The following is a 70,418-nucleotide window of genomic DNA, read 5'->3' as shown; positions in this document are numbered from 1 at the left end:
GTCTCCTCCAGGTCTCGTTGGTCAGTCTGGTTGCCAACACTTTGGGTTATTCAGACTTTGCAGCCATCAAATCTCTCCGGACGCTTCGAGCCCTGCGGCCCCTCAGAGCCCTCTCCAGATTTGAAGGCATGAGGGTAAGAGTCAGTATTAATACCACAAACACACCAGAGACCCTTTACTGTAGCACAAGCACTACTACCACACTGTAAAAAACACTCTGTTACAACAAGAGTACTAATACCACACAGTAACAATACACTGTTACAGTAAAAGTACTATTACCACATAGTAGTGAGACTCAGCTATACTTTATAGACATTTTACAGACATTTTACAGTTTTATAAACTCTTGATATGTTATCCTGCATGTTAATCCTGTAAACTACAGTTATCAAATAAATATGGAGATAAAAGCACAATAGTTGTCGTGGTGTAGAAGTATAGTTGAAGTAAAGTACAAGTCCCTCAATTTAAATACTGTATTTCTGTAACATTCCACTACTGGTAACACTAACTATAAAACATATATTTTTATTAAAAAATATTGAAATCAACTGATCTTTTATCATAAACGTAATGTAAATATATTCATTTATTTCAAGTCAACTTACGTTAGTTCACTCAACTCAACAAATTAAGTTTTAAAGAGACATGATCAGAGAATCAGAGAATCAGTTGAAAATGGCTTTCTTTACATGAAAGATGAACAAAACAGTTATTTTAAGTCAATCGACATAAAATAACTGTTTCAGCTTTAATTTCACATATGTTTTGAGTGCATAAATCTTGAGTTGTAAAGTAATGTTGAAGTACCTCTAATTTGTCCAGTACTTGAGTAAATGTACTTGTTCTTTTCCTAAATGTTGAACCGTAAAGAAGCAGACTAAAGTCGCGTGTGACGGCGTCTCGTTTCCTCCGCTGCAGGTGGTGGTGAACGCTCTGATCGGGGCGATTCCCTCCATCATGAACGTGCTGCTCGTCTGCCTCATCTTCTGGCTCATCTTCAGCATCATGGGCGTCAACCTGTTCGCCGGCAAGTTCGGCCGCTGCGTCAACCGCACGGGTCACATCTACGAGTCGTCCATCATCAACAACAAGTCCGAGTGCGAGGCGCTCAACAACAACTCGCTCTACTACTGGACTAAGGTCAAGGTGAACTTCGACAACGTTGGGGCCGGATACCTGGCGCTGCTGCAAGTGGTGAGAGGCTCTGGGTTGTCATTAAAACACTAAAAATACAGTAGTACAATGCAGAAATAGATTAACATCCTTGAATGTGGTTTAATTAAAGGCAGCAGCAAACAGAAAAGTCTTCAATCTTGATTTAAAGGAGCTGAGGGTCTCAGCAGACCTTTGTTCCAGATATGTGGAGCAGAACACCTGAACGCTGCGTCTCCATGTTTAGTTCTGACTCTGGGAACAGGAAGTAGACCGGTCCCAGACCACCTCAGGGGTCGGGATGGTTCATGAGGTAGCAACAGATCACAGATGTATTTTGGCTCTAAACCATTCAGTGCTTTATAAACCAACAGCAGGGTTTTAAAGTCAACTCTTTGTTGGACAGGAAGCCAGTGCAAAGACCTCAGACCTGGACTGATGTGATCCACTTTCTTGGTCTTAGTGAGGACTCCAGCTGCAGCGTTCTGAATGACTTGTTACAGAGAGGTCTGAATCCAGAACTAAGCCTATATCTCTGGCTCGGTTTGTGGTTTTTAACATCAGTGATTGAAGCTGAGCGCTGACTTTCAATCGTTCGTCCTTGGTATCAAAAACAATGACTTCTGTTTTATTTTGTTTCATTGAAGAAAGTTCTGGCTCATGATTTGTTCATTGCAGCCCTCGTATGGGATTATAGTCCTCTGGTGATGTAGTTATGTAGATTTGTGTGTCGTCTGCATAGTTATGATAACACACTTTGTTGTTTTCCATAATCTGAGCCGGTGGAAGCATGTAGCCGTGGAACAGAAGAGGCCCCGGTGTTGAACCTTGGGGAACACCACATGTCCTTGTAGTCAGCTCTGATGTGTGATGAGCTGCAGACACAAAGTGTTCTCGGTCCTTCAAGTAGGATTCAAACCAGTTGAGTGCTGTGCCAGAGAGTCCCACCCAGATGTTTAGTCTTCCTAGTAGTAAGTCATGGTCCACCGTGTGGAACGCAGCACTGAGATCCAGTAACACTCAGACTGAAGTTCTGCCATTGTCTGTTTTTAAGTGGATGTCGTTGAAAACCTTAACAAGAGCAGTTTCAGTGCTGTGGTGCTGTCGAAAGACATCAGAACAGTTATTTACGGCCAAGAAGTTGTTCAGTCGTTGAAAAAACGCCTTTTCAATTATTTGTTCGGCCCCTTTCTGTCGTCGTGTGTCTCTTTGTTGTCATTTTGTGTCTCCTTGTAGTCGTTTTTGTCACTTTTATGGAAAATGTGTAGGTGAAGATCAGGGGGGGCCCTAATACTTTGGGCCCCTGGGCCTTTACCCAGCAGGCCTGTTCATTTACCATCTACGTCTACATCATTAAATCTTCCTCTGTCTCATCGTCCATTTCTTGCTTTGTCTCTCTTTCATCTCTCCCTCCTCGTCTCTCCATCATCTGTCATTAAACACAACATGGACAAAGCCAATTATACGTCTCCTCCGCTGCCTCCTCCTCTTTCCATCTCCTCATCACTTTGCTTTCTTTCCTTACAATCCTTCCTCTCTCTCTCTCTCTCTCTCTCTCTCTCTCTCTCTCTCATTTCTTTCGCACTCTTTGTCGCCCACCACTGGAGTCCTGAGAGCCTCCAATCAATCAGCGTCTGAGAGGCTTTTATTTTTAGAGCGACTCCAGCCAAGTGGGAGGGAAATGGAGAGATGGAGGGAGAGAGGGGGAGGGAGGGAGAGAGAGGGAGAGAGAGGGAGGGAGGAAATGTACAAGTGGAGTAAGAACATTAAGGTTCAAACTGCAAACGGAAAGAAAGAAACCGCAGAGATGGAGGGAAGGAGAGATAATGAGGAGAGATTCAAGGGAAAGAGGACAGATGTGGGATGGATGGAGGAAAAGTCAGATTTTACTTTATTTCATCAGAAGAAGAAACAAGAAAGTTTCAGACACAAACAAATCATAAAATATCAAAAATATTCGTCAATATCAATGAAAAATCATTTAAATCCTCGACAGCCAGATGTTCCTCATTTAAAATGCCTCTAAATTAAACCCAGAGGTGGTTTTATAACCGATTCCAAGGATTGAGTCCTGAAGGAGAGAAAAGGAGACAAGAAGAGGACAAGGCCAGAGGAAAGGACACAAAGAAAAGGAGAGAAGGGGACGATGGAGGACTAACGGAGGAGATGAGGAGATGAGGAGACGAGGGTATGAAGAAGTTGTCGGCCACCGAGGAAACTTGAGAGAGCGCGGTCGCCTCGGCAACGAGTCGCTCAGCACCTCTCCTCTCTCCTTGTTTTGGCTGGTCGGCATGGCAACGGTTGGCGGGGGCAACCCCTTCCATTAGCATCTGGAAATAGCTCCACGCTGCAAAAAGGAGGAAAAAAAATAAAAGATGGTGATGCAGAGAGAAAGAATTTAGTGAAATCTGTGGACGTCTGAAATTATCAGTGCATTAGTGTTATTCACTACATTTCTTACAGTGATCGTCGTTTTGTGTCTCTTTGTAGTTCTATTGTGTTTCTTTTTGGTTGTTTTGTGTCTCTTTGAAGTAGTTTTGTGTCTCTTTGTAGTTGTTTTTTGTCTCTTTGTAGTTGTTTTTTGTCTCTTTGTAGTTGTTTTGTGTCTCTTTGTAGTTGTTTTTTGTCTCTTTGAAGTCATATTTGTCTCTTTAGTTGAATTCTGCTTGCTGCTGGTAGCTTGTAGCTCCTTGGGACCAGTTTAGTCTTACAGATGTCATAAAATCATAATTTGTTAGTTGATTATATTTAGTATTATTAATCTGAAGTAGAAGTATTAATTAGCATCAAATGGGAATAACCAAGTGATGTACAAGTACCTTTAGAGTTGTACTTTTGCTCCTCGTTTACCCACCAATCACCACTCACCACGTCTGTTAAAAACCTGTGTCTGATCTCGTCATCTTTTACAGCGGCCTCCATCTCGCTCACATCCAACAGCTCGTAATAATAACAGGTGATAGATCACCTGCGGCGACGAGCTGATTCCAGGTCTGAGTGACGGACGGCAGGCGCCCACTCAGACCAAAGTGTGCTGTTCCTTCACATCTGCATCTTTACTTCCACCTGCTCTTTATCCCCCCCCCCCCCCACCACCCCTCCATCCTTTTACCCCCCACTGAGGAAGAAAGTCCATAAAAGGACTTGTTGATCTTTTATTGAGAAAAGCGAGCCGGCGGTGTTTCCATGGCGTTCTGACTCAACAAATGTTGCTTCTGTTCAGTTATTCCCGGTTCAGGACGCGGTCTCGGTGTGTTGGAGGTGCAGAGAAATGACAGTAGTGACCCTTAAATCCGCAGTTTCTACTTGTGACCCTTTAATCAAAGGTTTCCTGTCGCTGCTGTCCAATGAAAACCATCTTAAAGTTACTGTGAGAAGCTTTGAACTGGTTCTGAACCAGGAACACAAATTCAAAGTTCCTCGTAGTGACTGTAATGTAGGGTTCATTGGCAAGCATTTTGAGAAATTGGCAACTATGATCTTTTTAACTTTTTATCCCACTGCTGCCAGATTTCGAGTCCCATTAATGTCAGTGGTGTAATAAAATTCTAAGTGATTTAAAACACTTTGGATTAGCCAAAGAAGAGTCATCTCAAAGCTAAAAACAGCTGCTTTTCTTAAATGATTTCTACGGACCAGTGATGATTCGCTGACGATGTTATTGTTTCGTAGTTTTTAGGGCTCTGAAGAGATGAACCTCGTGTTTCATCCTGCAGTAGATTATATAGATTGTTTGATAGTTCCACATTGTATTCATCGTAGTCATCACTAATCACAGCTGGTCACCATTTCATTATCTGTTCGCTTGTTTTTTGTTTCAAAGGCAACCTTCAAAGGCTGGATGGACATCATGTACGCAGCGGTGGATTCACGAGCTGTAAGTTAAAGAGAACAGTTTGGCTTTTAACTTCAGATCAGATTTAAAATCAAAAGGTGAAAAGAGATGAACTCAGACAAAGAGATGTTTCCGGTTCCAATGAAAAGGTCAAATAAACCGATTAGATTATTTAAGAACAACTTTGACAATTAGAGAAAAGTGGATTAAGTTTTAAATTAGACGAAGGATTAACTCAGATTAAATCACGTAAAGCTGAAGTAAATGAAAGATTTACCGTGAGAAGGATTTGAATCAGACAGGAAGTAATACATTAAAAGACCCTAAAATGACGACGTGATTCCTTTTAAAAAAGTAAAAAAGTGTGTGTGTGTGTGTGTGTGTGTGTGTGTGTGTGTGTGTGTGTGTGTGTGTGTGTGTGTGTGTGTGTGTGTGTGTGTGTGTGTGTGTGTGTGTGTGTGTGTGTGTGTGTGTGTGTGTGTGTGTGTTCCTGTCAGGTTGAGGAGCAGCCGATCAAGGAGATCAATCTCTACATGTACCTCTACTTTGTCATCTTCATCATCTTCGGCTCCTTCTTCACCCTCAACCTCTTCATCGGCGTCATCATCGATAACTTCAACCAGCAGAAGCGAAAGATGAGTATAAAACGAATAGATGCAAAACAAAATTACACAGTAACGTGTTGCTGTCTGTTTATTTATTTGTTTGTTTGTACGCTGAATAAAAATATAAACATCTTTGTAGTCTTTTTGTGTCTCTTTGTAGTCTTTTAGTGTCTCTTTGTGAGTCTCTTTGTAGTCTTTTTGTGTCTCTTTGTAGTCTTTTAGTGTCTCTTTGTAGTCTTTGTGAGTCTCTTTGTAGTCTTTGTGTGTCTCTTTGTAGTCTTTGTGAGTCTCTTTGTAGTCTTTGTGTGTCTCTTTGTAGTCTTTGTGAGTCTCTTTGTAGTCTTTGTGTGTCTCTTTGTAGTCTTTGTGTGTCTCTTTGTAGTCTTTGTGAGTCTCTTTGTAGTCTTTTTGTGTCTCTTTGTAGTCTTTGTGAGTCTCTTTGTAGTCTTTGTGTGTCTCTTTGTAGTCTTTGTGAGTCTCTTTGTAGTCTTTTTGTGTCTCTTTGTAGTTATTTCTTGTGTCTCTTTGTGGTCTTTCTGAGTCTCTTTGTGGTCTTTCTGAGTCTCTTTGTAGTCTTTTTGTGTCTCTTTGTAGTCTTTTTGTGTCTCTTTGTGGTCTTTTTGTGTCTTTGTAGTCTTTTTGTGTCTCTTTGTAGTCTTTTTGTGTCTCTTTGTAGTCTTTTTGTGTCTCTTTGTGGTCTTTTTGTGTCTCTTTGTGGTCTTTTTGTGTCTCTTTGTAGTCTTTTTGTGTCTCTTTGTGGTCTTTTTGTGTCTCTTTGTAGTCTTTTTGTGTCTCTTTGTGGTCTTTTTGTGTCTCTTTGTGGTCTTTTTGTGTCTCTTTGTAGTCTTTTTGTGTCTCTTTGTAGTTATTTCTTGTGTGTAGCTGTTTTTCCTGTCGTCGTTTTCTTTTTCTCTGGTCAGTTTCGGTCTCTTCCTTGTTGGTACGTTTCTCTTGAAGTGACATTGTGTCGGTGACCCTTTCAGTGATCCATCCATAGCATCATGTTGTGTAGAATAACAGAGTTGTTGCTGTTGTTTGTTTACTTAGGAGGACAGGACATCTTCATGACTGAGGAGCAGAAGAAGTACTACAATGCAATGAAGAAACTGGGCTCTAAGAAACCCCAGAAGCCCATCCCCCGACCTATGGTACCAACACACAGATACACACTGATGCATCTAGTCATGGCCAAACAAGCTGTGATTTAATTTCAATGAACAGATAGAAAATGATGCCGAAATAACTGTATAACAATGGTGATTTGGAAAAAGTCTGAACTCATGTTTTGTTAGTTCTCTTCGTAAGACGACAAGCAAACCACTTTTAAAATGCTTGTTTTCTGAATGTAGTTTGGTTTGATCAGCGCTAGGCTATGCTAACATTGTAGCTGCTCCATCAACAACCAAAATAATGTCATCTTGGCAAAACATATGGCAGCAACGTGATCGTTTCTACTGCAGACAGTCTTTGGTTTATGCAGGTAGTACAAAAGAAAGTACATGAATATAATGAATGAATCTCCCTCCAGAACTCTGTGCAGGGCTTCTTCTTCGACCTGGTGGGGAAGCAGGCCTTCGACATCATCATCATGGTGCTGATCCTCTTCAACATGATCACCATGATGGTGGAGACGGACGAGCAGTCGCCTCGGATGGAGTACATCCTGAACAACATCAACCTGGCCTTCATCATCGTCTTCACCTTCGAGTGCCTCGTCAAGATCGTGGCGCTGCGATGCTACTTCTTCACCGTCGGCTGGAACATCTTCGACTTCGTGGTCGTCATCCTCTCCATCGTCGGTGAGCAGATACATTTAGTCGACTCTTTTTTTAAGACACGTTAAACTATTTTATTTAAGAGAACTAAACTTTAAAATATGTTAAGCTTGTGTTAACCACAGACCTTATTTCAGACATAAAGCTAACGATAAAGCTAACGTTATTCAAACAAGATTTAAAGTCGATAACACAGTTGAGAAACAAGACTAGCTCGCTATCAAGTCGCGTCAATGTCCCCAAATCAATATGAATATTTTCACAAAATAGGAGACGATAGCTTATAGTATATAGTGTGTGTGTGTGTGTGTGTGTGTGTGTGTGTGTGACTGATGTAATGTCCACCTTACAATTATCTGCCAAGAAAATGACCATCCGGGTGGCCTTGATGTTTACCCTGCACCAAGGTCCCGTATGGTCGTATACAGCCCCGCACACTACAAACACACATGACATAACAGCCTGCCGAGGCAGCACGGACCGACCTAAGCAGGTAATTTAGCTATCAGTGTCGTGACAAGATTGTGTGTGTGTGTGTGTGTGTGTGTGTGTAATTAAGTGTGTGTGGATGTGCATGCCAGAGACGAGGCTGCCTGGGGGAGGTGAAGGTAACAGCAGCAATCAGAGCTGCCAGAGGACGGTCCCTGCAGACAAATCAAACATGATTGACCTGTTACATCAGCTGTGTGTGTGAGGGATATGTCAGGATGTGTGTGTGTGTGTGTGTGTGGGGGGGGGGGGGGGAGTCGAGTTGATGTACGACGTGATGGTGATTCCCTCTCGACTCCCCCCTGCTCATCCCTTCCGTCGCCCATAACTCAACGCAAGGAGATGGATGAAAGATAGGGGAGCGTGTTGGTCTGGTCTAAAGGTGATGACAGGCCGGCTCACTCTTTGAGTTTATCATTCCCCGGATAACAAGGAAAAGACGCTTGAATTACAGTGTTTGACTCGCTGTTAAGAGGGGAAAAAAGACGACTCAGCCCTTCAGAACCAATTACTCAAGTTGTAATCACAGCAGAGCTGCCACGAGACGACGGGAATATCCAAACGGAGAGCTTTTATATGATGTATGATGGGTCCTCAAATAAAAGGAGAATCTTGGGCAACTAATAGTCTTCAGCTCATTGATTTTAGCCGATTTAACTGCAAATAGTATCTCCTGTACCAGCGACTCAGAATACATTTATCCTGCAGCAAAACCTCTTAAGATCGTATTAATCTTAAAGCGTGTAAGTGCTTCTTTACTGTGACGTCAGAAACACATACTAAACATAGAAGCAAACACAATGACGTAGGCCAAATGAATGAGCCACAGCTTTGGCCAGAAGGGACTTTTGTACGGCGTTCCCATGACGCCCCCGCGGCTGCTGGGTCACGGGGTGTAAGGGACACCTGTTGTTTCAAGGAACACGCCCGAGGCCGGGACATCCGCTGCCCTGCAGACATGACCGTGACACACGAGCGTTAAGAGTCGTGTCCTATAACTGGCGTGGCTCGTGTGCCCGGGACAAAGCACGACGCATTGTTGTTGACACGCTCGTGGAGAGCCGCTGACATCTTGTGTATACAAGACCTGGATGAACTTCACTCTGTCAATCATGATTTTCAGTGGCACACGATGTTCTATCCCACCCCGCCGTATTCCCTGCAAAAGTGGAGATGTTTTCAATGCAATGGATAATTGCAATGGTTCTATCGCAATTGCAAAAAGCAAGGGGGAACGTGGGCATCCTTGGCGTGTGCCTCTCGTTAAAGAGAAATATGGGGAACGTAGTGAGTTGGTACTGACGCGCTTGCGGAGATGAATATCAGAGTCTAATCCAGGAGCCGAAAACATCACCAAAACCGAATTTCTGCAAGACCGTGAATAGGTACTCCCACTCGAGCCGGTCAAAAGCCTTTTCGGCATCTAATGAAACAACTGCTTCCGGGACCAGTGTAGAGTGGGAAGTGTGAATTATATTGAGTAACCTGCGGATGTTGTAAAATGAATGACGAGCTTTTATAAAAACCAGTCTGGTCTTCACAATAATGATTTTCATGGGGCAGGAGAATCCACAAACCGATCTAAGCGAGGGAATAGTGGGTCGCAGAATACCGGGGGGGGGGGCAAGACATGGTCCAGAGTGTGAACACAGGAAACACAAGCAAATGCTAGATTTAAATGTGCCGTGCGCTTTATTAAAAGGAGTGAACAACAGGCCATGAGGGCGAACTCCATCACCAAAAGGCTTCAGCAGAGTAAAGGCTCTGATTTCTGGAGAGAAGTTGAGGTTGCCGGTAACACGAAGATGCCTTTTCATCCAGCATTACAGGGATATATAACAGAGTGAAGAGCGATGAATTTAATATTGGTGATGTTCCTAATGATGCTGGTGTGTGTGTGTTAGACCTGATGAAGTGCTGTATGCCATTGAGAACGTGAACAAAGCATGTGGCCCTGACCAGAGAACAGCAGAACATCTGAAGCATGCTGAACACAGAGGTCCAGTGTTACGCTGACTGTGTTCTTAGTGCCAGCAATCAAAGATAAACCCGGTAAAATATCCAGCATTGATAATGACCGACCTATTGCTCTGGCTAGTGTACTTTCTAAAGTATTAGAACGAATTCTCTTAGATAGGCTTGAAGAACACATAACAACCTGACAATCAATTTGGTTTTAACAGTAAACACAGACGTACGTATATGTGCACTGGAGGAAGCTGTTAGTAATACAATATTTATGTGTTTCCTGGATGCATCTAAAGCTTTTGACCGAGTTAATCATTCTAAATTGTTTGTCGAACTACAAGAGCGAGGGCCTCCTTCCATACTTGATTAGGATTCTGCACTTTTGGTATTCACATCAAACCATGCGAGCTAGACGGGGTACGAGTGTATCTGCACCCTTCCTACTGACCAATGGCGTCCGACAAGGTGGAATACTGTCACCTGCTCTGTTTAATCTGTATATGGATGACCTTTCTGAAAAGTTAAAAGAGTGTAAGACAGGAAGTACGGAGGGGGAACGTCTTATCAACCATCTGATGTACGCTGAGGACTTAGTGGTCCTGGCTCCTCATAGCGCTGGTTCACAGCATCGCTCGGTCTGCAGCATGACATCAAACTCAACTCTACAAAGAGTGTTATCGTGATTATTAGAACCACGGAGGATCAGAAGCTAGCTGCTCTAATGCTACACCGGTTACAGAAAATGCATCAAACGAAAAGTCACAGCAATGTGCTTTTCTTGCTCTGAAGAGTGTGTGAATCAATCATTAAGTTGTTAAATTTAACTTATTGTCTCTGGCTCTCTACGCTTCATAACATGATTTTAGTTTCTGCAGAACCCCGCCTCAGTAGTCCGTTACTTGGTGTAAAACGATTTAGTTTATACAGAAGTCAGCCTGCTACAACGGTCACAATGACAGCGGTTTACATCAACATGGCCGCCGCTCTGACTTGATTGACATATTTCTTTTCTGTTTCTCAGGTATCGTGCTTGCCGACATCATCGAGAAGTACTTTGTCTCGCCGACGCTGTTCCGGGTGATTCGATTGGCCCGTATCGGACGGATTCTGCGTCTCATCAGAGGCGCTAAGGGCATCCGGACGTTACTGTTCGCCCTCATGATGTCCCTTCCCGCCCTCTTCAACATCGGGCTCCTCCTTTTCCTGGTCATGTTCATCTACGCCATCTTCGGCATGGCCAACTTCGCCTACGTGAAGCGGCAGGCGGGAATTGACGACATGTTCAACTTCGAGACGTTCGGGAACAGCATGATCTGCTTGTTCCAGATCACCACCTCCGCCGGCTGGGACAGCCTGCTCAGCCCGATCCTCAACAACTCCCCCGAGGAGTGCAACCCCAACATCCCCCACACCGGCACCACCGTCCGGGGGAACTGCGGGAACCCGTCGGTGGGCATCACCTTCTTCGTCACCTACATCATCATCTCCTTCCTCATCGTGGTGAACATGTACATCGCCATCATCCTAGAGAACTTCAGCGTGGCCACGGAGGAGAGCACCGAGCCGCTGAGCGAGGACGACTTTGAGATGTTCTACGAGGTTTGGGAGAAGTTCGACTCCGAGGCCACGCAGTTCATCGAGTACGCCAAACTGTCTGACTTTGCGGACTCGCTGTCGGAGCCGCTGCGCATCAGCAAGCCTAATAAGATCAAGCTGATCACCATGGACCTCCCCATGGTCAGCGGGGACAAGATCCACTGCCTGGACATCCTCTTTGCGTTCACCAAGCGCGTTCTGGGCGAGTCGGGCGAGATGGACGCCCTCAAGCAGCAGATGGAGGAGAAGTTCATGATGGCCAACCCGTCCAAGATCTCCTACGAGCCGATCACGACGACCCTGAGGCGAAAACAGGAAGATGTGTCCGCCACGGTGATCCAGAGGTGCTACCGCCGACACCTGGTGCGGCGGCAGCTGAAGGCCGCCTCCTACTTGTACCGCCAGATCACCACGCCTCGGCACGCCGGGGAGGAAGGCGAGGAAGGCGGCGAGGGCGCATTTGAGGAAGCGCCGGAGAAAGAAGGGCTGATCGCCGCCATGATGAGGGAGAACTACGGCTCGAGCTTGATGGGGATGGAGCGCTCCGAGACGATTTCCTCCACCTCGTCCCCGCCGTCCTACGACAGCGTGACGCGAGCCACGTCGGAGATCTTCCGCCCGCTCGCCGTCAAGACGGGAACGGTAGCCGTGGACACCGGCGGCGGCGAACCGAGCGAACGATCGACGGTCGACGACGACGACCTTCGCGGACAGCAGGAAACTGTACCATAGCGGGAACCAAAAAACTAAAAAATATAATAATTCAACAAATGAGGATTGTCCTCATTTTGGGTTAGGCCCGTTTGTTCTTTTGTTTTACTGAATGTACCACGGCTGAAGGAGGCGGCTACGAGGAGTCGAGTGAAGGAGCAGAGTGGAATATTTACTACCTTTAATGTTAATTCTGTGGAGATTCCTGAACTCACTTTTCTGGGGAGTTTCTTAAAGGGAAGCAGAGTAAACTACAAAAGACAGAGACGTCAGCTCTGCCTTTTGTTGGAGTAAAAGACCTTCTTGGGTCTCTGGTGTCGACCGGAGCCGAGGGGGGTGCTCGGACCACTGACTGACCTTTGACTTCAGCTCCATTGGTGTCAGAACAACTATATCAGACGTATCCATCATTTATTATTGGCCTGGGGGGGTTCGTGCCTTCCCACAGTTGATCAATATTCTCAGAGTGAGCGACGGCGTTCCTGTTTCTCGTTTAAAACTTTTTTTCCGACCGACTGAGACTCGAGAGAGGAGGGATAATAATGACGATTTAAAAAAGGTGTTTTCGTAGTAAAAGTATAACTTTGTTGATGTCTTTTAATAGCGGTACGATTATTACTATTTTTTATATTTTTTAGAGTAAGTTGAAGAAAAAAACCCAATAAGCAGTCTCTCTCTTTTGGGTGGCATTAGCTATGAGAAACTACACGTTGTGATAGAAAGAGAGTAGAGGTGCAGTCAGGACAACTAAACAATACCTGAGAAGCAACTTCATCTGCTTTGCTTTTTGTTGGCAGTTTTTGCACTTTTAAGTTTACATGTGCTGTCACTTTACGGGCAAAGACACATTGAGAAAAAGGGATCAATTTATTATTATTCCCTCTGAAAACCTTTGAGATAACAAAAGAAAGGAGCTAAACACAAGTGCACAATGAGATTTTCTACTCGGTCCCGGACTCTTCCAACATGTCTTTTGCCCCCGGAGCTGAACATCCTCATGTCCGTCCGCTTTTTTTGGGGTGATTTGTCTAAAAGTCCACCTCTCAAACTCCAACTTCACGAGCACACTGGGCTCATATTCCTGCTTCATCACTTCTCTGCATGAGGAGAAAATTGGAGGTTAACGGTTTCGCAGCATCCAATAATGTCATAATTTCCGTAAAATGTAGTAACGCCTGTAAAGTTAATACAGTTTGCACTTAAAGTCTGAAGCAGAAATAAATTGTCCGGCACACCACAGAAAAATGTCTTCATTTTAATGATTAAGAAAAATCACCAATGATATAAAATTAGATTGCAAAATTGCAAACTTTATTACATGTTTAAGAATATTTTAACATTATTGGGCATCTGATTTTTTTAAGAGTTCCAATATGTTGTCAATAGTTAAGTTAAATGAACTCTTTGAAGAAAACACTCAAGTTTATCAAGTGAATTTATTACAATTTAATACAATTTAATTAAGCTTTGCTAAAGAAACAAATGTATTTATGAAACAACGTTCATATCATATGTCACCTCAGGTTTATTTACTTTTTTTCAAAGCAGAATAAATAAAGAACCAAACAAGCTCAGCGAAGACGCAAATAATACAAACTTCACGTAACGAACCGTCAGTCTTTACATTTTACCAACTGAACAAAGAAATATATTTATGCAATTACTCTTTAGGCTTTTTTTACTTCCTTTATTTTGAGTTGTTCCTCCTTCGGGGGATTTAATGAACTCTTCAACAACGACTTTTTTTGGACAAATCACCCGCCGGCGTCGTGTATCCGTCCGGTTGAGTTCGGCTCGGCGATCTTAAACCGAAGAGTCTAAACGTTCTTTAGATCTTTGAGGTGTCGACCGGCGACAATCAACTCAGCACATCAGCATCGCCATGTTTAGTTTTATGGAAAAGCTCTCGTGATCGTCACCATTTGTTCTGTAAAAATCCTCCTTTAAAAAAATTTGACGTCATTCAAAAAGGAGAAACTTTTTGAGAAGAATTTCAGCCTGAAACTTGTTTGGACCGAATACGTTTTCAGTGAAACATCTGTAAAGTTTCTGTCATTGGATAACTGAACGAACGACACACGTTTAAAAACAGCTGAGCAGGTTTTTCCAGAACAAACTTTGTGACAATGCTGAAATCTTTTTCTGCTTCTGCTGAATGATCTGAAGAGTTTCACTTCAAATGTGGGGAAATAAATGAGTAACTTCTGATTCCTGTATTCAGACGTCATGTTATAGTTTAGTTAAGTGCATTTTTCTGGTGCAGGTAAAACATAAAGTCCGTATTTTAAAAGATGATTTGAGGTTTTTACATGAGTTTGAAAGTATTCCACAATAAATGAAAAGATTTAGCAGAAAACATCTTATTCTCAACCCAGTTTGAAAGGAGACTCTTCAAAAAAACAAACCACTGTGCTATTCATTTATTCATTTATTAGCTTTTTTTCTGGTTGATTGCTTTCTCTTATTTATTTTGCACGCTTTAGCTGCGTCCAGGAGGTCAAGCTGCGTCCGGGCGAGGCGGCTCTTTGTCCATTTTGCACAGAATTTAAAAACAACAACAGACCCGCGTCTTAGCAATAACGGTTCGGCCGATACCTTTTTTTCTAAAGTGAGTTATTGAGAAAAACACTTAACTTTACAGAAGGTGTTTGGGTTGTTTTTGTTTGTTTCTCACTGTATGAAAGTGTAACGTTTGAACATGCACAACAACACTTTCTTGGCGAGCTCTGGTTCTCCTGACGTTAGTTTACGGACACGCGCGGTGGCATGAAGCCCGTTGAGTTTTTTAACTGAGACGAAGTGTCCAAAGCGAGAGAGTGTGTGTGTACAGCGTTTGTTTCAGTCTGCTTTGAATCTCAATACTTCAAACAACCTCTCTCTCTCTCTCTCTCTCTCTCTCTCTCTCTCTCTCTCTCTCTCTCTCTCTCTCTCTCTCTCTCTCTCTCTCTCTTTCTCTCTCACTCTCTCTCTCCGTTGTTGTCGTCACCCGAGACGTTCTTTACTAAACGCTTTACTAGACTAATGTAGAAAAGTATAAAAGATTAAAAAAAGAACAAAAAAAAGACAGTTTTACTGGCACCGTCTGGACTCTATTTCTACTAGATTCTATTGAGAATAGATAACCATATAAACTAGGTACATACTTAAGACACTGCTGAACTCTGCTGCGAGGCGTATTTCAGGTTGCAGTTGTGCTGAAGGGCTGTTTTCAGTAGCAATAGACCCAGAGTGTGCCTGCTACACATGAACCCCCAACACTCCAAAGCCATGCTTTCCCATTGGTCGACTGATTAATGATCGATGGACTGGTTGATTCTTACGCTTCTTTTTTTTTTGTTTTTGATAAAGAGCGAGGTTGGCGGCCCCCCTCCGTCGCCGCTGTGACTCTTCCTTCATGAGTTGTTGAACAAACAGCACAGCATCGGGCTGATTTAGATCTCGGTTTTAAAACTTTTTAAACGGTCAAAAAACAGGTTCAGGTTCACTAAAGTCTGCAGGAAGAAACGGTGCATTTTCTTTAGTGCCCCCCATGCTTTTTGGGGGGATTTTGGGGGGATTTGGGGGGGGGGGGGATAACGCAGTAACGTGGAAATATTGGCAGCAAGACTGACACAAATATCACAATAACTTGAGCAGCTGCAGAGGACGTGAATGCACAAAATCGCCCTCACAGCCTAAAAGGCCTTATATTAACACACCGGGGATGTGACGAATTATAGAAACAAAAATGCAAAATACGTTTAAAACTATTCACACCAGCAGCAAAGTGAATTGTAAACACTTGCACAACTTTGTCAGTAAAAGGTTCCAATAGATTTGTGCAGACAGAGTAAACCGTTTTATAGCCTGAACTACTGTACGATATTTTATTGAGTTTCCTTTGAGTGAAATGCTCTGAAGGGGAATTTAAGTTCAGTTTATACGTCCGGGGCTTTTATTGTGAAAGGTAAGAACGGAAGGAGTGGATCTGGTCTGCGCTGCCTTTTGTTGAAGGAAGTACTAAAGTCTCTGGCGCCTCCTTGCTAGTTGTACACTATAGTGTACGTTTTGAATATGTCCGTTCCACACAACGTGATTGGTTGATGCCTTTATTTGCAGAGTGAAAGCTCAGAAAAATCAACCTCATTACGAGATAAAACAAAAAAAAACGGTTAAAACATATTAACATGAAAATGAATCACGAAAGAAACTCGCGGCGATTAGCTTAGTTTTGAGTGCCGGTGTTTCTTAAAGAGACAGTGCGGAGGATTTAGTGGCATCTAGTGGCGAGGTGGCAGATTGCAACAAACTAAATACTCTTTCACAAGCGTGTAGAGAACTACGGCGTCTTTAAGGTAAAGTAAAAACATGAAAGTCTGTCTCTAGAGTCAGTGTTCAGTTTGTCCGTTCTGGGCTTCTGTAGAAAAACATGGCGGTGCAACATGGCGGACTCCGCCTCCTGCTCCCTATGTGGATATGAAGGGCTCATTCTAAACTAGTGAAAACACAACGATTCTTATTTCCAGGTGATTATACACGAATGAAAACATAGTTAAGAATATTATACTACATTTCTGCCAATAAATACCCATAAATGCTACACCCTGTCGTGCAACAACGCCTGATTTGTTGTGAACTTACGCAGAACTTTAGTGAATCTGAACCTCCTCGACATCTGGTTTCCACTGAGCACAAGTCGAACACTCGCTGTCAGCATCAGGACAGTAAACTGGTACAAAGCTCAGAGTTTGTTCACACGAAGACCAACGTCGGCTCTCCGTACCTGACCTCACCGCACCTGAGCAGGGGGAAAGGAAAAAGCAAAAATAACTTCTTATTTTTGGAGGAAAACTACCGTCTATGCTCCGAGCTGTTGGTCAGTCCATGTGGTGCTACCAAGGGGTTTGGAAGAGTCCATATTAAGATTGGAGAGGGGGGGGGGGGGTTGTTGAAACCAAAACTCAGACTGAGTCTCTGCTCCTTCCTGCCTTCTTTTACCCCGTTTCAAAAACCAAAAGCTGTTTGTCACCTTCAAAATAACACGACAAACATCTACGGAACCAACGCGGAGGAACAAATGCACAGAAGACAAGTTTCATTGTTCGTTATTATTACTATTGTTACTATTATCTGTGTGATAAATGCAATACAACAGTTATGTAAACAGGCAGTGAGTGATGCTGTATCTTATTTACAGTACGAGATAATAATGATGTTTTTACTTCTTTTTTGTCGTCATGGATTTGTGTTTTTTTTTTCTTTCCAGGCATCCTCTCACTGCTTAAACTACCGCCGCCTCGTTTACACCGCAACTGGTTTCACATCGGTTGTCTAACTGGTTTCATATCAGCCCCCCCCCCTCCCTGTTAGAAACCTCATATCTCAAGAAAGTTGCCTTTTTCAGGACCGGAGGCGGAAAAATATGTTGAATGTTTTCCGCCTCCTCGCGAATCGTCTTTTATTCCAGCCGAACGTTTCTCTCATCGTTGATTTCACGACAAAAATCACGTTTTGGAAATAACGAAGTTGGATCACGAAGTTGGATTTAAGAGGTTTTCTTGATCTAAAAGAGTTTTATTGTGTTTTCTGCTGGAAAAGAGAAGCTGAGTAGATCCACGTCCCAGTTGGAGTTTGAAACATTGTAACTCCAAAGATTTTAACTTAAGAAGGAAAATTTGAAGTCCAAATTTGACTTCTCTTCATCACTTAATACTTTAATGTTTTCCATTTAAAGTCTATTTAAAAAAAACGAGTTACAAGGTTTCCTCTGCACAAACCGGTGAAACCTCGGTGTAAAGGAGGCGAAGCCGTGCCTCAGTGACCCCACCTTGGTGTTTTAGAGACAATAACAATAATTATGATATGAATATATATATAAATATATACTTTTTAGTACTTTCAGTTGAAATACTTTTTAGTATTTTGCAAATACATGTCTCTGTATATAAAACAAAAGCCTCCTGTAATAAACGAGAACAAAATTTAATACTGAACCTGTTGTGATGGTTTTATTTTGAAGGTTTTGGTGTGAGTCGTACTTCCCTTTTTCACACGTAGAGACGCCGTATACATCTTTGACTGATTTGACTGATTTGACTGATTTGATCGTTGACTTTGTACGTAATCTCGTACCGCAAAACACCTGCATTCTCTCTAGTGTCCACCAGGGGGCGACTCCTCTGGTTGTATAGAAGTCTATGAGAAAATGACTCTACTTCTCTCTTGATTTATTACCTCAGTAAACATTGTAAACATGAGTTTATGGTCTCAATCTCTAGTTTCAAGTCTTCTTCAACACAGCATGATGTTCATTTAGTACATGATGGTCCATTTCATAAAATATGAAGGAAAAATGCTTGAGTTTGGGAAAATGCACCAGTTTAAGAATGTTTAAAATACGATAATCGTGTGACCGGACAAACACACACACACACACACACACACAGCTGACCTTGCACAGGGTCTTTCCTGTTGGATTGTGGGTGTTTTCTCTCCCAGTGGGGCTGTACTGAGCACGCTCAGAAGACCTGAAGGCTAAACAGGAAAAGATAGAACGATTTGTGTGTGTGTGTGTGTGTGTGTGTGTGTGTGTCCCTTTGGTCTGGTCAACCTTTAAAACAAACTGACAGTTGTCAGCTGAGGTCAGCAGAGTGTGTGTGTGTGTGTGTTCAGTGGGAGAGTGCAGTGAATCACATTACTGATTACATAAATGTGACATTGATCTGAAGTTAGTGATCAATGTAAACAACATAAACAAACATTAGAGCTGAAACAATGAGCAAAATAATATATATTTATTATTGATTATAAGTATTGTTGCATTAATGTGTTCATCAGCTCATTTGAATGACTTTATATGCTGCCGGTAGTTTAGTCTATAATATTACATCATCAGTAATAATAATAATAATATTTAAGTATCTGAATCTGTAATTAAGACAACTCAAGTACAAGTACCTCGAATGTGTACTTAATTACTAAGCAGAGTACATGTACTTCGTTACATTACACCGCTGACTGATCATCAATGAATCATTGCCGTCATCTTCAGCAGAAACGTCTCTTAATGTTTCTTAAATATGAATTCTGAAACAATAAACTGAATGTTTAGTTGTTGAACTGTTGGAGAAACAACGTTAAAGATGCTTTTCTTCTTCATCTCTTTCTTCTTCTTCGTCTTCCTCGTCCTCTTCTTCTTCATCCTGGTGTGTGATCGTTCTGACTGTCGCTCTCTGTGCTGGTTAGGATCAAAGAGTGACACACACACACACACACACACTATAAGTATATGCAGGACAGTTGCTGATGCAGCATAAAGTCTGTGATGTCATTAGTTTCTTTGTCTGCTTAGTCATGAAACACACACATATACACACACACACACACACACAAACACACACACTCACTATGACAGGTTTGTGTTTGTTCTGACAGTTTTGGATGAAAAATGAATAATTAAACTCTAAATGTCTTCTGTCCTCTCCGTCTTTTGTTAGAAGTCTGTTTGTGAGTCCCGTGGGAGACATTTGTGTGTGTGTGTGTGTTCTCTGTCGCCATGACAGCAAGGTGTTGATGAGGTCCCGTGACGGTAGACGAGGAAAGACGAGTGTGTTCCCCTTCCTCACCCTCCAGAGAGATCACACACACACACACACCTGCACTCTGATTTCACTGGTGACTTGAGGCCTGATTGTTTCCGCAGCTGTGACGCAAAATGATTATAAAAAGACGACCACAAAGAGACGCAAAACAACCACAAACAGACGCATGATGATCTCATAGAGATGCAAAACAACCACATAGAGATATAAAACAACCACAAAGATACAAAACAACCACATAGAGATACAAAACAACCACAAAGATACAAAACAACCACATAGAGATACAAAACAACCACAAAGATACAAAACAACCACATAGAGATACAAAACAACCACAAAGATACAAAACAACCACATAGAGATACAAAACAACCACAAAGATACAAAACAACTACATAGAGATACAAAACAACCACATAGAGATACAAAACAACAACAAAGATACAAAACAACCACATAGAGATACAAAACAACCACATAGAGATACAAAACAACTACATAGAGATACAGAACAACCACAAAGATACAAAACAACCACATAGAGATAGAAAACAACAACAAAGATACAAAACAACCACATAGAGATACAAAACAACCACAAACACAAAACAACCACATATAGATAGAAAACAACAACAAAGATACAAAACAACCACATAGAGATACAAAACAACCACATAGAGATACAAAACAACTACATAGAGATACAAAACAACCACAAAGATACAAAACAACCACATAGAGATACAAAACAACCACAAAGATACAAAACAACCACATAGAGATACAAAACAACCACAAAGATACAAAACAACCACATAGAGATACAAAACAACCACAAAGATACAAAACAACCACATAGAGATACAAAACAACCACAAAGATACAAAACAACCACATAGAGATACAAAACAACCACAAAGATACAAAACAACCACATAGAGATACAAAACAACCACATAGAGATACAAAACAACCACAAAGAGATACAAAACAACCACAAACACAAAACAACCACAAACAGACACATGATGACCCAAGAAAGATACTAAATTACTCGTTATTAAAGACGCAAAATGATTCTAAAGAGACGACCACAAAGTGACACAAGATGACTAGAAAGAGACACAAAACAACCACAAAGATACACAAAAACTCAAAATGACCACAAAACTTCAAAAATAACCACAAAGAAATGCAGAATGACCACAAAAGGAGGAATAATGTTCTAAAATCACTGACTTTGTTGATCCCATTTCAGGTCTCATTGTTATAATTTTAGTAATAATAAACAGGTCAACAATAACCGATAGCACTTTATTTAGACACAACAAATACAATAACAAACAGGAAACGTTAGCACCTCCAGAGGAAGCGTTGATAAGTTAACCCAAAGCTGACTGCACTAAAGAGACTAAATGAACTTTTAATGTGAAAGAAGACGTTTGAGTTATATTATTTCAAAATATTTGTGTGATCCATATAGTTTAAATGATTGTTTTTCTACACATTATTTCTCCCTTTTATTATTATTATTCATCAAAAAGACACTTTAACTTAAGTTAAAGCTGATGTGTACACAGACGGACAGACGGCCTACTTTAAAAAAACTTAAAGGACAGAAAAGAAAGAGAGAAAGAAAGAGAGAAAGAAAGAGAGACAGAGAGACAGAGAGGAAGGAGGAACGAAAGAGAGAAAGAGTTGAATGTCAAGCTCACACTAATTGTTTCTATTTTAGAGAGCGGAGCTGCTTTCACACTGATTTAAGGGGAGTCGGTGTAAAAGTGACCTAAAAACAAAGCAGAGAGCCAGCTGACGGTCACTGATAACACACACACACACACACACACACACACACACACACACACACACACACAGAGATAACATTCACACACACTTTCTGACGCAAACTAACCAACATGGTGATTGTCTTTTTGAATTAATCGTCATCATCGCAATCATCATTATTTCTTGATGATCAGCAAAACATCCAAATTAAAAAATAAAAGCATCGATAAGGAAGAAAAAAAGTCAAAAGAGAAGAAGAAGAAGAAGAAGAAGAAGAGAAGAAGAAGAAGAAGACTACAGTGGAGGGCAATTGGAAGGGGGCAAAACAAATAAACATGACGGCCATTTTCTCCATTTTAATGGCACCCAAAGGTGCTTTGTCATATTTTATGTACTATTCAAGACGACACTTCTGCAGTGAAGCAGTGTTAAAAAGAGAGCATCACAAATAATAAAGGAAAGGAGACGAGAGGAAACAAACAGAGGTTCCTCACCAGAAGGAGAAACTGCAGGTCTTCATGTGGAGTTTTACTGCCTCCTGCAGGAGGACGCGGGTACTGCAGAAGACAATCCAAAAACCAAGAACCAGACCAAACAAAGAGATAAAACAAAAGTAATCTATTACTGTAATGGATTACTTCTGTATTCTTGCAAACTGAAAACTCCCTTTCAGTTGATTTTCATACTAAACATACTAACTGCTGTCCTACATTAGTTTTGTGGTACTTTTAATATTTGACTTGACTCGACTGTACTCAGACTAATATCTCTTTTATGGAATATAATTATTTTTTATTGTAAAATATTTTTATATTAAATACAAAAAACTTGTGTTTAAATTTGAAGAATTTTTGTGTGAATTGCATTTCATTTCATTTCATTTCATAAAATAAAATATTATTGTATTTTATTTTATTTTATTTTACAGAGAGGTACTTTAAACCACAGTTGCACTTATACTGTGCAACATTACAGTGAAGGAGCTGTAAACAGGTGAACAACATGACTGAGGAGGAGCTGTTGTACTACAGCGCCCTCTAGAGGTGGAAACGGGCTCTGCACCTCATGCAACCAGGAAAACTTTCTCTTTAATTAAAGTTTACATCTCTTGTGTCAAATATGTATTTTTTATCAACTAATACATTCTTGCAAATTGCACTGCAGTTAAATGAAGGCCTGCTTTTTAAATAAAATCATGATTTTAAACAGGAAACACAAGAGGAAAGATAAGATCTCAGAATAAAAGTGTCTGGTGTTCAAAGGGAAGCCCTGAAATATTTCCCTTCACCACAATAATAAACTCCATCATGACGCTATGAACTGTTTATTCAGACCCGTCACATACGTACTGTGATCAGCTTTATTTTAAGACTTTTTAAAGATGTATCTCTATGTATTTGTGCATAAATCTGCCTGCAGGTCTCATATTAACTCTCCATATGTCTCCTTCCTCCTTCTTTCAATATATGGAAAATAGATTTAGTTTCTAAATGTACTCTATATTAAAATGCATGTAAACACTGTTACAAATACAGACATGCATGTGGTTACTTATACATCTACAAGTGGAAAACAATACATTTAAACTTAAATACAACATACTAATACAGCACGTAGTGTTTATATACTGCAGGGGGAGCTGCTCACTTTGTATATCAGTCCATTTATCTAATGAAACCTGATGATTATGATGATTAATCATAAATATAGGACGGTGATGATGAGATGAGGCATAATGAAGAATGATAAAAATAGACCTTGGATGAGTTTTAGTCACAATGTGTTTTTGACCACTTCGATTTAATGTATTTTTCTTCCTATATTATTAATATTATATTTAGAAACCTTTGCTTTAATGGACTAACTCTACCAATAAAGTTAATTAACATTATAATCATCATAAAACAGATGTTTAAAACTCCTCTCTCCTCTTGCTGCCACGTTTTTTTAGACTGTACAGCTGTACCGCAGCCTGATTGGTTAAAAAAAACCAAGAGCCCGCCCCTTTTTGTCCCGCCCCTCTGGCTCTGATTGGTCGAACATACAAGTCAGTCACGGTAACTATGGACTTTGGCTTTTTTTTTTTTGCTGGTATCCAAGCGAGGACGTGATTCACGGAGCGATGGCCCAGAAGAAGACTCCCAAAAGTCACCACAAGAAAGGTGAGTTTCCTGCAGTTTTAAGTAGTTTTCTACGCGGCAGAACGGAACTCAACGCGTTCCAGGGAGCATTGAGATGTGTCCTTTGATTCGGCTCACGGACCCAGACTGTGAGCATCTCCCTCAGCTGGACCCGGCTGTGGTTTCCAGCCTTCTTCAGGCGAAAGTGCGCGTCTAGAAGCGGCCACAAGCAGCAGTGAAACACCCTATTTAAATAAATTAAAGACCGGTTGTGTAATAAACCGATGCCGAATTGAGTAGTGGGTTTAAACCGTTCATGCGCATGTGTTAAATCGCGTTTTTCTGAGGTTGTTTGCGTCCTAATAAACAAAAGTATATTCAAGTGACAGTCATTTGCATAGAGTCTGGTTGTTTGACGTCCTCGCGCTGCAGGAAACCCGAGCTAGTTTAGCCACTTTTAGCTCGCAGTCAATAATAAAAGAACATTTATGACTTAATCTTTGTAAAGTAAAAGCATGCTCTGTGTGACTGCTAGCTTGTTGTCCAGCAGCAGCATGGCAGTGGCCCTGTTACTGATGCTAAGCTAACCTAGCTACCAGAGATGATGGTCTGCTAACAATAAAGCTAACAAGCTATTCACTTGTATTTATTCAGCAGAGAGCTGTTAGCTCACTTACTGGTTGATGTTCTGGTGTCATGTTTATAGCCATGCAAAACTAATACTCATCTGTTTGTTTCCTTTCCTTGTTTTCTCTCCTTGTCTCCTCTCCTCATCTCCTCTCGTTGTCTCCTCTACTTGGCTCATCTCCTCCTTTCCTCCTATCTCATGTCCTTGTTCCCTCTTCTCTCTCTGTTTTCTCCCCTCTCCTCGTCTCTTCTCCTTGTCTCCTCTCCTTGTTTCCTCTCCTCTCCTTGTCTCCTCTCCTTGTTGCCTCACTTCTCTTTGACTTTACAACCTTTCACCAAAGCACAAACATGCGGTACGAGTTCTAGTCCTGATCCTCCAGGGTTCTGGTTCAGGGTTCTAGTCCAGGGTCCTGGTCCAGGGTTCTGGTTCATGTTTTCATTCAGCCTTGTTGTGATTATTGATGAATCTCATTAATTCTCTATTAATTGTTCAGTTTCAGAGTTCAGGTCTAAAGTAAAGTATCGTGTACTTTAAGTATTTTATATTAAATGTGAGGTATTGTGTTGGTGCTGGTGTACAATTACTGTGACCTAGTAATATTTAAACAGTGTTAAATATCAACGTGTGTGTGTGTGTGTGTGTGTGTGTGTGTGTGTGTGTGTGTGTGTGTGTGTGTGTGTGTGTGTGTGTGTGTGTGTGTGTGTGTGTGTGTGTGTGTGTGTGTGTGTGTGTGTGTGTGAGAACAAACAAGTGTCAAGGTTATTTGATGTGCTATTCTGGCAACTCACACACACACACGTATGTACATTCTCACTCACACACACACTGTCTCTGGGTTTGTCAGCTCTAATAATAGTGAGGATCAGGTTCTGGAGGCCAGTAGACTGTAGTGAGGAAGAGGAGGAGCTCAGTCTCTCTCCTGCTGAGCTCTCAGTCACTTTGGGTCGTCGTCTTCTTCACTGCTTTTATTTTTAATATCTTTTGGAATATTTCTTCTTTTTGGATCTTGTGATTTAACTTTTTTGTTTTTGTCCCGTTTTCTTAAAGAGCTTTTGAATAGTTTCTCGGTCTGTTTTTATCCGGTTCTTCATCATCGTTGGTCACTTTCTTTATGGTGGTCTAGTGTGCGTTGGTCTGCACTGGTCTGCATTGGTTCCCGTCTGGTCCTGGTCCCGTTTTTGTGGGTCCAGCTGAGACCCGAGTCGGTCCATGCAGCGCTACCGCCAACAATATGGCGCCTCCTACCCCCCCGCAGCCTCCCCAGCTCCTGTAGAGGAGATCCATGCTGAAGAGGAGGAGGAGGAGGAGGAGGAAGAGGAGGAGGTGTACACTGAAGAGGAGGTGTATGGGGAGGAGGCTGAGCCGCTGATACAGGAGGAGGTGGAGCCTGTGGTCGAGGAGACAGGTAGGCCCGGTGCAGGAACAAGGTTTGACCTGGTTTGGTTTGGTTCTTATCTGGCCTCGTTGGGTTTGGTTAGGAGGCGTTAAAGAGGAGGAGGAGGAGGAGGAGGCCTCACAGACCAAGGAGGAAGTGCAGCCCGTCGTCCAGGAGACAGGTAGGAATGGTTTGGCATGGTTTGGTTTGGTTTAGCTTAGTTTAGCTTGGCTTGGTTTGGTTTAGCTTAGTTTAGCTTGGCTTGGTTTAGCTTAGTTTAGCTTGGTTTAGCTTAGTTTAGCTTGGTTTGGTTTGGCTTGGTTTAGCTTAGTTTAGCTTGGCTTGGCTTGGCATGGTTTGGATTGTGGATCAGAGCTCAATGACACATTCGTGGATATCTGTTGGTATTTAGTTTGTTTCATAGCTCAACATTTTGAATGTTTGAATTGTTGTGTATCATGAATTTAATACAAACTCAATACAATCTCTTGCTTATTTTCAAAATAAAAGCCTTCCAGCGCAGAGACATGCGTCGGGCTTTTACTTGATAACGTAGTGAAGCAGCCACAGAAAGTCTTGAGTTAAATTGGATTCAGGGAAAATCCTGATTAGGTTTGGAAGAAGAAACCAGTCAGAGCTGTAATACGAACCACAGGGTTATCTTTGGTGAATTAATCCAAAATTAATCAAGAATTAGAAAACTGAATTAATTTAAGCTCAAATCATTCCGGCTTTTTTTTAGCTCCCGACCGCTGTTAGCTGCCAACGTAACGAGGTCTTCCTCTTCTTAGTCAACTAATCGGTGGTTTTGGTCTCAGTCCACTGAGATAGCTTTGTTCGATTAGTTGTTTTTATGCTTTTTTTTTCACGCTAAAATAAAGTTTACAAAAGATTTAAAAAGGTGCTTTTTCAAGTATTCTTTGCAGAGAAAGTCAATTTAAATCAACAAATCGTTTAGTCTACAAAAATCGTACGAATGTTAGTGGACAAAAATCGTACGAAGTTAGTTTTTGTCCACTAACATTCGTACGATTTTTGTCCACTAACATTCGTACGATTATTGTCCACTAACATTCGTACGATTTTTGTCCACTAACATTCATACAATTTTTGTCCACTAACATTCGTACGATTTTTGTCCACTAGCATTCGTACTATTTTTGTCCACTAACATTCGTACGATTTTTGTCCACTAGCATTCGTACGATTTTTGTCCACTAGCATTCGTACGACTTTTGTCCACTAGCATTCGTACGATTTTTGTCCACTAGCATTCGTACGATTTTTGTCCACTAGCATTCGTACGATTTTTGTCCACTAGCACTCGTACGATTTTTGTCCGCTAACATCGTATGAATGTTAGTGGACTAGGATTATTTTTAGTTGTTTTTTTTATTTTATTTTTTATGCAGAATTAAGTTTATTTCCAAGAAACTTAATGAGCACATCTCTAAAGAACAAAAGTAACAGTATTTGAAGCTCTAATTAGATATATTGACTTATGTATGTATCTTTTTTAGCTTTTCTTTATCAAAGAACCAGATATTTTCCAGAGAGGAGTCCGATAAAACACTGTCTGTGGTTTCTATCTTCTATCGAGGTCTTCTTTAGTCGTCAGCTGTTGTCGTTGCCTCTCTTTTTGTGGATCGTGTTGACTCCCTCGCTCTATTCCTGGGTCGGCCTGCCCTCTCTGGCTTCCTGCTATGTTATCTTTGGACGTAGATTTGTGTCAATAAAGTTTTCTTTTTTTTTTTAAATCATTAAAGCTTTGAGCTTAATGTGGACGTTGCCGAACACTAACCGGGTCTGAGGTGTAAACGTAGAAACGTACACACTTTAAAATACCAAAACATCCTTATGTCCTCAGAGGGGAAGACGCCGGTGGAAAGCAAGAATGGAAAGAGGCCGGAGAGAGGAGGAGGAGGAGGAGGAGGAGGAGCCAGAGATGGAGAAGGAGGAGGAGCCAAGTACTCCATGTTTACCTGGTTCGTGGTCCTGGCTCTGCTGGGAGTCTGGAGCTCCGTGGCCGTGGTCTACTTCGACATCGTGGACTACGACAGCGTCATCGGTGAGTAAGACGAGTTTACAATGACGACGTTAATGAAGGAAGACGTCCAGACAGGGAGGATGTATGTTCACCTAATTAAATGTTGGTGATTTAACCTAACTTTATATGATTGAAGCTGTCGATGCTCCACAGTTTAATCTGACTAAATGTAAAAGAGTGTGAATATCAACCAATGCACTTCGTGATCAGTTGTATGTAAATGAAACTGGAGATATGCCTCGAACTCTAATACCAAATAACAGCCTTAAATTCACATAAAGATAAAAGACGACTATAAGATATGTTTAGTCATTATTACACAAAAATATCTTCATACTTATTAGAAAACTTGTCACGATAACAAGATGAAGATCTAGTAGATTTGATAATGATGAGCTACAGAAGTCAAAGCTTCATGTGTTAAGGCTGCATTCTCTCTAGTGTCCACCAGGGGGCGACTCCTCTGGTTGTATAGAAGTCTATGAGAAAATGACTCTACTTCTCTCTTGATTTATTACCTCAGTAAACATTGTAAACATGAGTTTATGGTCTCAATCTCTAGTTTCAAGTCTTCTTCAATACAGCATGATGTTCATTTAGTAAATGATGGTCCATTTAGAGTCACACAGACCATAAAGCAGGAGATGCTTTAGGGGCGGGGCTACACAGTGATTGACAGGTCTCTACCAGAGAGAAATAATGACGTGAAATCTGATAAACGAGCACGAGTGAGTTTCATGTTTTCAGGACGTTTGACAGCAAAACCAAATTATGTTGTGTTGTGACATTTGCTGACCTAGTTTCTGTTTCATAACACGCACACACACACAGACACACTCTCAGACGTTGCACTTTAAGTTTTCTAAATGTTGGTTTTCATACAGGAACTGTCTGTCTTTATGTGGTTATGACAGTCATGCAGGAGTTTCACAAGCTCTTCCTCTCAGACACACACACACACACACACACACACACACACACACACACACACACACACACACACACACACACACACACACACACACACACAGCTGTACGTGTCAGCTGACATGTTTCTCTCAGATTGTCAGTTATCTCTCTGCTCTCTGTGTATAAAGTGTTTCTGGGCTTCATGAGCTGGAAAAAATACAACACAACGTATAAAAACAAAGGTGATCAAAGAGCCTCATTTAGGATTTTATTTCCTTACTCTTACAAGAAATTGTTTCATAGAAATGTGTGATTTTTTTTTTTTGAAGCATAGTAATAATGATAATAATAATCATTGTGCTGGTTTTGTATTAGACAATATAAAACTGTGTAAAAAATAACTTTTTTGGCTGTTTGTGAATGATCCTTCAAAGTAAAAGCCTCCAAACAGTGTGTCTTCTCTTGATGACTTTTACTGTGAAGCAGCTGCAGACTGAATCTAATCTTTGATGTGTGTGTGTGTGTGTGTGTGTGTGTGTGTGTGTGTGTGTGTGTGTGTGTGTGTGTGTGTGTGTATATATTTGAAGGCTTCATAGAGTCGTGTGTCTCCTCTGTGACTCTGTACTTCTTTGCACTAACTCTTCTTCTTCTTCTTCTGCTCTCAGAGGTGTAGGTTCACCCTGCAGTGATCTTTACTGTCTTCTTCTTCTTCTCTTGTTTCTTTTCTCTGCATGCAGCCAGAGCTAAGGAGTTTCGTATGAACTTTTCTGAAGTTTTACAAGGTACGGTCTCAAGATTCTAAACTGACATTTTTCACACCAAACTGCTCCCAAGAATGTGACGCTTCAAACAGAATGTAATGAGGTGAAAAGAGTTCAAGATAAACCCCGCTGCAGTAAGACGAGAGGTTTTCTAAAGGGAGTCTGGTGCTCAGAAACACTACCATGTCTGTCCACAGGGGGCGCCAGAATACACACTCAATAAAAGGCCCTTGTAGGAACTTTAAGGTTTACTTTTAAGGTCTGTGTGTGTATATATATATATATATATATATATATATATACATATACTAGCATCTGTTTCACACTAATGTTATATTTAGAGTTTTCTTTTCTTTGTGTTTGCTGCAAACAGAAACAATCTGCAGCTCTTTTTCTACTTTATATCACAAACTAGAGCTTCTCAGAGTGAACTGCATCAAAGAGAAAGAGACGCGTGTGACTAAAGACCAAGAGAGAAACTAAACGGTGGTTTCTTACACAAACACAGTAGCAGATGGAGGCAGCAGTAGAACCAGTGCCTCCTGTGTTCTGAGAGGGAGAATCACCGTTTTAGTGAAAGGAGTCTGGTGGAAGATCACAGCTCCGGTTCCTGGTCTTGGTTCCTACTTATTGACGGCTGATTGGCTCCTACAGTCGTTAATACACTGACTGTGAAGAAGAACCGCGTGCAACCGCATTAGAGAGGGCCAGGAGGTTTTACTAAATTATTTTATTTATTCCTTAGTTTATTTCCGTCGTATCGACGGTCTCACTGATCTCTCTGTTGTTATTATTGTCTTGCTTTTGCTGCTTTTGTCTGTCAAAGCACTTTGTAAACTCTGTTTTGAAAGGTGCTATATAAATAAAGTTATTATTATTAATATGATACGTAGCGACGTCATCGTGTAGAAACCTTCATCGGGTCATGTGGGGAAAACAGCATTTTGAACACAAAAAAACACGTAATTCAACCAAAATATGAAAGTTGGTATTTGAATACAAGAGGAACGACACTGGGAAGCTACAGAATGATATAAAACCCCTAAAAATAGTGTACTGGCCCTTTAAATGACGCCTGCTTTAGGTTTATCGTCTGCATGTGGACTCAGATTCTGAAATGAGGTATTTGTGTAGACATCATCATCATCGTCCTCCACCACATCCTTCCTCTTCCTCACACTTCATGCTCTTTGACACACTGTTGTGCGCTGCTATTAATACGCTGCGTCCTCTGTTCTTATTAATAGCTTTGTGTCGCTGCCTAAAGGCTGCAACAGTTACAATACAGTAGAAAGCTTTGGCCTCTGCAGAACAGGTTGAATTGTCCCATGAACACTTACGTTATATTTAAAGTATATTTATGGGTGCCTAAGAACGTCATATTAATATACATAATAAAACACTTGTGCTCTATATTATTGATTTTTGAACTGAAGTTAAAATACAAGAAATTGTAACTTATTAGAGAAAACAAATGCATCAAAACAAAACCCTAAAGTAAGGTGTGTCATTTATGCAAATTAGTTCAATAATTAACTTCCTCGTCTTCCTCCTCTTCCTCCCTCAGGTAAACTGACGGCCTACGACACCGATGGAGACGGAGACTTTGACGTTGAAGATGCTAAAGTTCTGCTCGGCAAGTCCGCTTTTTTTATTCCTCTTTCTTCTTCTGCCTGTTTTTCTCCGTGTGCCTCGGTTTTAAAACTGTAACCCGACTTCTTCTTCTGTGGTGTGAAACCTACTAAAGCAGTGATCGCCTGTTTGTTTTGTTTCCTGAAAGAAGAGCGTTTGAAGAGACGTTCACAGAAGCGTTGGAATCATCTGATGGTGTTAAAAGCAGAAAAAATACATTATACAATATCTACGATACCTCATATTAGTACACAGAAACTATATATATATATATATATATATATACCCCAGATGGTACAAACGATAACCACGCTGACATCTTTACGACTACATGATGTTATTTTGAGTGTTGATGGAGCTGCTACAATGTTAGCTTAGCATAGCATTGATCGATGCAAACTCTATTCAGAAAACAAGCATTTTAAAACTTGTCATCTTGAGGAGAGAACTAACAAAACATGAATTCAGATTTTTTACAAATCTGCATCATTATGAAGTTATTTCAGCATCATTTTAATCTGTTTATTGTAATTAAATCAGTTTATTTTGGGTTCAAGCAGCTGTAGTGAACCCAGAACTGGAGCCAAGATGGCCGCCTCTGTAGTCTAGAGAAAGCCTGACGAGACGGAGACAGGAAGTTGTTGTTGTCTTTGGTTCATGTTCTTCTTTAACTCACTTTCTTTCTCTTTCCCGCTTCGCCATCTTTTATTTTGTTGTCCTGGTTTTGTTTCGGTCGCTCCATTCCTTTGTACCTCTTCCTTCCTTCCTTCCTTCCTTCCTTCCTTCCTTCCTTCCTTCCTTCTCTCTAACACTCTCCTCTCCCCTTCCTTCCTTCCTCCTCTCTCTCACTCTCTCCTCCCTCCCTCCTTCCTTCCTTCTCTCTCTCTTACTCTCCTGCCTCCTCCCTTCTCTCTCACTCTCCTCCCTCCTTCCTTCTCCTCTCACACTCTCTTCCTTCCTTCCTCCTCTCTCTCCTCCCTTCTCTCACACTCTCCTCCCTCCTTCCTCTTCCTCTTGCTATACCTCCTCACGTCCTCCCCCACTTTGTGCTTCACCCTTGCTTCTTCTCCCTCCCCCCTTTCCATCTCCACCTCTGCTCCCATCCTTTCTGCGTTCCCTCCTCCCTCCCTTCTCTCTCCCCTTCTCTCTCTCTCGTCAGGCTTGACCAAAGATGGCGGCGGTAGTGCGAACGCCGAGTCGCTTGAGGAGGTTCTTAATATTTTAGCAGAGGAGGGCTCTGATTGGATCTATGGCTTCTTCACCTTCCTTTATGACGTAGTGTCCTCACCCGTAGAGGGGGAGGAGGGGGAGGAAGGGAAGGAGGAGAAGACCTCCTCTGATGACGAGGAGGTCAAAGGGGTCCCGCTGGACCTCCAGAACCAGTAGGAGGACTGGAAGCAGAGCCGGTAGCTCGGCTCCGTGGTCCCACTACGACCGATGAGGACCAGACTGTGAGGTGGTCCGGTCCGGCTGCAGGAGGACGGAGGACGGTCTGGTTCCCACTGCAGGGCCAGACTGAGCAGACCGGGCTGAGCATCCTTTAGATGAAGGAGGAAACTAAACGCTCTGAAAACAGTAGTTCTGATTAAAGAATGCAGTTTATTTGATGTAAAGCAGATCATTTAATACCAGCCTGTGCTGGATTATATGTTGCCCAAGATTAAGATAATAAAAACAGTTAATTTAATGCTCAGCACCGTCACCATAGTGTAGATTTTACATTAATTTATTTCTGTAAAAATCAACTTTCAGAGACTTTAGTCATCTTCACTCTTTCATGTTTGAATTCATTTCTTTGTCATATTTATATTATCGTCACTTAGAGATGCAGAGACTGTTTTAAAAACAGAGATTCTCTTAAATCTGACATTTAAATTTTTTAATTTATCTCCCGATAGAGAGGTTAAGTCCCGCCCCCTTCTGGTGGAATCATGGGACCTTATCTTAGAAAGATGATCAACAACGAGAAACAAATAACTTTGATCCCGTTTGAATTGTGCCGTGAATCACACACTTGATGTTTGTACATTTAAAAGATAACTTTGCTCGTGAAAGTCGCATTTTGTCGTAAAAAGTGTTGAAGTATCGGACTGAAAATACGTAATTAGAAAGAATAATCACTCATAAGTGTCGTAAACTGACGTCTCTCTGATAAATGAGTCCATGATAAAAAACGCATCAGGTAAAAGATAACGTTACATTTGGAGCAATGCTAAGTTAGCTAGCTAGCTAGCTTGCTAGCAAGACAAGCTAACGGCCGTGTTGGTGTTGATGAGAGATGTTTCACACAAAACTAAAATAATCTACGACAAACTGAGACTTTCTTGACGTGCAAAATGATTTCTTAAATTGACAAACATCACTTCAAACAGGATCAGAAACAATATTTGTCAATATTTTTTCCATTTGTAAGCTTCTCTACGAGCTTAATTTCATTATTTGCACAAAATATAAACTATAATCTGTAAGAAAATAATCCATATTCCATTATTTAAAAAGGGGTCAGGGAGCAGAAAGGCTCTAAATAACATCATAAGATGAAGAACAGACGATCTCTGTACATTTGATTTATCCGTCTTGTACTCAATCAATCAGACTGTTTTGTGTATTCCGCTGTGTTCTGTTGATATTAATACGACTCACTTCTTATTAACGACGCCTTTCTGCCTGTAAACCACTGATAATCACAGATTTGTAGATCTTATAAATGTGATACATTGACCACGTTTGCGTCTCAGTGTTTATGTGCTTCTACAGTTAATAACATCAGCTGGTTGTGACGATATAAAAGCAACATCTCTCGCGTTCCTTGTGTTTAGCCGTGTTTCCTCTTCTGTTCTGCTCAGATGAGAAGAAGTTAAAAGCTCTCAGGAGAGACAATCTGAGGAAAGGTACCGTCATAAAAGTGTGTGTGTGTGTGCATTTTCCTGCTCTGATGCTAAGCTAACGGCTAACAGATCCGTCTGTTTGTAAACCTTGTAGAGGACAAGAAAGAGGTGAAGAAGAAGAAAGGTCAAAGTAAAGGTAGAAACCTTTGATTCTCAGCTGTACTAAATCTGAACGGGTTTCAATGAGGTGTGAACCAAAAATAACACAACCTGCTTGCTTTTGTCCACTGAGTTGTTCCACTTTATTTATATTTGTCGTGTTGTTGTTCAACCTTGAAGTAGTTTAAAACCCTCTGAACCCCAAAACACGCTGGCAGGATGGAAAAGCATGTTTGTTTTTAAACAATTGCCAAAACCGCACCGTTTATCACAACCAGAAGCCGTAAAAAATGTCTTTATTGCCAGATCTTACATCTTTCCGACGGTCCTTGAACACATCATGTGTGACCAACACTTCCGTCAGAAAGCATCAACCAAACCTAAGCTTAAAACATTTCACTCTTCATGTTCTCATTATAAATGTCTCCTAATAAAGCCTTCACTTTAACCAGAGTGTGTAAAAACATTAAATTGTGAAACTATGACGTCATGATTGATTCATCTGAGACCAACAGTCATGTGACCACAGATCAGATTAATAGTTTAATATTTATAACATGTAGAGACTCCATTTTGTTTCCCACATTGGTAACACCTGCAACATGTTGAATATTTAGATTCTATTGTTCTCCAATTTCTATAAAATATATAATCAAATAAATTAAACTTGTTCTTCTTTTTAATGATGTCATCGTAACTGTGTTATTCTCACTAAAGACATGTTCTAGTTCTCTCTACTTCCAGTCATGATGGTTCTGTTTTCATAGAGAAGCAGGACTTTTGTTTTGTAGCTTAGCGGTCTGTCAAACGTTGACCAGTTCAGTTGCTCAACAAAACCTGGCGCCTGCAGACACATCACACACTTCCTCCTTTTGGTTTAATGACTTCCTCTTCTGTGTTTGAAGTGGAGGAAGTGAAGTAAATGTTTCCTTCAGGTCTCTCTACCGATGTCGTCTACCGATGCATTTCATCCTTTTAATGTCTCTGGTTGTCGTTTTATGGTAATATTGGATTTACAGTATTTTTGCCTCACATTTGTGAGGTATTGTCTGTGTTCAAAATCGCAAACTAACACACTATTAAAATACGACATAAGTATGTAGTGCGTTCCAAACTGGGTTTTATGAAGGCAGAAAATGCCCAAATGTAGCAATAACGTCTCGGTATGAGACGAAGCTGCAACCACAGACTGAATATAAGAAGTGGACGTAATCATGGTGAATTCACTCTTTGGTTTGTGGACGTTTTGAAGCCTCGAGTTCGGCGTTTTGGCCGTCGCCATCTTGTTTTTTTTGCAACCAGTGAACAGGAAGTGACCATATCTGGACTGAGGAGTGACGTAGAGACGCCGTATACGTCTCTGGTAGAGACCTGTCAATCACCGTGTAGCCCCGCCCTAAATGTACTGTAGAAAATTTAATATTTATTTTAATTTACCTGTCTGCTGGTAATATCATACTTAATTGTTAATTAAATAAGCAGTATTTTACTGATTGCGATTTCGAACACTGGATTATTAAAACACATTAACTTATTTTATTTATTAATAATTTCTCAATTGAATGTACTTTACTATATTACAATATCTACCTCACCATTGTGATATGAGGTATTACACACTAATCTACCGGCTGACATCACTTCTGTTTTTAGAGTCGATCACCTTTTTTTGCTTTGGTGTGTGTTTGTGGTGACGTTTGCTAAAACTTGATACATTTCCAGAAATTTGCCACGGGATGTTTGGGAATTTTGGGAAATTTGGAGAAAAATAAATTCACAATTACAATATAAAAATTGTAGCTTTTTAATAGTAAACTTATTTTTTGAAGGGGGGGGGGGATCTTAATTAATCTAAATTAATGCAGTTTTGGAAACCTTATTTTTTTTAGATTTCAATTCATTTTTCAAAATATAAATGGTGTCTTTTTAAAAGTGAACCTATTTGGGGGTAAATACACAAAAGGAGGAAATCAATGGAGAGGAGCTGGAGGCTTTTATTTTCAAGGGGGGGGTCATATGTTATTTTTTGTTGTTGTTGTTCAAAACAATGTTAAATGAATCAATTCATTTAATTTTAGATTAAAGATTTTTTTTTAGAAGGGTTTCCAATTGTTTCTGCTTATGATACATCAAATAACCTTCCATTACATTCCTGTTAATTCCCTTGAATATTTCCAGAATCTTGCAGCCCGTAGTTGTAGCTTCTTTGCCTGGTTGTGATGATGTGACGGTTTCTTTGGCTTCAGTATCAAACAGTTTTATGTGTTTTTCGTCCTAGAAGACGAGACGTTAGCGGACTCAGATCAAGAGATTAAACTCCCAAAAGGTAGATTTGTGTGTGAGTTAGTTTGCGATATTAATCTCTCGTCATATCCGTCTGAATTTGACTTATTTATTGTCTGCAAATGAGTTCACCGTGTGAATAAATAATCTTATATTTGACCTCTAGCTGAAGCAGAAGAGAGTTCTGCTAGAGAGAACACAACCAGAGGTACGAAAACGAGCCGCCTGCACGTCTGAAATAAAGACTTTTCTTTGGCTGTGACTTGATGTTTTTAAGGCACGGCTTTGGTTTAACAGCTGATTGATGAAAGTAGATCCTCTGTGTGTGACCTTTTATTGGATTAAATCCTTTTTATTGTGGCCTTGCTGACACAAATAAAGAATTAAACACTATGAACGTAAAGGAGTGAGCAGTATGATGTATTCTGTGAAACAATATAAAGGCCATGTTGTTTATAATATGGCACTTATTAATTTAATAACTAAATAAACACATTTTAACAGAAGTGCATTTGACACAATTAAACTCAATTAATTTTCTTTTTATTAACAAGGACTTTGCTCTTCGGTGTACCAGCATGTCACGTACTTTTCTAACAATTCAATTCAACTAAATGAATTGAATTGAACACCTCCCGTGTTGTTTTGTGTGATCACGTTAACAAGTCGATGGCGTGTTTCAAGTCATAACTGTGAATCACATCCACACTGCACTTTAAAGTTCCACCTTGAATCCAAAACCTCAGACCGTCCCGTCAGAGGAGCCCGGCTTCGCTCCGCTCTGAGGGAGGAGCTTAGGATGATCCACGAGAAGATGGAGGCCAAGAGGATCGCTCGCATCGCCCTGGCTGAGATCAGGGCCTTCCTCGCCGAAGAGGAGGAGGAGAAGGAGAAGTCCTGGGCGCTGAAGATGAAGACGCTGGAGGCTGCACAGGAGCAGATGAGGGAGGAGAGGAGGAAGCAGGCGGAGAAGGCTGAGAAGGAAAGGATGGAGAAGGAGAAGGCTGAGAAGGAAAGGATGGAGAAGGAAGCGAAGGAGAAGAATGAGAAGGAAAGGATGGAGAAGGAAGCGAAGGAGAAAGCTGAGAAGGAAACGATGGAGAAGGAAGCGAAGGAGAAAGCTGAGAAGGAAAGGATGGAGAAGGAAGCGAAGGAGAAAGCTGAGAAAGAGCGGTTGGCTCGAGAAAGGGCCGAAAAAGAGAAGCAAGAGATGGAGAGATTGGCCAAAGAACAAGAGAGGGCCGAAAAGGAGAGGATGGAGAGGGAGAAGGAACAGTTAGAAAGGGAGAGGATGGCCAAAGAAAGAGCTGAAAAAGAAAAGCTGGAGATGGAACGCATCGTTAAAGAAAGGGCTGAAAAGGAAACGCTGGAGAGGGAACGAATGGCCAAAGAAAGAGCTGAAAAAGAAAGATTAGAGACGGAACGAATGGCCAAAGAAAGAGCTGAAAAAGAAAAGCTGGAGACGGAACGCATCGCCAAAGAAAGGGAGAGAATTGCAAGGGAGAATGAGAGGATGGAGCGAGAAAGGGCTGAAAAAGAAAAGCTGGAGAGGGAACGAATGGCCATAGAAAGAGCTGAAAAAGAGAGGCTGGAGATGGAACGAATGGCCAAAGAAAGAGCTGAAAAAGAAAAGCTGGAGAGGGAACGAATGGCCATAGAAAGAGCTGAAAAAGAGAGGCTGGAGATGGAACGAATGGCCAAAGAAAGAGCTGAAAAAGAAAAGCTGGAGAGGGAACGAATGGCCAAAGAAAGAGCTGAAAAAGAAAAGCTGGAGAGGGAACGAATGGCCAAAGAAAGAGCTGAAAAAGAAAAGCTGGAGAGGGAACGAATGGCCAAAGAAAGAGCTGAAAAAGAAAAGCTGGAGAGGGAACGAATGGCCAAAGAAAGAGCTGAAAAAGAAAAGCTGGAGAGGGAACGAATGGCCAAAGAAAGAGCTGAAAAAGAAAAGCTGGAGAGGGAACGAATGGCCAAAGAAAGAGCTGAAAAAGAAAAGCTGGAGAGGGAACGAATGGCCAAAGAAAGAGCTGAAAAAGAAAAGCTGGAGAGGGAACGAATGGCCAAAGAAAGAGCTGAAAAAGAAAAGTTGGAGAGGGAACGAATGGCTAAAGAAAGAGCTGAAAAAGAAAAGATGGAGAGGGAACGAATGGCCAAAGAAAGAGCCGAAAAAGAAAAGCTGGAGAGGGAACGAATTACTAAGGAAAGAGAAAAAGTAGCCAGAGAGAAAGAGAGGATGGAGAGGGAACGCATCGCCAGGGAAAAGGCAAGAATTGCTCAGGAGAAGGAGAGATTAGAGAAGGAAAGAGTTGCACGAGAACAAAAGGCGAGGATGGAGAGAGAACGACTGGCGAAGGAAAGAGAGAGAATCGCCCGGGAGAAGGAGAGAATTGAACAGGTGAGGATGGAGAAGGAAAGGATGGAGAGGCTGAAGCTCGCCAGAGAGAAAGCTGCTCGGGTCAAGATGGAGGCGGAGAGGCTGGCGAAGGTAGAAACGAAGAAACCAGAACTCCCGGAGAGGAAATCAAACGCTTCCCAGATGAAAACTTTGGAGGAGAAAAGCAACCGAACGAGTGCGTCGGCGGTCAGGAGGGAGAAGAGCGTGGTGCAGGAAAAGATGGCCGCCGGCGGGAAGAAGAAATAACTCTGTGGATCTAAGATACTCCTATAAATGGTGCTAAAACAGTTGAAGCTAACGTGTGAAATCTTGCAGGTGAATCCTCATTTGATAGAGTAAGGAGGTTTTAGAGGACAGTACATTAGCTGTAAATCCTAAGAATTGAATATCAAATTTGTTCTTGCTTTTATCACGTAATTTTTTTGCTATTAAGTAAATATTCTGGAAAAAGGTCTAAATATTAAAGGTATAGGCTGGCAATTTCCTTGTTTATTTTCTGTTTCACGTCGCACTGGACACTTATTTTTACATTATTTTTAGTATTTTTAGTTTAGTCCTTTACAGAAAGAAACAAACTAACTGTAAATGTAGTCGTCAATAAATGTGGGTATTTGTAAAGACGTGCTTAGCTAGTGTAGCTACCTGGGGCCGGTATTTCAAAATGATCTCATAGGATTGTATTGGTTGGATTGGATTTAATTCTGATCTGAAAATCGGGTAACTCAAAGCAGCTCCAAAGCTGGCTAGCCCGCTAGCTACTTACCATAGAGGTCAATGGAGTTAAGTTAACTCCAGTTAGCATTACCTCAGCTTAATTAGCAATTGTTAAGCGATTGTTTTAAGTAAGGCGGCAACCTCCGGGTCTGACAAGTGAAGCCAAAGCGTGTTAAAGCTGCATTCTCTCTAGTGTCCACCAGGGGGCGACTCCTCTGGTTGTATAGAAGTCTATGAGAAAATGACTCTACTTCTCTCTTGATTTATTACCTCAGTAAACATTGTAAACATGAGTTTATGGTCTCAATCTCTAGTTTCAAGTCTTCTTCAATACAGCATGATGTTCATTTAGTAAATGATGGTCCATTTAGAGTCACACAGACCATAAAGCAGGGGATGCTTTAGGGGCGGGGCTACACAGTGATTGACAGGTCTCTACCAGAGACGTAGACGACGATTCAAGTATCTGGATAGCGAGACATGTTGGTTGCCATCTGTCCTACAAATGCTTCATATTAGACAAACATTTACTTACATTTGGATGCAAAAGCTGTGCTAACGCTAGCTCCTGTTGGCAAATGGTCCGCCATGTTTGTTTGTTTTTTATTGATGACATTAGCTTAACTCCGAAACAAATTACCATTTATATCAATGGTGACTTTCTGCTGATTGTTCTGATATATTCTGCTGCTGCAGAGAGTTTAGTTCTCAGAATTGAACTTTCTTTTAGTTTTTTGTTGACAATGACTTTGGCATTGTCTAAGTTTGGGTACATTAGGCTTTGACACTTATGTAGTAAATAACTTTAAAAAAAAATATTAAATATCTGCATTTCCTCGACACTCCAACGACGACTGTCAAAAGAAATGTCCAGTTTGAAAGAATTCAACGTTGATTTAGTAAAAACAAATCCAATGAATCACTATTTAAACTAAGTATTTTGTGTTTTTCTTTAGGGTGATGATGTCAGTTTTAGGTACTTAAAATATGGAAAGAAATCTTGAAAATCCTGAAATGTGTTTTTTAGGTAAAAAGTCACAAAAGAAGAGTAAAAAAGTGTAATATTCTTTAGAAACACTCAGATTTCTTCCTGCTGTTTGTCTGTTGGAAGCGTCTTGCTTCAGTTTGGTTTGATGTAACTATAGAAGATCTTTTATTTTGGTGAAGAAAACATGTAAATCTGAGAGGAAGTAGAGGACGCTGTCTTATCTCATGATGCCAGCCTCTCATTGGTTCTCTGAATAGTTTTAAATAAATGCAGATTTAATACAAAGTCTGTCATCAGGATTTACTTTGGAGGGATGAAGATACAAAGCTGAAATGAAAATAATCCTGTGGCCTTTGATATTGAGTTAAAGGTTAATAGTGTCGTCTTACATGATGCAGGGATTCTTTTACAGAGCTTACTTGAGAGTTTCATTTGTTGTGTTTTTTTTAATGTCTTTAACTCAGATTTTTGTTGTTTTCCTTCAAAATGTGAGAAAGTCTTCGTTGAATAAATCTAAATTGAGATAAGTTGTGTCTTCCTTGTTGGTGAAATGTGGCCTGAAGTGTAAACCTCTTTTCTAAAGTGTGTTCCACAGTTTAAAGAACATCCTCCTCTTCCTCTGCTCAACGTTATCTCTCTCCACCACGGCTTCCTCCTCTTCACTCGTTCGTCTTCTCAGCTCGTGTTTCCTTCCCAAGAAATATAATCAGGCTTCTGTAACTCCTGAGACACGAGACGAATAAATGTTGGTTTTAGATTTAAACTCCCACCGTTCTCCATGAGGCAGTGTACGTTTATGTATTAATGATCCTTCTCATGCTGTTTTTATGTCTTCTTCATCACATACAAAATATCATTAGCATTGTTTAAGTTTGGGCACATTTAAAAAGCTCCAGTGTCGGAAAGAAAAGGTTTCCTGTCTCGACTGTTTCTTTCACGTCGCAAGTTAATAATTATCACGTTGAGTCAAATGTTCTGGGAAAGTTTCAATATTAATCCAGAGAGCTACTGTTTTACTCAGTTGTTCCTGTAATTGTGTTCATTCTCTGGTATCTCTTGTCTGAGTTCATAACATCATCAGGAGGAGCTTTCACTGTATTTAACAAGCCACACGTCGGCTGGTTCGCCGCAGCCGTATGAAAATACACAGCCCAAAATAAACAGATTCAGCTGAGATTTCACTGCAATAAACAGATAAGAAAGATGCTGAAATAACGACGCAACGATGCAGGTTTTGTGAAAAGTCTGAATTCATGTTTTCTTCGTTCTCTCCTCAAGACGACAAGTAAACAACTTTTAAAATGCTTGTTTTCTGAGTGGAGTCTGGATCGATCGGTGCTATGCTAAGCTAACGTTGTAGCAGCTCCATCGACACTCAACACGACGTCATAAAGGCGTAAATACGGCAGCGTAGTTATTGTTTGGACCATCTGGTTTATACTCGTATACTTGTACATAGTTTCTGTGTACTAGTATGAGGCATCGTAGAGTTGTGGGTGAACACAGACGGATATATCGTTCTGATTCAACGTCAGGACGACAGTGATGATGGTAGTTGTTTGGTAAAACGTGTGATGAATGTAAAACCACACACACACTATATGTACCGTCAGCCTTTTCATCAAACGTTTGAGCAGAAGCTCTTTATTTAACGCTGCTGCACTGAACTGTTTGATATAATGAGGTATTTACTGTCTATAGTTTCTATGTATCCCAAACTAAGGAAGCACTTTTGGTAAAAACACTGTTTTCACTTTAACCTCATATTCCACTGAACAGGGCTGAAGTCTGCAGAGAGACCACGTGTGGGAGATTCACCTGAGAAAACAGGTGAGGAAATGATCTCACACACACACACACACACACACACACACGGTAGAAACGTGACAGTCGAGCTGAGGGTGTGTCTGCAGAACGTTAGCTAAGACGACCGCGTTACACCAACAAAGCAGCTCCACCCGGACACACTGAGGCTTTAAATCAACTCAATTCATCGCTCAGATAATTCATCAAGCAAACTTTCATCGGTTCCACCTGAACAACGAAGACATTATTAAATGATTCAACAACAATTACAAGATCAATCCATGGAGTTTACAGCTATTTATTTTTGGTTGAAACGTTATTAAATATATTATACATCTGCTTTTAAAAACCAGAAGAGACCAGCAAGCGTCCGGCTGAAACAACCAATCAGCAAGCTGCAGAGCGACAGGGGGCGGAGCCAACACGAGCCACGTCGACCGAAACCCCAACCAGTGAGACAGGTGTGTTTTGTGGCGCATATGTTTTTAATGTATGTGCATTCTTTTCCTTTGCTTTCAATAAATGGTCCCAAATACCAAATGCAAAGCATTGTGGGAAATGTAGTGCTTCTCATTCTGTTATTTTAATCCGAACATTATTTCTGCTTTGTTTGACGTCCTCAGAGAGCGGCCCGTCATCCGTCCACGACGATGATGATGATGATGAAGGTATGTGTCTGCATTGTGGCAGCTGAGTGAGGAGGAACATGTTGTTCTCACTAACTGATGAAGAAGAGCAGAAGTGAATGTGTGTTTGTATTTAGATGCTCTCTGAGCTGCTGTGATGATTGAATGCTACTCATTTCCTCCTCGATGCTCTTCAGCTGATTTGCTTCATCAGGAGCTCTGAATGGACTAAACTCTGTGGACACCTGTCCAGATATTTGAGTCTACTTTAGGTCAGAGTCTGTTCCCGTAGTTTTACTTCTGATTTATCTTGTAAATCTGTATTTTATAGTTAATATTCTTAACTTCTTAAGACATGTGAAAACTTACTAAATGATGATTCTGATATTTTAGATTTCATGAAGGGAAATCTTAATGCTACAGCACTCAGTGATCATTTAGATATATCTAGACAACAACAGTGTTCGACAACCCTTTCTTAGGTGCACAAAGCCAACTTCATGAAGAAATGGTTTTCCCCAGTTTGTTGTGGGAGAACTTGACCTCAACCCCATTCAGCACCTCTTACCGCCGTCTTGTATTTTGACCGTTGCCATCTTGGTTTTTGTCAACCAAAAGTGGCTTGAGAGGTTGGAGCTCCAACCGAACGCTGATAAGATATTTTGAGTCGATACAAAATGTTCCAATTAACTTTCATGAAGTGAAAACACTGTGAAAGGGTTAAAGCTGTAAAACGAAAACAGGGGACAACAGCCGGACCGAATAACGCAGAGTAACATACAGGTCGCATCCTGTCAATCACTGTGTAGCCCCGCCCCTAAAGCATCCCCTGCTTTATGGTCTGTTTGACTCTAAATGGACCATCATTTACTAAATGAACATCATGCTGTATTGAAGAAGACTTGAAACTAGAGATTGAGACCATAAACTCATGTTTACAATGTTTACTGAGGTAATAAATCAAGAGAGAAGTAGAGTCATTTTCTCATAGACTTCTATACAACCAGAGGACTTAATGAACAGTTCTCAGGTGTCCACATACTTGTGTCCATGTCGTGTGGATAGCAGACGCTTGTTAAATGAATGCTGAATACCTTTTCCTGTGACGTCTGAATGTTACCTGCTGCCTGCTCCTCACTGTGCTTCAACCTGTGTGATCAGCTGACGTGATGATGTCACAAAGGTAACTTATTTACCTGTCTGTGTCTGATCCAGTCTCTAGATCTTACGATGTGGAGTCTGACATCCAAGGTTGGTCCTGCAGATAGTTTAGCGGCTCTGCGGCTGTTGTTGGACGTGAAGCTGTCTGCGTGTTGTTTCTCTGTTTGTTTGGAGTCTCAAACGTCACCTGAGTCTGCTCACTCACTTCCTGTTTGTCTGCTGCAGGACTAATGTTACTGATTACTTGATGGTGTGTGTGTGTGTGTGTGTGTGTGTGTGTGTGTGTGTGTGTGTGTGTGTGTGTGTGTGTGTGTGTGTGTGTGTGTGTGTGTGTGTGTGTGTGTGTGTGTGTGTGTGTGTGTGTGTGTGTGTGTGTTTTAACCTGTGTGTCTTGGCATTTCTAGCTGCCGTCCCTCTCCCTCCATTGGTGGAAGAGGACTTTGTTCCAGGTCAGCTATACAGTGTTTTATTTCATGTTCTTCAGCGGTGGAGGAAGTATTCAGATACTTTACTGTAGTAAAAGTACTAATACCACACTGTGAAAATACTCCACTACAAATATAAGCCCTGTATTCAAAACCTTACTGAAATAAAAAGTGGTTAAAGTACTTAAAGTAAAAGTATTGATTGAACATTCAAACATAAAAAGTACAATAATTACGTCTCTGAGATGTAGAAGAGGAAAAGTATAAAGTAGCATGTAAAATGTTCAAAAGTACAAGTACCTCAAATGACAGTACATTTACAGAGTAACTGTCTGTTCCAGATGATCCTCGAGACAGCCTACATCCACATGGTGAGTAAAGTCTCTTCTGTCCGCTGCTTTCAATAAAACTTCATAGTTTTCATAATAATTCACTTTTTTAATCTTATTTCAGAGGATCAAGCTGAAACCATCGACACAACTGGAGGTGAGACATTTAAATACAGGATGCGATTTATTATCTACAGTCCACATTGTAGTAATAGTAACGACACAGTAGTATTGTTATTAGAGTACACTGAACGGATTATTTCTGTTTCCTGTTGCAGTTCTGGTGGAGGAGCGGCTTCCAGAGGAGAGTCAAGGTGAGTCAGACTCACTGTCAGGGTTAAAACCCCTCAAAGTCTTGGTCTCGTCTTGGTCTCGACCCCTCAAAGTCTTGGTCTTGACTTGGTCTCGACCCCTCAAAGTCTTGGTCTTGACTCAGTCTCGACCCCTCAAAGTCTTGGTCTCGTCTTGGTCTCGACCCCTCAAAGTCTTGGTCTTGACTCAGTCTCGACCCCTCAAAGTCTTGGTCTCGTCTTGGTCTCGACCCCTCAAAGTCTTGGTCTTGTCTTGGTCTCAACCCCTCAAAGTCTTGGTCTTGACTCAGTCTCGACCCCTCAAAGTCTTGGTCTTGACTCAGTCTCGACCCCTCAAAGTCTTGGTCTCGTCTTGGTCTCGACCCCTCAAAGTCTTGGTCTTGTCTTGGTCTCAACCCCTCAAAGTCTTGGTCTTGACTCAGTCTCGACCCCTCAAAGTCTTGGTCTTGACTCAGTCTCGACCCCTCAAAGTCTTGGTCTCGTCTTGGTCTCGACCCCTCAAAGTCTTGGTCTTGTCTTGGTCTCGACCCCTCAAAGTCTTGGTCTCGACCCCTCAAAGTCTTGGTCTTGTCTTGGTCTCGACCCCTCAAAGTCTTGGTCCTGACTCAGTCTCGACCCCTCAAAGTCTTGGTCTCGTCTTGGTCTCGACCCCTCAAAGTCTTGGTCTTGTCTTGGTCTCAACCCCTCAAAGTCTTGGTCTCGTCTTGGTCTCGACCCCTCAAAGTCTTGGTCTTGTCTTGGTCTCGACCCCTCAAAGTCTTGGTCTTGTCTTGGTCTCGACCCCTCAATATTGAAGCACAATAAAAGAGATGAAGCTTGTTTTGCAGCTCTGGATATGAATATTATCCAGCGTTATCACTGATGTCAATGATTGCTCTGATAATACGTCTTGTGATCTGAACGATGAGCCTTGATATGGTGTTTCTGTTTGTTCTGTAGCCGACTCTGGACAACACTTGACGAGCTCCAAGCTCACACAAGAATCAGGTACGTTGTCTAAATATCTTGAATCTACATCAGCAGCACACGTCTGAGGACAGAAGGTGTTTCGTTCTGGAAGTGTTCTAGACGTGTAAACACATGAAATGTTCTTCTATCCGTCAGAGCCAGTTGTGGAAGCAGAGAACCAGTCAGAACCACCAGTAGAACCAGAACCACAGAGCGACACACCGAAGGAGGCAGAGGGTGAGCACACACACACACACACACACACACACACACTATCCAGGTTATTTAATTGTTCATGAAACATTTGTCAAGCTGCTCAAAGACAATATAAACGTAACGCAGCAGTAAAACAGCACCATCTAGTGGTTAGCAGAGGGATGACAGCTTGACCGTCTTCAGGGTTTGTAATCTAAAGTTTCTTCTCACTGAGAAGTATTCAGAACAAATAAAAAGTACTAATACCACGCTCTGGAAATACTCCACCACTAGTTGACGTCCTGTAGTCAAAGTACAGAAAAACAAGCTTTTAGTTTTTCAGCTTTAGTAAAAGTGTGAGTGTTAGTTTCTGTTTTCTTGACTTTGAGCGATCGCTAATATGTCTAAACACACATTTAAATAAATCTATTTAGCTCTTTCTGACCCGGTGAAGGTCTTCTCTTCACTCATGTTGTCCACACTGACTCTAGGATCTCTACACATGGTGAATATTGAATGTTGAAGTGTCTCCTGTGTCACAGGGACAACAGGGAAACATGCCGAGGAGAAGCTCAAAGAAAAAGGTGAGAACCCCCGAGGAGTATTTCAAACAAATACATGAATAATATCAAGTTGCTTTTGTGTTTAATTTCTCTTTTCTGGTCTTTGTCCTCCAGCAAAGAAGAAGAAACCAAAGCTGTTGAATAAATTTGATAAAACGATTAAAGCGGAAATCGACGCTGCAGAAAAACTTCGTAAGAAGGTACGGCTTCCTGTCCGCCACGTACCGATCAATCGATGTTTGTATAATTATCTTCCAGATGTTTACGATGTTAACGCGCTTTATTAATCTTTTAACGACCGGACTTCTGTCATCAGGGGAAGCTGGAGGAGGCTCTGAGAGCCTTTGAGACTCTGGTGCAGCAGCATCCACAGAGCCCCCGAGCCCTCTACGGGAGAGCCCAGGTACCACACAGTACTACCACACAGTACTACCACACAGTACTACCACACAGTACTACCACACAGTACTGACTCTCCCCTAACCGTGCGTTGTCTCCAGACGGAGGACGACCTGGCTGAGAAGCAGCGTAGTAACGACATGCTGCAGAAAGCCATCAACAGCTACAGAGAAGCTGCTGAGCTTCCTGACGTGACCTCTGACCTCCTGAGAGCGGCGCTGAAGAGACGAGCAGAGCGACAGCAGTTCCTGGGTGACACAAATACTACAAATACTTCTTTCCAGGCGTGAACCTTGTTGGTTACTTCCAACGCAGCGTCGAACCTTCGTTCCGTTGTTTTTCTCCGTCAGGTCGGATGCGCGGCTCTCTGGCGACGCTGGAGAAGATGGTTCAGATCTTTCCAGAAGACATCGGGCTGAAGAACGAACTGGGCGTCGCCCACCTGCTGCTAGGAGACAACAAGGGCGCCAGGAAGGTCTTTGAGGAGGTGTGTGTGTGTGTGTGTGTGTGTGTGTGTGTGTGTGTGTGTGTTGAAGTGGTGTCCCGTCCTCGACTCTGATTGGTCGTCTGTCCCCACAGGTTCTGGAGGTTGCTCCTATCAACGGCTTCGCTAAAGTTCACTACGGCTTCATCCTGAAGTCAGAGAACAAGATAGAAGAGAGTATACCCTACCTCAAGGTACACTTACGTATATGTAGTATAAATACATCTATAATGTGTTTATTTAGATCAAGAGATTCAGTGAAATATCAGCTGCAGATGTTTCATCTCCTCTCCTCTCCTTGTTTCCTAGCTTTGTCTCCTCTCTTCATCTTCTCTCCATCTTTCTTCTTCTTCTCTTCTAATTTCACGTGTTGATTGGAAAAAGAAAATGTTATTTTCTTGTTGTCTCTCTTCATCTCAGCTCCTCTCCTTGTTTCCTCTACACGCCTCCTCTTCTCACCTTGTTTCATCTCCTCTTCTGTCCTCCTGTCCTCTCCTTGTTACCTCATCTCCTGGTTTCTGTCTCCTTTAGGAGGGTTTGGAGTCGGGTGAACCAGGAACAGACGACGGGCGTTTTTATTTCCACCTGGGCGACGCTCTGCAGAGAGTCGGAGACGAAAGAGTGAGTGAAGTCACGCTACGCTACGCTACGTCGCGTTACGCTACGTCACGTTACGCTACGGCGCGTTACGTAACGTAGTTAAATTATAGAATAAATGTTATTACTGTAAACCGTTACAAATATGTAATTAACTTACAGTTATTAATCAAAATGTTGGAGATTACAAAGTCCCTCCCTCCCTCCCTCCCTCCCTCCCTCCCTCCCCCTCTCCTCCAGGCCTACCACTGGTATGAGTTGGGTCACCAGCGTGGTCACTTTGCGTCCGTGTGGCAGAGATCTCTGTACAACGTGGACGGACTGAAGGCTCAGCCGTGGTGGACGTCCAGAGAGACGGGGTACAGCGACCTGGTCAGGGTGAGCAAACCCGTCGGCCCCTCACCTCCTCCACGAGGCCTCAGGGGAACTCATCGTTACTACTCGTCCTCTTATCAATACTCTCAGTATTACAATAATCCACATTTCTTTATTCTTATCTGTAAGCAAATAGTGTTTCTTGAGCAGCAACACAAGAAGTTCTCTCATCTGTAAAAGTGTCAAACTAACGATGCTGCTGCTGTCATGTGATCCTAAATACATCAAAGTGTAATAAACGTGTGTTTGTGTCTCAGGCGTTGGAGAGGAACTGGAAGACGATCAGAGAGGAGGCTCTGAACGTGATGGACCACAAGACGGGTTCCTTTGTTCCTGAGGAGGAGAACCTGAGAGAGAAGGGGGAGTGGGGCCAGTACACCCTCTGGCAACAAGGTACACACCACACATACACGTTAACACATTAATATATAAAGGTGCTCTTTTATGTGTCATGCAACACATTTAGCACAGACATCAGTATTTATCAAACTCACTTTGTCGGTCTAATTTGGAGAAATGAAATAATAATTGATCATTAAAATATGAACGTTAACTGAAGCGTTGATGAGGTTTGAATGTATTTTGTGTGTTTTTAGGGAAGAAAGTAGGAAACGCCTGTCAGAACGTCCCAAAGACCTGCTCACTGCTGGAGAGGTTCACTGAGGCCACAGGCTGCAAGAGAGGACAGGTACACACACACACACACAGGTACACACACACACACAGGTACACACACACACACACACAGGTACACACACACACACAGGTACACACACACACACACACAGGTACACACACACACACACACACACAGGTACACACATACAGGTACACACATACAGGTACACACACACACACACACACACACAGGTACACACATACAGGTACACACACACACACAGGTACACACACACACACACACAGGTACACACACACAGGTACACACATACAGGTACACACACACATACACACACATACACACGCATACAGGTACATACACAGGTACACATATACAGGTACACACACACGCACACACACATACAGGTACACACACACACACAGGTACACACATACAGGTACACACACATACAGGTACATACACACACACACACAGGTACACACACACACACACATACAGGTACACAACACACACACACATACACATACAGGTACATACACAGGTACACATATACAGGTACACACACATACACACACATACAGGTACATACACACACGCGTACACACACGCACCCACACACACACATACAGGTACACACACACATACACACATATACAGGTACATATATAGAGGTACACACACACGCACACACACACAGGTACACACACACACACACACATACAGGTACACACTCACACCTACAGGTTCATATAAGCACAGACACATATATACATACACGCACACACACATTTACAGGTACACACACACACACATGCAGGTACACACATACAGGTACACACACGCACACACACACACACACATACAGGTACACACACGCACACACATACACACACACATACAGGTACACACACACACACAGGTACACACACTCCTTGTCTGCTCAGCTTGAATTTAGAAATAAATGTGTTTTTATTCTGAAGCAGGAAACGTCTTAAAATAACTGATCTGATTATTTTTAGTAAAAACAAGAAATAATCTGAGAGTTTTAATCTTTTTAATACGTGTGTGTGTGTGTGTGTGTGTGTGTGTGTGTGTGTGTGTGTGTGTGTGTGTGTGTGTGTGTGTGTGTGTGTGTGTGTGTGTGTGTGTGTGTGTGTGTGTGTGTGTGTGTGTGTGTGTGTGTGTGTGTGTGTATATATGTGTGTGTATGTGTGTGTGTAGATCAAGTTCTCCGTGATGCACCCTGGTACTCATGTGTGGCCTCACACTGGACCCACTAACTGCAGACTGAGGATGCATCTCGGCCTCGTGGTTCCTAAACACGGCTGCAAGATCCGCTGCACCGACCAGACCAGGTACTGCTCTTCATCATCATCTTCATCATCATCATCATCATCGTTAGGAGCGCTGTGAGAGAGTTGCTTCGTACGGGGATCGAACCCTCGACCTTCCCGTCAGCAACACGCTCTAACGTCTAATGTCTGTCTGCTGATTTTAACTTTGAAATTGATGGAAGTGTGTTTGGCTCTTCTCCTTCTCCTCCTTCTCCTTCTCCTCCTCCTCCTCCTCCTCCTCCTCCTCCTCCTCCTCCTCCTCCTCCTCAGGGAATGGGAGGAAGGTAAAGTGCTGGTCTTCGACGACTCCTTTGAGCACGAGGTGTGGCAGGATGCCGACAGCTACCGGCTCATCTTCATCGTGGACGTGTGGCACCCGGAGCTCACGGCCCACCAGCGCCAGAACCTGAGCCCCATTTAGACCAGGACCCGCCTCAGACCGGTAAGAGCCTGACGGACTTATCGGAGCGGCTGGTTCTTCTTCTGCTGCGGATAAAAAAGACTGAACTGTTGAAGGATCGAACCGCCGGACTGAAGGAAGGAACCGAATAAGTTACTACTGACTTTACAGCCCGTCACCTGAACACACGCGGTACGTGTTCTAGTCCTGATCCACCCTCAGGGTTCTGGTCCAGGGTTCTGGTCCAGGGTTCTGGTTTATCTTTGGCCCAGAACAGCTGGTTTCTGGTTTCTCTACCTTCAAAGAAACAAAACATTTCCACATCTAGAAATCACACTTTGAACAGACTGTGGTTCCTCTCCTCATCTCCTCTCTTTGGTTCCTCTCCTTGTCTCCTCTACTTGGCTCGACTCCTCCTTTCCTTCTATCTCATGTCCTTGTTCCCTCTCCTCTCCTTGTCTCCTCTGCTTGTGTCTTCCCCTTTGTCTCCTTTCCTTCTCTCTTCTCCTCATCTCCTCTCCCCTTTGTCTCCTCTCCTCATATCCTCTCCTTGTTTCCTCCCCTCTCCGTTTCTCGTCTCCTCTCCTTGTTGCCTCACTTCTCCTTGACTTTTCACCCTTTAACCAAAACCCAAACATGCTGTACGAGTTCTAGTCCTGATCCGCCCTCAGGGTTCTGGTCCAGGTTCTGGTTCTGGTTCTGGTCCAGGTTCTGGTTCTGGTCCAGGTTCTGGTCAAGTGTTGGTTCAACGTAGATTTTTTTCTAGTTTGTTTAAATGTAGAGAAACTAGAAAGCAGCTGTTGTGTTGAAAAGATCAATATTAAAAATAAAAACACTAAAATGTTTACTTTAAAGCGTCTCTCACGGTTTTCATAATGTTGTTGTTTATGAATCAGAAAGCCTTCATTTTTACCACTGATGAGTTTTTCTTTCATCACATTTGCACAGAAAACAAAGAAACATGATGTTACTAAAGATGATTTATATTTATATTAAAAATGAATAAAAACCACAAAAATAAAGTGTTTTTGTTTCTTTAAGAGTTCTTCTGGTTCTGTTTGATCCAGATTAACTGGTTCTCCTCTGGTTCTCTTCTGGTTCTCTTCTGGTTCTCTTCTGGTTCTCTTCTGGTCCTCTTCTGGTTCTCTTCTGATTCTCTTCTGGTTCTCTTCTGTTCTCTTCTGGTCCTCTTCTGGTTCTCTTCTGATTCTCTTCTGGTTCTCTTCTGTTCTCTTCTGGTTCTCTTCTGGTTCTCTTCTGGTTCTCTTCTCTTTGTCTCCTGTCCTTGGCTCCTCTCATTTCCTCCCCTTCTCATCGTTTCCTCTCCTTGTCTCATCTCCTTGTTTTTTATCCTCGTCTCCTCCCTGTTTTCTCTCCTCTCCTTGTCTCCTCTGCTCGTGTCCTCCCCTTGTCTTCTCTCATCTGTTTGTCTCCTTTCCTTGTTTTCCCTCCTCATTTCCTCCTCTTTCCTCTCGTTGTTTCCTCTCCTTGTCTCATCTCCTCGTCTTCACACCTCATCTCCTCTCCTTTTCTCATCTCCTCTGCTCGTCTCCTCTCCTTGTCTCCTCTCCTTGTCTCGTCTCTTTGTCTCCTGTTTTTTCCTCCCCTTTACTCTCGTTGTTTCATCTCCTCCGTTTTCTCTCTTCTCTTTCTCTCCTCTCCTTGTCTCCTCTGCTCGTCTCATATCCTTGTCTCCTCTCCTTGTCTCCACCACGGTGAGTATTGTGCCTTTCAAAATAAGAGCCCACTACCCGGTGTGGTTGGTGTAAATGTTTATTGTCTACATTCATTAAAGTAAATACATTAGTAGAGTGAAGCCCTGAAGACGAGTCCTGACAGACGTTAACCCGCCCAGATATTTTCAAAGTAAAAGCCTCAACCTGACGAGTTGTTGAATTTGAAACATTCTACGAAGATAATTAGACTTTAAATATCTAAATACGATCGGTTAAGTGTGTTCTATTTTTTGCAGTGTAATAATACTTTATTAACAATAATATACAATCTTCATAATAATACGTTGATAAAAACAATCTTTCCCTTCGAGGTTAAAGGTGATAATTTGGCATCCTCTGGTTTCTTCTTCTCTCCTTTCACTCCGGTAGAACCGTTTGTTTCTTTCATGTGATCCGGTTTAAAGCCTCGGCTGATTTAGTGGCGACGTGTACGGTGCTTTTATTTTGAAGGTATTGTTCACAGTAGCTGTGATTTTTTTTACATTTTTTTTACATGAAATAAAAAAGTTGAACTGATTCTACCAAAGTGAAGTTTGTTTTTCCTTTGAAGTTCCTTCTCTTTCAGATTATCGGGACGTATTTTGATTCATACGTTGAGGAAACGAACTTCACATTTTAGATTCACAGCAAAGATAAACGTTTGGTTTCACCAACAAGGATTCTCTTTAGAATTAAATCATGACTTGTGTTTATAAAACTCAAACTTAAGCCTAAATTAAACAAGATTCAATTAAATAAAAGCAGAAAATAAAGCCTGATAAATAATATTTACAATAAAAAGCTCTAACTGGTTCATCCGAGTCCTTGTTGGTGGAACCGGTTTGAAATGTTTCTGAATGTTTAATCGTCTGTTCGTCTCTGAGGTTTAAATAAAGTTTCACTGATTGAACGTGATCGCGTTGTTTCCGCAAACATTCCTGAATGACTGAAATAACAAAACTTGAAGCAGAAGACGACGACACACACACACACACACACACACTTCAGAGAGTGTGTGTGTGTGTGTGTGTGTGTGTGTCGTTGTTAGACATCCGTGGACAGATGCTGCCGGCTGAAGAGAGGCATTAGACGGCTCAGAGACAGACTGTGTGTGTGTGTGTGTGTGTGTGTGTGTGTGTGTGTGTGTGTGTGTGTGTGTGTGTGTGTGTGTGTGTGTGTGTGTGTGTTGGACAGGAAGTTCAGTCACTGTCAGAGTTCAGGTCAACAGGACTAAAAGGACGCGAGTTCAAATCCACCGGCTTAATACACAGCTGGTTTGTGAGCGAGAACGTGTGTGTGTGTGTGTGTGTGTGAGAGAGACGGTTCTTGTGTGTGTGTGTGTGTGTGTGTGTGTGTGTGTGTGTGTGTGTTCAGTCCAGGGCCAGTAGCGGTGTGCTGGTCTCTCTGTCCGTTTGCCGGAGAGTTCCTGGTTCCACCGCCGACTGAGACCTGAAACACACAGAGAGTAATACTTATGAGTACTTATGAGAGTAATACTTATGAGTACTTATGAGAGTAATACTTATGAGTACTTATGAGAGTAATACTTGAGAGTAATACAAATATATAGTAGAAAGTACACTATGTATAAAGGCAAATCACTGTCAAAATCCTCCTCATCCTCCTCACCTCTTCATCACCTCCTTGTCTCCCCCCCTCCCCCCTTCCCCTCCGCCTCCTCCTCCTCACCTCTTCATCACCTCGTCTGCCCCCCATCCTCCCTCCCCCTCCGCCTCCTCCTCCTCCTCCTCCTCACCTCTTCATCACCTCCTTGTCTCCCTCCTCCCTTCCCCTCCCCCTCCTCCTGCTCCTCACCTCTTCATCACCTCCTTGTCTCCCTCCTCCCTTACCCTCCCCCTCCTCCTCCTCCTCACCTCTTCATCAGCTCCTTGTCTCCCTCCTCTCTTCCCCTCCTCCTCCTCCTCCTCACCTCTTCATCAGCTCCTTGTCTCCCTCCTCCCTTACCCTCCCCCTCCTCCTCCTCCTCACCTCTTCATCAGCTCCTTGTCTCCCTCCTCTCTTCCCCTCCCCCTCCTCCTGCTCCTCACCTCTTCATCACCTCCTTGTCTCCCTCCTCCCTTACCCTCCCCCTCCTCCTCCTCCTCACCTCTTCATCAGCTCCTTGTCTCCCTCCTCTCTTCCCCTCCTCCTCCTCCTCCTCACCTCTTCATCAGCTCCTTGTCTCCCTCCTCCCTTACCCTCCCCCTCCTCCTCCTCCTCACCTCTTCATCAGCTCCTTGTCTCCCTCCTCTCTTCCCCTCCTCCTCCCCCTCCTCACCTCTTCATCACCTCTTCATCAGTTCCTTGTCTCCCCCCTTCCCCTCCTCCTCCTCCTCCTCACCTCTTCATCACCTCGCTGCCCCCCCTCCTCCATTCCCCTTCCCCTCCTCCTCCTCCTCCTCCTCACCTCTTCATCAACTCCTTGTCTCCCTCCTCCCTTCCCCTCTTCCTCCTCCTCCTCCTCACCTCTTCATCAGCTCCTTGTCTCCTCCTCCTCCTCCTCCTCCCTCCCTGACGTGCAGGGCGTCGTAGGTCAGCGTGTACTCCGTCTCGTCGCTGTAATCCGGTCCGAGCAGCGTTCGGGCCCAGATCCCCATGTCGTACGGAGGGAGAGTTCCTCCAAACTCTGAGGGGAGACACTCGGGCTGGAGGAGCTGGTGGAGCGAGTTCAGGTTGTTACCATGCAGGAAGATCTGAGGAGGAGAGGAGAGGGGGAGGAGAGGAGACAGGAGGAGAGAGGAGAGGAGGGAGGAGAGGAGAGGAGACAGGAGGAGAGAGGAGGAGAGGGGAGGAGGGAGAGAGGAGAGGGGATGAAAAGAAGGGAGGAGCGTGTTAATAATCAAAAGGAAACAATGAAACGTAAAAAGAAGAAGAAGAAAGTTCATAAACAACAGAAGAAGAAAAGAGGAAACAGTGAGTCTTCACCCGTTTCCTTGTCTTGTCCTTGAGGAAAGGTTTGATGATGGTGTACATGGCGTGAATGTACCACGGCTGGTTCACAAAGTGGATCCCTCCAAACCGGGCAGGGAAACTGTCCTAGAGGGGAGGAGACGAGGAGACGAGCAAAGAGGGGAGGAGACAAGGAGGACAGAGGGGAGGAGGAGAACGGAGGAGATGAGAGGGGGGGGGAAAGGATGGAAACAAGGAAAAGAGAGGAAGAAGTAGAGGAGACAAGACGAGGGAAAGGAAACAGGAGAGGAGAATAAAGGAAAGGAAACAGGAGAGGAGAATAAAGGAAAGGAAACAGGAGAGGAGAATAAAGGAAAGGAAACAGGAGAGCAGATTAGAAAATGTTAAAGTCTGTAATCAGTTCAGTTTTATTGATTTGAGGAAGAAATTAAAAGATCCAGTGATTGACAGGAAGTGATTAAAGGGATACCTGAACAGGTGACAGTATTGATCAGGTGTGTGTTACCTGAACAGGTGACAGTATTGATCAGGTGTGTGTTACCTGAACAGGTGACAGTATTGATCAGGTGTGTGTTACCTGAACAGGTAACAGGATTGATCAGGTGTGTTTTACCTGAAGGCCCTCGATGGCCAGCTTGAGGATGTTGGGCGTGAGCTTGGAGGCCTGTTTGAAGGAGAAGTTGCTCCAGTCGATGATGAGGACGAAACCGTTGATCTGGAGCTCAGGGTTCTCAATCAGAACCTCCAGAGAGAGAAGGATCGCCCGCAGGATGTCTGTGAAGGAGTTCCTGATCGAGGAGGAGGAGGGAGAGGAGGAGGAAGAGGAGGAGGAGGAACACACATGGATCAACAGCTCATCAATAGTTAAAGCGAGCGTGACGCTGCAGGTCTTAAATAAACACTGATCCAGAAACGACTCATTAAGCGCTTTGTGTTCTCAATCAATAGTGTGTGTGTGTGTGTGTGTGTGTGAGAGTGTGTGTGTGTGTGTGTGTGTGTGTGTGTGTGTGTGTGTGTGTGTGTGTGTGTGTGTGTGTGTGTGTGTGTGTGTGTTACCTGCTCTGGTCCCAGTTGGAGGCGAACAGGATGAGTATTTTTCGGCCATGTTGGTCTGGAGTCTCCAACACGCCGGGGAAACCGTCCATCAACGCCCGTTTGATGCCGGGGTCGTCCACCTGAGACAAGGAAGCAAGGTAACGAGGAAACAATAGAGGACAGTTTACTGTGTGTCTATTTAAGGAAAGGAAACAAGGAAATAATCTCAATCTGGTGTAGGGTTAACTATGTCAGCTACTTTTATTTAAAGAAATGAAACAAGGAGGATAAAGGAAACAGGAGTGGGAACAAGGAGACAAAACGTAACAAGAAGAGGAGACGAGACAAGACCAGAGGAAACAAGGGGAGGGGAGAAAACACGAAAGGAAACAAGGAGACGAGACAAGATGAGAGGAAACAAGTCAAGGAAAAGAAACAGGAGAGGAAACGAGGAGACGAGACGAGAAAGGAGAGGATACGAAACAAGACGAGAGGAAACAGGGAGGGCAAAGAAAAGGAAACAGGAGAGGAAAGAAGAGGAGATGGAGAGGAAACAAGGAAGGAAACGGGGTATGACGAGACAAGATGGGAGGAAACGAGGAGAGGAAAGAAAGCAACCGGATACAAGGAGATGAGAGGAAACAAGGAGGACAAAGGAAAGGAAACAAGGAGAGGAGACGAGACAAGACAAGGGGACACAAGTAGAGGAAAAGACACGGGAGAGGAAACAAGGAGACGAGAGGAGAGCAAACAAGGAGAGAAAAGGAAACAGGAGAGGAGTCATGGACTGTACTGTTGGATTCTGACAGAAAAAGGTCTCATGTCTCTGAACTTCTGTGATGTTTTTCAGTCAAACTGAAGGAACTGAAGCCTTCAGAGGAAAGGCCTCTTGCCAAGGACACATCTGTGATCCCTCCTGTCTCTTTGAACCCAGACCTTGAAACTCTGGAACATGTCGAGGTTCTGCTGTCTGAACTGGAAGTACTGGGCCAGCAGCCTGAAGGTCTCCGTCTGGTCGAACTTCCTCGCTCTCAGGAAGCGGAGGATGAAGTCGTCGTCCGTCCGCAGGAAACCGATGTCGGGCCGCGTCACGATCATGTCCCGCACCTCCGATCAAAGAAAACACGGATCAATCACAGTGATCGAGGACGGGAGCGGCGTCCAATCAGAAACACGGATCAATCACAGTGATCGGGAGCGTCCTCCGATCAGAAGACTAAGTTAGAGACTTTTTGTCCTTTGATTCATTATTAATTGGTACTTTTCAGCAGACTGTAATTGGATGCTTTTAACGGATTGGTATTTTTTTAAAGCTCTAATTAAGTCAGAAAGAGAAAACAATTATGTGAAGTTATGAGGAACAAACTGATTTAAAAAGTCATGAAAAACAGGAGAGTCCGACTAAAGCGTCCGTGAGTTTTGACAGAAAGTAGACCTTTGTGGTTTACGGGGACCTCGGTCGGTAGGACGAGTGTCAACAGTTACCGTTAGCATGCTGCCTCCTACCTGCTGGATGTCCTGGTGCAGCGTGTCTCATTGAGCTCTATTGTACTTCTTACTGTACTACATCTCAGAGGTACATATTGTACTTTTTACTGTACTACATCTCAGAGGTAAATATTGTACTTTTTACTATAATACATCTCAGAGGTAAATGTACTTTATACTCTTCTACATCTCAGAGGTAAATATTGTACTTTTTACTAGTGACAGTTACCGCTAGCATGCTAACCTTAGCTAGCGTTAGCCGCCTACCTGCTGGATGTCCTGGTGCAGCGTGTCGGGGTTCTCGTTGAGCTCTAAGCGAGCCTTCTCCGTCGTCTCCGAGCTCAGGCCGGCGTGGAGGTGAGTCATCGTGAGTTCGATTCCCGACGTCCAAAAAAACGTCGGCTCGTTTCTATTCCAACGCACAGTTTGGTTTTAGGTGTACAATCTTGTGGCTTCGTTGTTGATTTGGTTGACACAATCTTATTTGCTGTCTTTTGAATTTAAAACTCCATATTTACAAAATAGAAGTCAGTAGGAGACAATCGTGGTCGTGTTGGATACTAATAATCGTGAATCAACAATCGTCGCTGCTGTCTTCCAATCCCATCATTGGTTTTCTGAGGAAGCTGAAAGTTTGTTTGTTTTTACGCTGGATTGAAATGTTGACTTTGTTTTGGGGATGTTTGGTTTAACGTACAGCACATTAAAATAAAAAAGTCACATTCCCATCCTTTTTGTCCTAGTTTTGTTGCCGTCCTGCGTCTCTCGGCTCCCTCCTCCTCCGGCTCTCTGTCATCTTTAGGATTCTGGTTCGATCAGTCGACTCTCTGATGACTCATGACGATGAAGATGAAGAAGAAGAGTCCTGTTGTTCTTCAAAGGTCAGTTGAGGCAGCTGGGTCTGATGTGGAGAGAGAGAAATATTAGTACAAGGTTCATGTGTTTTTAACCAGGAAGTCCTCTATCTCAGAGGTACATATCTACTGTACTACATCTCAGAGGTATATACATATTGTGTTGATATTAATATTGAAAAATTTGAAATAAATAAAAACAAATAAATGTAAACAGAAAATAATTCTTAAAAATAAATACAAAAATATATAATTCGTCAAATAAATAAATACATTTGATTTATTTCTGTGAATATGTATTTAATTTTAAATAAACCTGGAAATTAATTTGATAATTGAGGCTTTTATGTTTATATTTTTTACATTTTTGTTTTTATATTTTTATTTTATTTTGTATATGCTTAATTTATATGGTACATGTTTATAATATAGACTTTATTTAGTATGTTCACACACACACACCTGCTGCTGTTTCTGATGTTAACGAGTGATCAATAAAGGTTATCTTCATCTCAGATGACCCCCCCCCCCCCCCCCCCCCCCCCCCCCCCCCCCCCCCCACACACACACACACACTCATCCCCCATCTGCCGGCCACATTAACTGTGTCAGATGTTTTCCAATCTGTCCACTGAGAGCATGAAGAGAGAAAACCAGAGGAATTGAAGGTCCCACAGAGCTCTATTCTACATCTCCAAACACTAAATAAATCAGATATTGCTCTCATTGTTCTTAATGTTTAAATTCAACAAAGGGTGGATCTAAATATCCACACACACACACAGTCAGTGTAATGATAAAAGTCACCCTGATGATATGTAGGCAGCTCCGAATGTCCTCACAAGGAGGCAAAGATACCACAGCATCCTCCAAAAGTGAGCGTGTGGGAGGAGCCTCTTCTGCATGCAGGTCGGTGTGTTTAAGTGTCATTTTAATATAGAAATAGATTTAAATATAATAAATACTGACAGTGAAGCGACCTGCTAGGTGTGCTGGTTGAATCCCGGCCGTCCTGGCTGGCCCGACGGCCCTCCGGTGGAGGTGGTGGTGCTGATGCTGGGGACGGTGGTGGCCATCGGACACACACACACACAAAAGAAAAGAGATCTCAGTGCAAATTAAAAAATAAAGGAGCCGGAAGAGAATAAATGTATGAATAGAACGCGTTCCCTGAAGGCGTCAGAGGAGAGAGAAGCCCGCCCTGCTGGATCCGTGAGGGCTCTGAAGCAGCATCTCACCGAGATGCGTTTTTCACTTTGTGCTCCGAGAAGACGTCAGGATGCTCCGGATCTGTCAGGCTTTTCACAATAAGAGAGCGTCGACTTCCGTTTGACACTTAAAAAAAAAAAAAAAAAAAAAAGTTGCATTTTTAGTAAGGGACCAAACATCAAATATGTAAAATGCAAAGGTTTATTTTGTGTTTATTTTGTGTTAATCAAAGTACATCATAACAAATAGAGAACATGCACCGCTTTAGATAGAAGTAAAATATGAACGTGAAGACATGAATATAGAATAACATCATTAATATAAAACTAAATGGAAAAAACTACCTGCTTGTTATTAAAATATAAATAACAATGAGAAAACTAACCATAAAATGAATAGTATAGGATGGGAAATAAAAGCCATTGGATGATAATATAAAATAATAAGATAGACGGTAAGATCAAGTAAAATACAACATTTTAAAAGAAGTGCAGCAGTGCGCACGTGTTTAGCTTGTTAGCTTTCTTTAAATAGTCTATGTATTATATCAATATATATATATATTATCCATGTATTATATTTATATATTATGTATTTTTATATTTGTTTTATATATAAAAAATAAAAATATAAAAATATATAATGCATAAATATAATACATGTATAATATAATATATATATATACTATACATGTTTTATATTTTTATATTTGTATCTATTTTTTTATATACAAATTCTCTGCTTTTATTTTGAAGTCAAACTCTCCTCGTTTCCGGTCGTCCTCCTGTCAACACTCTGATTTGACCTACCTGCACGCTCCTGTCTGTGTGACAGCGGCTGACGGCCATGCTCGTTCACGAGGAAACCTGGACAGTGTGGGTTGTACGCGCACACGCACGCCGTGGCTGGTGTGCGTGCGCACGCGGGTATGCGCAGGCTACTACAGGAAGTCCATTAAACACAATATAAATTATATTATTAAACACAGTATTTTGATTTATTTAATAATTTTACATCACATTTATTTATAATGTTTTTGTATATGCATAATACATTTAGTTTATTATATTATTATCTATATTCACATTACTTGTTTTACTTTAGAGACACTAACTAGTATTTAATTTTATAATCTATTAATTTGTCAATTATTCTCAAGATAAATCAGGTAATTTTGGCAAAAAATTTCAAGAAATGCTGCAAAGTGTCCTTCACAGTTTCTTAGAGCACAAGAGGAAATATTCAATGCTTTGTTTTGTCCTTCTAAATGTCTTTAAAAGTTTAAAATCCAAAGAAATTTACCATTTGTAATGAAATAAAACAGGAAAATCTGCAAATCCTGAGAGTTAGAATTAGAGAACGATTGGCTTTTTATTGTTGCTAGATACTTTATAAACGTTATAGCTGACTTCTTCTACATGAATGTGACAGCTTTAGTTACTTTACAATATTAACATTTTCATTACTGGACTTTTACTTCTAACATATTAGCATTAGTATTTTCACGGTGTGGTATTAGTACTTTTATATTGTATTTTATTATATTACTTTTCATATTTTTCTGATTATTAATTTGATTATATTATTGTAATTATCTCGATTGATATTTACAATGTATTGTTTGTTTTTATGTTGTATCGATCTCTCTTGAAAATGATCTGAATGGGATTTACGTGATTACATAAATAAATAATAATAAAGTTTTTACTTATTTAATATTCTTTACTGTTTTATTACTTATTTATAATAATTGTTTTGATTTTGTTTGCACTAGCCACATGGATAGTGGATATATATACATATATACATATACATATATATATACATATATGTATATATATATGTATATATGTATATATGTACTCCACTATGCTGCTGTAATCCTGTACATTTCCCCGCTGCGGGTCTAATAAAGGATTATTTTATTTTATCTTATTCTATAAACAGCGTAAAGGGCTTTTATTTTGAAGGCGTACAGTAGCCTCCTCAGACGATGACGTCTTTCCTCCTGTGCTAAGGTTCACTCAGCTGGGAAACGCCTCACTGAAAGCTTCTCTACCTCCTTTACACGTTTATAATCTTTAAAACAACATCTGTTACTGACTCGTAAATTATATATTCATACTCTCTGACGTTTAACCAACAGGTGTGTGTTGGTGTCACATCGCGAGGCCTTGTTGTTAATCTCTTTTTCAGGCTTTTCTTTGGTCGCTAAATCTGTCCCTTTGGAGTGCGCTAACGTTAGCTCAGCGGCTAGCCACCATTCATTCCTCAAAGGAACGAATCGATTAATCGATATCGTTGTAATCATGGACCAAACACTAGTCACGACAGAGCCACCAAAGGTAAGAGTCTCTGTTGTGTTGTTGTTTTGTGTACATTGTTGAATTAAACGAAACCAATCCCGTTAGCTACCTAGCATGCTAGTGTTAGCCTTTTGCTAGTTGATCCAAACATGGTCTGTTAGCCTCCACAGCTAACAGCTAGCTCAAAGTAGACGATGATCTCATTGCTATTTCTCGACCTTAAATTAGCCTCCAGCCACATCTTTACTGAGTCATTGTATTTATATTATTATTTCATTACTTATTATTAAATAACGTTATTTATTATATATACTATTATTATGATATATTATTTATTTATATATATATATCATTGTGAATATTTGAGTCCCCTAAATATTGTGGGCGTGACCATAGAAACACGAGTGAGGGCTTAGTGGGCGTGGTTTATCTCAGACATGTCTGAACTTGTCTCATATGTTCATATATATATATGTGTGTGTGTATATATATGTGTATATATATATATATATGTCTCTCTCTGTGTCTGTCTGACAGTATAAAGTTGTGTTTTTATCCAGAGCCCGTGGGGTTCTGTGGCTCCAACGCCTCCTTCCTGCTCTCTGAATGATGTGATGAGTGAACAGCTGGCTAAACAGCTGGATGAAGAGAACAAGGCCTTCACTACACTCAATGAGTACGTTCACCTGTGTGTGTGTGTGTGTTCCACACCTATGTGACTGTACTTTATAGTTGTTTTACCAGAACATGTCATTGCATATCACTAGTAAACAACCTCTCTCCTTCAGTCCCTCAGCAGACCTCTTGTTGTCAGAAGACTCCTCTGAGACGACCAGCGACTTGATGCTCGCCAAGATGCTTCAGATGCAGTTTGACCGCGAGTTTGACGATCAGCTCCGTCGGGAGGAGAAGAAGTTCAACGGAGACAGTAAAGGTAGAGACCGTCCTCTGAGACTCACCTGTAGACGTCTGTCCTCTGAGACTCACCTGTACTGATTACTGACTGATGGACATCTTTGTCTCCAGTGTCCATCTCCTTTGAGAACTACCGGATGGTCCACCCGTACGAGGACAGCGACAGCTCGGAGGACGAGGTGGACTGGCAGGACACGAGACACGATCCCTACAGAGCGGGTAAGTCACAGACAGAGGGTGGACGAACGTTTGTATTTAGCTGTATTGGTTTATGAGGCGGGGACAGTGCACATTAATAAAGCTTGTTTGATGTGATCAGAGAAGCCTCAGACGACACCGAGGAGAGGCTTCAGCGGGAAAGGAAAGAACATCACCACCAAACACGACGAGGTGATCTGTGGACGCAAGAACACGGCTCGCATGGACAACGTGAGACCAACACTGTTTATGTTCATTAGTGTTCGTTCACCTTTAAGAAGCTTCTTTATCTCCGTGTTGGATCTCTGAAAGGTTTGTTATCTGATTTTATTTTGTCCTCTCGTCCTCAGTTTGCTCCAGAGGTCCACGTGGGAGACGGGTTGGGGATGGACCTGAAGTTGTCCAACCAGGTGTTTAACTCCCTGAAGCAGCACTGCTACAGCGAGCAGAGACGCAGCGCCAGGCTGCACGAGAAGAAGGAGCACTCCACTGCTGTACGTAGGAGGAGATTCATTCATGTCGTTATTAAATAATGAGAGAGAATACTGGGCTTTTCCTCCGTCACCCTCTCTTAACTCTCTCTCTCTCTCTCTTCAGGAACAAGCGGTGGACCCTCGCACTCGTCTGCTGATGTATAAAATGGTGAATTCCGGCGTTCTGGAGAACATCAACGGCTGCATCAGCACCGGGAAGGAGTCGGTGGTCTTCCACGCCAACGGAGGAAGGTGAGTGGAGCAGAAACAGACTCTTGGGTCTCGTCCATCCTTACGGTCACTCAGGCTACAACCACGCGAGCGACAAACGCATCTCTTTCAGGAAATAATCTGAAGGTTTGAATCCACCTTCGGTAGTGCAGAACCAAAGACCGGAGGTTTGAATCCACCTTGTGTTTCAGCCTGGAGGAGCAGCCGGTTCCAGGCGAAGTGGTGCTGAAGGTCTACAAGACGACGCTCAACGAGTTCAAGAACAGAGACCGCTACATCAAGGACGACTACCGCTTCATCGACCGCTTCAGCAAGCTGAACCCACGGAAGGTCATCAGGCTGTGGGCCGAGAAGGAGATGCACAACCTGACCAGGTAGACCCCCTCCTGCTGGTCTCCAACCCTCTGAACCTCAAAGCAGTTTCGGGGCTCTACTTCTTCTAAATATGAAACTATTGTCTATACGTTTAAAGAAAACGTGCTGCTGAGTGTTTTTGGGGGGTTCAAAGCGTTAATAGAATATATATTATGTATATTTGACGTACTGTATTGAATCTAAAGTGTTTTTAAAGACTCGGACGTTGTAAATGTGCCGTTCAGGATGAAGAAGGCAGAGATTCCGTGTCCGGAGGTGGTGCTGCTGAAGAAACACATCCTGGTGATGTCGTTCATCGGTAAAGACCACATCCCTGCTCCCAAACTCAAGGACGTGGTGCTGAGCTCAGAGGACATGAAGACCGCCTTCTACCAGGTCCTACACGTACGTACCGCCAGTACTACACTGTGTACTGTGTACTGTGTACTGTGTACTTCCAGAGAAGTACAACAGCAACTAAGCATTTGTTTCAGCTGTGATTCACTCTTTGTTTTACGTCAGTCCTGGTTCATAGTATTATAATGTACTGTAATACGACATTATAGTAGTTCAAACTACCGTTTACCCAGAATGCCGTTGGGCTCTGTGTGTGTGTGCGTGCAGGTGATGCAGCAGCTGTATCAGGAGTGTAATCTGGTTCACGCTGATCTCAGTGAATACAACATGCTGTGGCACGAAGGAAAGGTAACGACTCTTCATCCTCTTCTTCATGGATCTGATTCCTTCAAGCTGTCCTCCGTCCTTCCTGACTTCACCTCTCTCCTCCTCTTCCTCCTCTTCCTCCTTCTTTTACTTCCATATTAACTGATTCTTTTCATGATTGTGTGTTCCAGGTGTGGTTGATTGACGTGGGTCAGTCGGTGGAGCCCACTCATCCTCACGCTCTGGAGTTCCTCTTCAGAGACTGCAGGAACGTTGCGACGGTAAACGAGTTTGTTTGATCTTTAAAGCTGTAAATGAAAAGTGAACTCGCGTTCCCGTAAAGTTAGAGTGGTTTAAAAACAACTGCAGGATTCAGCGTGAAAACATCCTTTAAACAAGTTTATTTTAATGGTAATCAAGAAGCACATGTTCTATTTACGGGGAATTAAAATGTCTTCATAACATATTTAAGTTCACATTTAGAAAATAATAATGACGTCATAATTATTAATTATATTTATTTGTCGCTAATAAAAAGGAAACCAGGATCTCAGTGTTCGAATATACAAATTAAATTCATTTATATTATAAAGAAATACATTCTGGGTCGTTATAGTTATAGTGTATGTGTGTGTGTGTGTGTGTGTGTGTTTGTGCCACAGTTCTTCCAGAAGAGAGGAGTGAGTGAAGCGATGAGTGTTTACGAGCTTTTCAACACCGTGAGCGGACTGAACATCCCTGTTGGCGAAGAAGAAGAGGCCGAGTTCATAGCTGAGGTAACACACAGATACACACACACACACACACACACACACACACACACACACACACACACACACACACACACACACACACACACACACACACACACACAGACCTTTAATTTACAGTAAAACATTCTCTGTGTGGCAGATTGTTGCGTTGGAGAAGAGGAACGAGGATCACGTTCAGCGTCGAGGGAAGAAGACTTTTCTTGTTTCCTCTGAAGACGAAGATCCTCCGTTACAACCCGACTCTGACGACTAACCCCGCCCCCCACACACACACACACACACACCCTCTCTTCACGATCCCGCCGTGTTGAAAACAAGCTGTAGAAGAAGAGACGAGTGAAGGAGGCCGCCTCCTCCTCCTCCTCCTCCTCCAACCATCACCCACCAACCGCATCCTTTAAACAGGCCGACGGAGCTCCGCCTCCTGGCTGCAGGTGGGCGGAGCTTCAGCGTGTTGGATGTTGAAGTCAGAGCGTCGTCAGAGACCAGAAGTCACATCCTCCTCCTGATCTTTATGATCTTTATCACAGCGAGTAATAAAGATCTAACGAGAGGACGGCTCCATCGATTACAAACGAACTCTGAGAGGATTTAAATTCTGAGTTTATGTCACGGAGATGAATTTAGGGAAATGATGCAGAAGATCACGAATATGATTTAATTTATTTAGTGAAGGAACAATGTGAAAGAAAATCTACTGAAGCTTCAGTGAAGAAAAAGAGCCAAAATGTTTAAATATGTTGTAAATATTAAGCTCAAAATCAGTAAAAAAAAAAGTTATTAAATCTGGAAAATTTTAATAAAAGAACATTAAATCTGAGCAGAAATTAAAAATTCCATGTGACAAATATTATTTTGTCATAATACATTATTTACAGACATTTTGCTCTACAGAATTTAACCAAGATTAAAGATTCATGACAGTAATACATTAGAAATATTACAACAAATGCATAATTAATGAAATGAAACATAATGCATCGTTCTGTCTCGACCTACATTTTTAATTCTCGTCTCTTTCTCTCACTCTTTTTATTTCGCTTCACTGAAATCTATCGAAGGGAAAAATATATTTTAACGTGTCAAAAGAAACGGCTTCAGTTCATTATTCAGTTATTTCAGTCTGTCGCGCCGTCTCCTCGGGGGTGAAACATGGCGGGGGAGGGGTCAAAGGTCACAGCTGGTTGGCTTTGGAGTGTTTTGTAGAAGCTTAAAGAGATATTAAATGTTTTATTAACACTTGAAATTCGAAGCGCAGAAACAACAAATGAAAGTAAATGAAAAAGATGGAAAGTGTTTGTTTGTGTGATGAAGACGAAGCTTTTAGTTTGTGACTAACGGATATAAAGAATGAAGGTTTCTCTCAGTGATGTAATGATTTATTCTAATGAATCTGACATTAAAGATGAAAATGAAAACTCTCTTTTTGTCTTTTTATTGTTTTTATACAAATATCAGTTTAACACTAGGTTTGTTCTGTTTATAACAATTTAACTTAAAAGATCAAATCTGTTTCTCTCTTAATCACGTGATCGTCATCACATGACTCCAAGCGGCAACAAAAAAACAAGCAGACATCCGGTCTGACTCCTTCAGAATAAGAGTTATCTCTGCAAATATGAACTCAGACCAAAATAATTTAGTGAACAATGTGAAAATAATAGTTTTATTTATGAAAGTCCTTCAGTTTGAATTCTGAATCTGACATAAGTCTGTTTGTTGTCATGTGTAACAGAATAATGGTAAGATATGAAAATCAATATGGATTTCTTACCAAAAACAATGACAATAAACAGTAAAATAGTATAAGACGTTGTTTAAATAACCATATGTATATGATAAACATTACATTAGTCTTTTTTTTTTTTTAAACATTGTTTATATTTTAAACAATATAAGAGTATGTTAAGAGGAATCTGTTATTAAAGTGTATATTTAAAGTGAAGAGTTGGGATGTGGAAATGTATTGAACAATATATATATAGATATGTGCTTTTATTTACTAGGTAGTGAAATCAAACAGCAAATTAAAATACTTATTTTCTTTTCTTATTTTCTTTTGCACTTATTTTATCTTGTCTATTCCCCGCTTTTATTCTGAAGACCAAAACCGGAAGGCGGAAGTGTATTGGCCGCCCGTTGACGTGAAGCGTCGCTCCTCTGCTGCTGTAGTCCTGTCAGGACTCTGAACAACAGTCTGAAGAGTAATAAATACAACATTACGCTGCTATCATGAGCGAGGACCACTTCTACCTGGAGCTCTGTGAGAACCCGGTCCAGTTCGAACACGCCTCGAGCGTCAACAACGTCTTCTTCGACGAGGCTAACAAGCAGGTGAGCTAAGCTAAGCTAACCTGTTATCTGTCTTTATATATGTTTATATACATATATATATATATGTTTATATACACATATATATATATATATATGTGTATATAAACAGACAACAACTTTAACTCATTATTATAGTGGTGGAGTATTCTGTTCGTCCACTGAAGTAAAAGTACTAATACCACAAAGTGCAAATACTCTGTTACAGTAAAAGTACAAATACTACATTGTAAAATACTTTATTACAGTACAAGTACTAATGCCCTCTTTAAAAATACTCTGTCACAGTGAAATGTACCTTCAGTAGAAGTATGTCGGTATAATCAGCAAGATGTAGTACAAGTATTCAAACTGTGACTGTTGTATTTTTATATATTAGATTGTGTTATTAATACTTATTAAAGTAAAAACATGATTTTATTGTTGTTTGTTGAGCTGGAGGTCATTTTTAACTATTTATTTATTAGACTTAATAATCCTAAAAAGCTAAATATGTCCGTGTACCTTTATACGTAGAGTATTTACTGACATTAATGTATATATTAGTTTGACTTTGTGTTCAGATTTATATCATTATACATCATATTATATCGTATTATTGGATAGTAGAGTATATATATATAAAATATTTTATTAGTGCTTCAAATTCAAAACAAACAAGTTTTATTGTAAAATGATTGTGTGTTTTTTTACTCCCTGTTTTTTGTCTGCAGGTGTTCGCGGTGCGTTCAGGTGGAGCCACAGGTGTGGTGGTCAAAGGGCCTGACGACAAGAGCAGCGTTGCCTTCAGGTACGCCCGCCTGCACAGGAAAAATCTGAAGTGATTTGACGAATAAATAATATATTTAAATATTAAAATATTATACTATATATATTATAAATAATATAATGCATTTAAGGCCGTTTTAACACATACGTAAAAACATAGAATACAAAAATAATACAAATTTAATAAAAATAAATAAAGAATAGAAATAAAAAATAAAGGATCTGGAGTGCTTTGTCTCCTCAAAAGCACTTTAACTTTTACATTTTTTATGGCCAATGTGCTGAGAATAATCATAGATAATATTAATATATATTAATATATAATCATTGGTATTGATCATGTGGTGTTTTCTCCACAGAATGGACGATAAAGGAGAAGTGAAGTGCATCAAGTTCTCTATTGGAAATAAGATCTTAGCGGTTCAGAGGACTTTAAAATCTGTGGTGAGTTTGAACAGAATGAGACGCTTCTTATTATATTAACAATAATAATAATAATAATGATCATAACCGTGTGATGTAATGTAACTTATTTTAAAGTAGCGTGTGTGTGTGTGTGTGTGTGTGTGTGTGTGTGTGTGTGTGTGTGTGTGTGTGGTCTGAGGACTAACTCTTGATGTCTTGTTCTTCTTCAGGACTTCATCAACTTTATACCCGACTATCCGCACACAGAGTTCACTCAGGAATGCAAGGTGTGACATTATCTTCTTTATTATAATATGTAAATGTCTTTATGAGTTTAAAAGTAACGATGATAAATAATTTGAATATAAAACGTCTCGTTTTCTTTTAATAAACTGCGTTTGTGTGTTTTCGTCCTGCAGACGAAGAACGCGAGTGTTTTAGGATTCTGCTGGACGAACTGGAACGAGATCGTCTTCATCACCGACCAGGGAATCGAGTTCTACCAGGTAACACGTGTTCACTGAACCAACACGTTCTCTTTGAGTTCCACGCTTTATGATTTTAAGATTTGATGGAAATGTTCATTTCTTTTTTTTGTGACATTTCACCGTCAAAATAAAAGCCCAAAAATATTATTAAAAGAATATATATACCTTTTAATTTTTTACAAAACCTTTTCCCTCATTAACCAGAATAAATCCAAATATGAAGTATTGTCTCAACAAATGCAGCCATATTAGATTTAATAAATAATAATATTAAATAAAGACTATCTGGTCAAATAAAGAGATTATAATAATAATAATGATGTGAATCGGTGTCTCTTTGTTCCTCTCAGGTGTTTCCAGACAAG

At 41.6% G+C, this 70,418-nt stretch overlaps 5 protein-coding genes across 14 annotated transcripts in view; 4 read left to right on the top strand and 1 right to left on the bottom strand.

The window, feature by feature from the left end:
- The window catches only part of LOC306712076 (sodium channel protein type 2 subunit alpha-like), a gene marked incomplete at both ends in the record, with an annotated part of 96,621 nt that extends 84,463 nt beyond the window's left edge, over window positions 1-12,158 (top strand). Inside the window, 7 exons of the mRNA XM_079181176.1 lie at window positions 12-134; window positions 925-1,200; window positions 4,982-5,035; window positions 5,491-5,632; window positions 6,646-6,746; window positions 7,127-7,397; window positions 10,852-12,158. Of these exons, the coding sequence (XP_079037302.1) occupies window positions 12-134; window positions 925-1,200; window positions 4,982-5,035; window positions 5,491-5,632; window positions 6,646-6,746; window positions 7,127-7,397; window positions 10,852-12,158 (2,274 nt within the window). The remainder of the gene's footprint in view (window positions 1-11; window positions 135-924; window positions 1,201-4,981; window positions 5,036-5,490; window positions 5,633-6,645; window positions 6,747-7,126; window positions 7,398-10,851) is intronic.
- An 11,464-nt stretch (window positions 12,159-23,622) lies between these two features.
- unm_hu7910 (un-named hu7910) lies at window positions 23,623-51,941 on the top strand. 8 transcript variants are annotated; one of them, XM_079181372.1, is made up of 31 exons: window positions 25,146-25,661; window positions 25,735-25,812; window positions 27,499-27,699; window positions 29,325-29,369; window positions 30,916-30,984; window positions 33,827-33,871; window positions 33,963-34,004; window positions 36,246-36,293; window positions 36,417-36,458; window positions 42,124-42,174; window positions 42,504-42,611; window positions 42,774-42,818; window positions 43,992-44,027; window positions 44,342-44,386; window positions 44,704-44,733; window positions 44,816-44,848; window positions 44,970-45,005; window positions 45,942-45,989; window positions 46,107-46,187; window positions 46,697-46,729; window positions 46,823-46,908; window positions 47,025-47,111; window positions 47,209-47,359; window positions 47,458-47,594; window positions 47,687-47,785; window positions 48,123-48,212; window positions 48,429-48,566; window positions 48,821-48,956; window positions 49,160-49,251; window positions 50,425-50,558; window positions 50,808-51,941. In XM_079181372.1, exons 1-31 carry the CDS (start codon window positions 25,466-25,468, stop codon window positions 50,956-50,958), a joined length of 2,613 nt encoding a protein of 870 aa, XP_079037498.1. In that variant the 5' UTR covers window positions 25,146-25,465; the 3' UTR covers window positions 50,959-51,941. The 8 variants fall into 8 exon arrangements, with proteins under 8 accessions (XP_079037495.1, XP_079037498.1, XP_079037497.1 ...); XM_079181371.1 differs by having other exon boundaries at window positions 46,688-46,729; XM_079181374.1 differs by lacking the exons at window positions 33,827-33,871; window positions 33,963-34,004; window positions 36,246-36,293; window positions 36,417-36,458 and having other exon boundaries at window positions 46,688-46,729.
- Window positions 51,942-54,022: 2,081 nt separating this feature from the next.
- Window positions 54,023-58,451, bottom strand: LOC306712212 (clavesin-1-like; the record flags this gene model as incomplete). The annotated part of the gene is made up of 7 exons (XM_079181387.1): window positions 54,023-54,101; window positions 55,119-55,345; window positions 55,578-55,688; window positions 56,176-56,350; window positions 56,619-56,737; window positions 57,534-57,704; window positions 58,353-58,451. The coding sequence occupies 7 exons, from the start codon at window positions 58,449-58,451 to the stop codon at window positions 54,023-54,025; spliced, it is 981 nt and encodes a 326-aa protein (XP_079037513.1).
- A 3,720-nt stretch (window positions 58,452-62,171) lies between these two features.
- riok3 (RIO kinase 3 (yeast)) lies at window positions 62,172-67,482 on the top strand. Of its 2 annotated transcripts, none has more exons than XM_079181381.1 (13): window positions 62,172-62,493; window positions 63,015-63,130; window positions 63,243-63,388; window positions 63,481-63,588; window positions 63,689-63,798; window positions 63,918-64,061; window positions 64,165-64,292; window positions 64,463-64,645; window positions 64,871-65,030; window positions 65,250-65,330; window positions 65,480-65,569; window positions 65,951-66,064; window positions 66,201-67,482. In XM_079181381.1, exons 1-13 carry the CDS (start codon window positions 62,458-62,460, stop codon window positions 66,312-66,314), a joined length of 1,530 nt encoding a protein of 509 aa, XP_079037507.1. In that variant the 5' UTR covers window positions 62,172-62,457; the 3' UTR covers window positions 66,315-67,482. The 2 variants fall into 2 exon arrangements, with proteins under 2 accessions (XP_079037507.1, XP_079037508.1); XM_079181382.1 differs by having other exon boundaries at window positions 62,992-63,130.
- A 723-nt stretch (window positions 67,483-68,205) lies between these two features.
- Window positions 68,206-70,418, top strand: part of rmc1 (regulator of MON1-CCZ1) — a 9,404-nt gene continuing 7,191 nt past the window's right edge. For both annotated transcript variants that reach the window (XM_079181379.1, XM_079181380.1), the window contains exons 1-6: window positions 68,206-68,395; window positions 69,106-69,182; window positions 69,520-69,604; window positions 69,796-69,852; window positions 69,985-70,071; window positions 70,404-70,418. The exon at window positions 70,404-70,418 is cut by the window's right edge and continues 126 nt beyond it. In XM_079181379.1, the coding sequence (XP_079037505.1) occupies window positions 68,294-68,395; window positions 69,106-69,182; window positions 69,520-69,604; window positions 69,796-69,852; window positions 69,985-70,071; window positions 70,404-70,418 (423 nt within the window). In that variant the 5' untranslated portion in view covers window positions 68,206-68,293. The remainder of the gene's footprint in view (window positions 68,396-69,105; window positions 69,183-69,519; window positions 69,605-69,795; window positions 69,853-69,984; window positions 70,072-70,403) is intronic.

Source organism: Pholis gunnellus, assembly GCF_910591455.1.
Source record: "Pholis gunnellus genome assembly, chromosome: 20".
Lineage (NCBI taxonomy): Eukaryota > Metazoa > Chordata > Actinopteri > Perciformes > Pholidae > Pholis > Pholis gunnellus.
This window is presented reverse-complemented; position numbering and strand designations above follow the sequence as displayed.

Excerpts from the sequence above, each read along its gene's own strand:
- unm_hu7910 (XM_079181369.1), top strand. The coding sequence starts at position 25,466 with ATGCAGCGCTACCGCCAACAATATGGCGCCTCCTACCCCCCCGCAGCC. Across the intron at positions 25,662-25,734 it reads GCCTGTGGTCGAGGAGACAG|GAGGCGTTAAAGAGGAGGAG; the intron begins GTAGGCCCGGTG and ends GGGTTTGGTTAG. Across the intron at positions 36,294-36,416 it reads AGAGATTAAACTCCCAAAAG|CTGAAGCAGAAGAGAGTTCT; the intron begins GTAGATTTGTGT and ends TTTGACCTCTAG.
- riok3 (XM_079181381.1), top strand. The coding sequence starts at position 62,458 with ATGGACCAAACACTAGTCACGACAGAGCCACCAAAG. Across the intron at positions 64,293-64,462 it reads TTCCACGCCAACGGAGGAAG|CCTGGAGGAGCAGCCGGTTC; the intron begins GTGAGTGGAGCA and ends CTTGTGTTTCAG. Across the intron at positions 66,065-66,200 it reads AGGCCGAGTTCATAGCTGAG|ATTGTTGCGTTGGAGAAGAG; the intron begins GTAACACACAGA and ends TCTGTGTGGCAG.